Source organism: Ursus maritimus, unplaced genomic scaffold (genome assembly GCF_017311325.1).
Source record: "Ursus maritimus isolate PB19 unplaced genomic scaffold, ASM1731132v1 scaffold_3, whole genome shotgun sequence".
NCBI lineage: Eukaryota > Metazoa > Chordata > Mammalia > Carnivora > Ursidae > Ursus > Ursus maritimus.
The window spans coordinates 77,038,569-77,110,657 of record NW_024425563.1 but is presented as its reverse complement, the minus strand read 5'-3'; the positions used below and the strand labels follow the sequence as shown (position 1 = coordinate 77,110,657).

The 72,089-nt window shown below is 36.9% G+C and overlaps 1 pseudogene; it reads right to left on the bottom strand.

Annotated features, from left to right (window-relative positions):
* Positions 1-20,401: 20,401 nt before the first annotated feature.
* On the bottom strand, positions 20,402-47,584 carry LOC103658780 (annotated as a pseudogene).
* Positions 47,585-72,089: the final 24,505 nt, after the last annotated feature.

Below are 72,089 nucleotides of genomic sequence, written 5' to 3'. Positions count from 1 at the left end.
TGAGTGAGAGAGAACACAAGCAGGAGGAGGAGCAGAGGGAAAGGGATAGGCAGACTCCTCACTAAAAAGGAAGTCCAAGGCAGGGCTTGATCCCAAGACCCTGGGATCATGACCTAAGCTGAAGGTAGACACTTAACTGACTAAGCCACCCAGGCACCCCAAAAACCATTTTTCTTAACACAATATTTAAAAGTTTTTAGAAGTCTCGACATAGAATATACATTATCCTTAATAAAAAAAAAGTTAACATATAGAAATCGAACCATATTTTACTTTACCACATGCTTAACTCATCCCTCCTAGACGACAGGTAGCAGTGTATTCTCTCTTCTTGCTTGCTCCTTTATGACTTTTTAAGAATTATTTTTAAAGTTCTGATATATACAAGCTCATAGGGGAATTTCAGCTTCTCAACCCTATCATGTTTAATTTTGTTTAAAAAAATTTGATGCCAGTCTATAACCCATAGTAAATAACCAAAAAATGGTAACAAAAATAATATTCTTTAATCATGATTAGCATGAATTTCTAGAATTAAATAGATGTGATGGTGTTGCTAGGTTGACAACACTTACAAAGCTAAGAGCTCTTGCTTACCTTGGAGCATAATCTGTGCAGTATAACACTGCTCACACCCATATATGTTCATCTATTCACTCTTAGGAAATGTAGTCATTTTGGCCCTAGATTTATCTGCGTAAGATTTAAAAATAAGTTGCCGAGCTTAACTATAACTTAACTGATTGTAGAAACAAGGACATATGATATTAAAATAAGGTTTTATTTTTTTTTTAAATGTACTTATAGACAAAATGAGGAGACAGAGGAGTATGTCCCAAATGAAAGAACAGGACAAAACCACAGCAAAAGAGCTAAATAATTTGGAATTAAGTAACATGCTTGATGGTGAATTCAAAGTAATCATCAGAGAGATACTCACTGGTCTTAACAGTGGAGGATATTAGCAAGACTCAGCAAAGAGATAGAAAATATAAAAAAGAAAGAATTAGAGATGAAGAACTCAGTAAATGAAATTAAAAATACACTAGAGGAAATCAATAACAGATTAGAGGCAACAGAAGAACAGATCAGTGAGCTGGGAGACAGACTAATGGAAAGTAACTACAATGAACAGCAAAAAGAATAATAAAAAATGAGAATAGGTTAAGGAAACTCAACAGTTGAAAACTTCCCTAATCTGAGGGGGAAACAGACATTGAGAACAAGGAAACACAGGAAGCCCGCAACAAATACAATGCAAGGAGGTCCACACCAAGACACACAATAACTAAAATGACCAAAAGTAATGATAAAGAGAGAATTTTTAAAGCAGCAGCAGAAGAAAAAACAGTTACAAGGGAAACCCCATAAGCCTATCAACTGATTTTGCAGCGGAAACTTTGGAGGCCAGAAGACAGTGGAATAATATATTCAAAGTACTAACAGGAAAATAACTTGTGATCAAAAATTCTATAGTAAGAGTATAATTCAGAATAGAAGGACAGATAAAGACTTGCCCAGACAAACAAAGTTAAAGGAGTTCGCCACCACTAAATAGTCCTACGAGAAATCTTAAAGGGAAAGAAAAGACCATAATGAGAAGTAAGAAATTATGAAAGGAAAAATTTCACAAATACAAACATAATAAAAATAGATTAATCACTTATAAAACCAGTACAGAGGTTAGAGCACAAAAGCAGTAAAATCAATTATATCTATAAAAATCAGTCAAGGGATTCACAGAACAAAAGAATGTAAAGTATGATATCATATACATAAGACATGGGAAGGGGAGTAAGAATTTAGTGCTTTAGAATGTATTCAAACTAGATTGACCAATATGACTATAGGCATAAGATGTTATACATGAACCTAATGGTAACCAAAAACCAAATATAATGGTAATAGATACACAAAAATAAAGAGAAAGGAATCCGAGCATATCATAAAGAAAGCCATCAAACCACAAAGGTAGAGAGTAAGAGAAGAAGAAGAAAAACAAAACAAAACAACACCTCTTAAATACAAAGAACAAACTGGTGGTTTCCAGAAGCAAGGTGGATGGGAGGATGGGTGATATAGATAGAGGGCATTAAGAGTAGACTTATCTTGATTAGCACTAAAAATGTATAGAATAGTTGAATCATTATATTGTATGTCTCAAACAAATGCAACACTTTATGTTAATTATACTTCAATAAAAACATTAAATAACAAAAGAAAAAAGAAAATGCTTATCTAAACAGGAATTTACTAAAAATATCCTTATATTTTTAATAAAATATTAGAGTCCCATAAAAAGTGAATTAAGATAACTTAGACACAGAGTATATGATATCTTCTAACTAAAAGTAGATCAAAGCGAATGGGAATAAGGCTGGGAATGTTGGCTAGAGCACATCTGGAATTTCACATTCAGTTCTGGATGCCACTTTCAAAGTTGTGTACACAAGCTAGAATGTATGAGAAGACAGTGACAGGGAAAATGAGGTAGACTGTAAATCAAAATGATTTATGGATTTATTTCTTTATATAACTTCCCCCTGTTTCATCCCACAGTTGTTTTCAGGTAGCTTATACAGATACATGTAAGAGGTTGAAATCCAATAGAATAAAATGTCGAAAGGAACAGGAGAATTAAGACAGGTACTGATTACACAGTATTGCAAGTTTCAATGACTGTGTAGGTTATGGATACACAGTCTTTAGAATTCTAGGGTTTCCTGGCATCCATTTAGAAAATGTGGTTATTAATCTGACTCACATTACCCCAAAAGAAAAAAAAAAAAAGATACATGCAAGTTACTTAGGCTCTTCATGGCAGCAGGCCTGAGAGAAATGACTCCCATGGCTCTTTATGTTGGGAACAAGAATATTGAAAATAATATCCTCAACAACATCTCTCCAAAAAATAAGGCAACAAGTGCCATATTCTACTTACAGTGTACCACACGGTATAAGCCCAGGGCAAAATACTGTGAAAAGAATTCCCCCAAGGAGACAAGATCATATTACATAAACACAAAATTTTCTGCACTTTAACTTGACACAGAGATAAAACCTAACTATCAAAGTACAGATTACTTGAGACCAAGCCACTGGGCATGTTCAGGACATTTTGGCAGTGGGGAGAGCGGGGGCAGCTGCTGTGTCAGCGGTACAGCACAGTGCTTAACTGCACAGGCCTGCATTTAATTCCATGTACGCCACTTGCTGACTGTGTAACTTGACCAAATAATGGAACCTCTCTGTTCTTGTTGCTTCTTTTAAAAATCGAGATGATGATCATGACATTTCTACTCCATACAACTGCTGTAAGGAAACAATGAATAAATACAAGTCCTCTGAAAAGGGGGTTGGCACCTGTCAAATGCTAAATAAATGTTAGCTACCACTTTATCTTCACACACAGGGAAGGCCAGTTCACAAGAAGGATATAGGCTTGCTCCGTGTGACTCTAAGCAGTGGAATTAGGATAAATATAGTTGATCACCATTATTCAAGGATTTGGTATTTGAAAATTTACCTACTTACTAAAATTTATTTATATATAACCCACAATTAATACTAGGGGTGTACCTTTGCAGTCATTTGCAGATTGTAAATTTGGGTAGCCCAATGCGCATGTTCCCAGATGAGGTTGAATGAGGCCATGCTCTTTCTTCTTTTTCAGACCTTTTTCTTTAAACAAGTGTCCTTTTCATGGTCTAGTTATTGCCACTTTACCCCCCTGCATTTCTGTGCTTTTCCTTGGTGGTTTTGCTGTTTAAAATGGTCCCCAGACATAATCTGGAAGTGCTACCTGGTGCTCTTAATGCAAGAAAGCTTTAATGTGTCTTGAGAAAGAAGATCTTTGGGAAGAAGAAAAAAAGGGACAAAAGGAAGTGACAAGAGTCTGGAGTCTGAGCTGCTTAGTGTCTTCTTAGGTGCAATGTTGACACACACATCTAAAGGCCATTTACCCTTGATTATACAGAGAGGAAGAAAAAAGATTCATGTTCCAGACATGAATCTAATAGCTGTGACACAAATTAAGACAATTACAGAAAGCAAGTATCTTTCTTTATAATAAAAGCATTCGGGAATTAGAGTGCCTGGGTAGCTCAGTCGGTTAAGCGTCTTCATTTGGCTCAGGTCATGATCCTGGGGTCCTGGGATCAAGTCTCGCATCGGGTCCCTGCTCGGTGGGGAGTCTGTTTCTCCTCTGTCTCTACCCTTCCACCTGCTTTAGCTCTCTCTCTCTCTCAAGTAAATAAATAAATAAATCTTAAAAAAATTCGGGAATTAGTATATATTTCAGGATTCTGCATGTTTTCTTTTTTTTCCATTTTTCTTTGGAAAAAACTATTACTGATTTTTTTTTTTTGTTAGTTTTTTGTTTTGTGGTTGTTAGTGCTTATGGATTCTTCAAATACTTGCGCTTCTATGTCAGGGCAAGATGGCTCTGCCTGATTTACATTCAATACCTATGATATGACAAGCTCTAAATTAACAAGGTTTTAATCCATGAGTTTTTATTTTACTTCAGTAAAGCTGTTGTATTTGCTGTAGGCTTAACACTTCTCTGTATCCCTAGCACTGGCTCTGTCGAGAAGGAAGAACCGCCTGAATAGGCAGCTCCACGCCCAGTTACACAGGTCTACAGCTTACACAAGTGCCCACATGCCCACAGAAGAGGAGGGAGGGTAGCTCAACCTATTCGAATGACATTTTCTACACTCTGATCAGGTGCCTTTTGTAGAAAACACTTAAGTTTTTTTATAACTCAAAGTTGCTATGCAGTTGCAAAATTGTTTCTCCACCCTGGCCAGCAGGGTGTTCTCCTGAAATGAAATTATATAAAATCAGTAATTTCAGGTCCAGGGCAAGAGGGACACATTTTACCTCTGTATGTGAGGAGTACATTTCCTACCATTCAAAGGAAGTACAGACTTACTATTTTCAGCTATTTTTCAAAATTCATTCATTCATTTGGCAAGCTTTGTAAAAATAAATACTGCAAGTACTATGGTAGAATGAACATCAGCTCAGCTTTGAATCAAGTTCAAGTACTTTTTAATGATGATAAAAGAGTGCTCCAGTGTCTTGGCAAAGTGTCTTAGAATGTTGATAGAGTGATACACATATAGTGTATTTATAAAAGCCTACTGCAGTTGACTTAGCTCAAATTGTCTTAGTTTTAATTCCTGGCACACTGAGAGCACCTCTTATGAGCTTAGCTATTTTCTAATCTACAATATTCTCCTGGAAAAGCTAGCCTGCGCAGAGTTGACATGAGAATAGCCACTGTCACATAAAATCTACTGTCCTCATAAATATGTAAACTGTAGTTGAATCCTCCAGCTTTTAGCATATCTGGGCCAAAAGAAGGGAAGACACTGCAAGACAGAGTACACATGAGAGTCTGTGATAAAATGAACCAAAATCCCACATGGTACCCAATTCAGCACTGACTCTCATCACTGGAGTAAAATGGCTCAAAGTCTGAATTAAGGCCTTGAATGTTTTGTGTACTTCTAAACAAGAGTTTCTCCTGATCACTGTTATATATTTTTCCAGAAATACTACTGTTGAGAAGACAATGCACTGATTCTGACTTTTATTCCTATATTGATACACAATAGGTTTTAGGGTAGAATTTTGTTCAGCTCGGATTTAAACTTTTGAGAGAGAAATCCCTTGTTTATTCAACTAATTGTTAAGTCTCTATGATCTTTACGAGGTAAAACTGCAAGGTGACTAGTGTGTTCTATAAATCTGCCATTCCCCAAAACTTCATAAACACTTGATATGCTTTACTGATAATTGATTGCTGCAATAAACGGATATTGTGAAAAGGCACCCATACTAAATAGAATTCCTAAACAAAGAGAAAATATATAGTAGTCACAGAAGCTGGAAATCGATAATAAAGGACTTACCTTATATCACCACCACTCAACTTTGGGTCTAGACCATTGCCAATCCCTTAAATCCACCTGTGTGTACATCCTCATTCCATCCCACTGCTTCACCTTCAGATTCCATCACCATTCGGAATTTTAGGCTAATGATTTCTTTCCTTTTCCTTTGTTGAAATGATCTTATCACTTTATGTATGTAGAGACAACCTATATACTGTTAGACTTTTCTTTCGAGAGAGAAAAATGTTATCTTACTGCTGTAATTCATGATATCTTTTCAAGTGTTTTTTGATATTATTCTATGTTGTTCCATATAATTATAGTTCATTTATTTCCATTTAATAATTCCAAAAATGTCTGTATAATGCTCCATTGTTTATATGCCACAGTTTGTTTATATATTGTCTTTTCCAAGGACTTGAGTTGTTTTAGCTATTATAGAGAACATCTAAATAACTGTATATGAGCACATCTGTAAAAGAGTAAACTACTGGAAAATGCACGTATTCATTTTTACAAGGCCATGTCAAATGATCTTTCAAAGTGGTTGTACAATAAACATACTTACCAGCTGTATAAAACAGTTCTATTGATTCACATGCACGCCAGCACTTGGCATCATCAGATATAATTTTTGCCAATCTACTGAGTATAAATGGAAATGGTGACTAATTTGCAATCTGAATTTATACATTTATAATCATTATCAAAAGTGAGCAATTTTCCTGTTTAAGGTCTTTGTTGTTTCCTCCTCAGTGAAATGCTTGTTCGTGCTTTTTTTAATAGATTTTACTTTTTAGAGCATTTTGAGGTTCACAGCAAAACGGAGCAGAAAGTACCAAGATTTCCCATATACTCCTTGCTCCTGCACAACCTCCCCCACTATCAACATCCCGCCTGTTCATGAATTCTGTACGTTTGTCTAGTGACTGGTATGAATTATTTCTGGACAGTCATCTATTTCCTAGTTTCTGGCTTATCGTTTTACTGTTTTATAGTGCCCTCTGAGAAATGGAAGTTCTTAATTTAACCATGTAGTTCATCAGTCTTTTCTTTCATGGTTATTATTTTTCTGTTTTGTTTCCAAAACCCTTTTCTAGTCCAAGCCCTGAAAATATCTTCCTATAGGTTCTTACAAATATTTTTTTCTATTTTTGCCTTTCCCATGAGGTTTTAATCCATCTAAATGGATTACTTATACAATAATGTAACAGTGTAATTCTTAATTATTATTATAAACTTAAGGTAAAGCTCTATTGTAATGCTGTTTGATAGCAATAATACAGTCCAGGTTTGATCATATCCTAACTCCTCCCACTCAAAATAGAAGGGCTTTAATAAACTTTAATTCTGATCATTCCTTCCTCAACATGCTATCTTATTGTCCATTATTTGAGTTATGTTCTAATTTTAAATTATAACAAATTGGGCATTATTGTTTTATATAGACAATATTTCACTGATTTACAAACATTCAATTTGTTTTTCATTCTTGCATCCCAAAGCATCCTTTTATAATTATTTTCCTTTTTCCTGAAGATCACATAGGACATTATAGGCCATTTCAAAGTATTTGCTTTAACTCTGAGTGAAATAGGGGAGCTTTTGGCAGTTTCCAGGGGAGAAATGACCTGATCGGACATATGCTTTAACAGGATCATGCTGGGGGATCTGTCACAATAGAGGTACAAATAGAGGTAAGTGGGCAATCAGGTAGGAAGGAGGCTATTGCATTATCCAGAAAAGAAATGACAGGGGATTAAATAAGAATGCTAAGAGCAAATGTAAGAAGGAGTGAACATATCTGAAGGTGGAAGCTACAGGATTGAAATACCATTATGCTATTCTTTTCAAACAGCTTTACATAATAAGATATAAAAAATAATGCTCAAAATTAGAGAAAAAAATGAAATATTCAAGAAACATGTAATAGGCTTTCTTTTGGCAGAAACTAAGTAGTGAAAGAAATCTTTCCTCTTTTGTCTTAGCCGCCCAGAAACTGCAATAATTGCTCACCCCAGAGGCCCAACCTAGTACGCTGCATTTCTATAAATAATTCTGTTTCAGTTGAACATATTGTCCAATTTTGTGTTATATTTAATTACAACATCTGCCTTGAATCTTTTGGCCATGTTGCATTTGTTGCATAATTTTCAGTGCTCTGGTGTCCTGAATATTTTATATTTTAAGGTATGACTCCTGTTTTCAACAAGACTTAGGGTTCCATAGTAACTTTAGTTACTGGGAGAAACTATCAGCTGCCTTGAATAGGGACATAGATAACAACCGTGTTTCTGGAATAAATATGGATGGATAACCAGTTCTGGAAAATAGGGAGTTTCGATAGGCAGGTGATTGGGTGAGTAAATGAAAAGAACAAAACAAAGCCTAAGACTAGATCAGCATGAAGAATAACAACATTATGACCCAAGTTAAGGTATTTAAACAAAGATATCTCAGTTTTTTCATCTTAAGAGAGATGAAAAAAATATTCCATTTTTGCTTCATACGGGAACATGCTAGGAGTCATGTGGCTGTTTGCAAAGGTAGTCTGAATTAAAAGGAGAAGAAATTGAAGTAGAACATCAACTTTTTCACTCTCAGTCTAGGATTCTTGACAGTTTTTTTCAATAATACTAAGGTAGAACATTGTGAACTCTACGAGCTTGGCTTTAAAATGTGGGGGCATGCCGGTGTGGCTCTGTCGGTTAAACGTCTAAAAAGTAGAAAATTCCCAGGATGTCTGGCTTGCTCAGTTGGTAGCACACAACTCTTGATCTTGGGGTTGTGAGTTCAAGACCCACATTGGGCATAGAACTTACTTAAAATAAAATTTAAAAAGTGGTAAATTCCCTATACATAATACTCAGTACATGTCTATTTAATCTAACTGAATTGCATGCTATAATATAACAAAATGTTGGATATATGTTATAGACCAACAGATGATTGACAGGAAAGAAGGGAAGAAAGGGGAAACAAAAGAAGAAAGGAATTAAGAGAGTTTCATTTTCGAAGTTCTGTGTCGTAACATTATTCAAAAAAGGTTTTGATTTTTCTTATATTTCAAAAGAAGCCTTTTTGTGGAAGAACAGATGGACAATTCACACGACAAGAATTATTTGCAGTCCCCAACTGGAATACATTTATAGAATGAACGGTGAGTGTATAGCAGAGGCAGCGGAATCTTAACACCAGAAAGGTAAGGGCGTAGCTCATCAGACACTGTAGACCATACTTTTTTCTCCCCCCAACAAGAAAGCTGTCTTAAACAATTCCTGATTGTTTTGGTGCTCCTTCCCTCCCATGCTCCTACAGATTGTGAGACATCATTCTCTGGATGCTCGTCTACCATTACCCATAATGGCTTTTTAAAGGCCTTTTTCTATCTCCAGGAAATGGAAATGGCCTGACAGTGTATGTTCCATGACTACTAATGAGTTCCTTCCCCCTTAGAACTGAAAGAAAATTATTTAGAAAAGGAAACTCACTTACCCTAGGCAATGTTGTCATAAAACAATACTCATTTGAACTGCTTACCCATACTAAGATGCATGTACCACTCAAGTGCATTAAGGCTAATGATGGAAAAGACCTAAAAATAATTATAATCATTAGCAGTATTACCCGATCTTTGTGACATAAACACCATAATTAGATATGGCTCTGTACAAATGCACTTATGAATTTTTAGTCAAGTATTTTCACTGATATGTAACTAAAAGACATTTCTTTCTGGTTATTCCATGGACTGATGCATGCTTAAAAATTACTTAGAAATTTGGAGCCAAAGGAGAGTGAATATCATACTTTCATAATGTTTCTATTCGGAGTAGATGAGTGATATTTAAAAACAACAACAACAACAAAAAAAAAACAAAAAAAAACCTGTTGAAATTGAGAGAGCCTGTTGGTTAAACGAAACAAAGCTTTATTCTATTGTGGTTTCTCTGCCAGACACTACTGCTTTGTATATGGAAGTGGAAAAACATCCCATGATGACACACTCCTTAGAGATATCTGAGGGTATTTCAGAATGAGTGAAAACTTTGGTTAAATGTCCATGAATATGAACAATGTTTTAAATTAAATACATTTTGGAAAGTTCTATGTTGAGTCTTTAAAAAAAACAGATAAAATTGAAAGTGAAGGCAATAAATCACAATGTAATAATACACTGAATATTAATTAGTTATTTATTAGCTGTGGTATTCTTAAAATGTCAGGGAGGGTTTGCAATAAAATCAAATAGCATGGAGAAAATGAATATATGATGACTTCCAGATAAAGGGGAAATGATTGAAATATGACCAATTATTAATTATTCTTTATTCTTACTAAGAACAGGACCAGAAGGAATGTTATGTTCCAGCAGAGGGAGGTATAATTAAAATCGAGTGGGAAAATGTGGGACAACTAAGTTTGACTGTTTACGCCACTGGGACATGTTGACATGAGTGGAAAGTTGAACTAGTTGCACAAATGGACTGAGATGACAGTAGAGATGTGTAGTCCAGAGCTCCTGTCAGTGAAGAATAGATGTGACACGAAGCTCATCCTGAACCATGAACAAAGCTTAATAAAATGGAGAATAGCTGACGATGAGAATGGGGGCTCACTTGTTTGGAATGTTATTTAAATACATTCCTTCTGGAATTTTATACCTTTGCATCTAAGTCTGTTTGTGAGGCTTATCGTGAGGTGACCATTGTGGAGCCCAGGAAACAGAAACAAGGTGAAACCAGGCAAAGCAAAGAGTAATCGTGAGTGTGTCAGGTGTAAGAGCAATGAAATTACTAAAAATCTTACCAAATATCCTTGAGAGGGAAGCGAAGTCACATAAGGAAATGTATAATCTGGGTTTGAGTAACAGCCCTAATTGTAAAAAAAGTTAGTACCATATGATATGAAATAAGGAAATTATATAATATATGCACATTATATATATTTGTGTGTTTGTGTAATTTATGTGTATACATATATATGCATATATTTGTGGATCCCCATTGCTGAGCACTAGGCATATAGGATAGAAGCAACAAATACACTGTCACAGACCTGTATATTATATGCAGCAGGAAGAATTGAGACTCTCCCCCACACCCCAACATATGCACACTCCTCCAAGAGCCATGTTAAAGGAAAAACACCATCTTAACAGGGCTCATGGCTGAGCCACTTTTTGCTTGGTAGGATAGGAAAGCAGAAGGAGAAACTGGGGGAGTGAAAAAAAGGGGAGCTTGGTAGGGCTTGTGAAGAAAGAAGTTTGGGTGGAAGGGAAGAATAAGAACAAGATGGATATCATTTGCTTTCGGGAATAAAACTTATATCAAGCAACACATGCTCCAGGAGAGTTTTGAGGAAGCTTTGGTTATCATATGTAATGATGACTGCCCCCCCCATAAGCCCAGGAATCATTCAAAGAAATTTACATTATTATTTAATGCTTTTGGTGTTGAACTTGTGATTTTTTTCCCTCAGATACAACCATGGCTTGCTGAAGAGATCAGAGGCTGCTCTCACTTTGCCCTTTTTCCTTGACAGAAACTCTTTCATCCTCTGGTACCTTCCTGAGACAATGTACAATTTCAGTGTCCTTACATTACAGGGAATCTACCAAATCTGCTACACATATATACTTCCATTCCTCATGAAGACATAATATGGATTCGCTACTAATTAATATATCTTTTGCCTTAAACTTCGATATTGATCATTATAAACAGCAAATAGAATGAAATATTTTGTATGTTCCACATAGAATTTAATGTTTAATAAAGAATTTACTTGTTTGATTAAATATTTCAAGTTAATTCTGAAAATGAAGTCCTAAATATTTGTGAAGTTCCATAATTTCTTAGATGTCATTTCTATTGCAAATAAAATGGTTCCAATTTCATTAAGATTTTACAAGGTTTTAAAAAAATTATCTCAAACTCCATAAAATAGTAAGTATGATGGTAAATATATCTACAAACTCTGATTTAGCCATAGATGTAATTGCAAAATAAAGAAGTCAATAATCTTTAATGCTCATAAATTTTAAAATCACATATTTTGGGATAATGGTTTACACAGAATTTCCCACTTTCAGGATCATACTACTGATTTCATTGAAAATGAATGTTAGTAGTACAGAAAATTAGAGCTAGAGAAGTGATTCATACTTTGGTAAATTAATTATTTTAACCAGTATTTTTTTTTTAAGATTTATCTATTTATTTGAAAGAGAGAGAGAAGGGGGAAATGGAGGGGAAGGGCAAAGGGAGAGGGAAAGAGAGAATCTCAAGCAGACTCCCTGCTGAACATGGAGCCCAATGCAGGGCTCGATCTCGGGACCCAAGATCATGACCTGAGCCAAAATCAAGAGTCAGATAGTTAACCAGCTGAGCCACCCAGGTGCCCCTTATTTAGCTTTCTGATTGATGAGAACTGTCTAGCCATTGCTAACAGAAATCTTTGCTTATCTCCCTCTTCGTAAATTCTACAATTAATTTATCTGTTACATACAAATACCTCAGCAATTTATCAGTTGGTAATATGACCTAATTGAGAGAAAAATTAAATTGTTTGGATTATGTCAGAGTATAGAATTTGAAGTCTTTATGAATGAATTTTGCTTGGAAGGTAAACATACTGAGTTTATAAGGCAGGAGGATTTCCACAGGGGTTTCATAGAATCAGAGATGAATAGGATTTTCATAAGTCAAGCACTGGTTACTGGATATCTTAGGAGAGACCAATACTGTGAGTCTGTTCTGAATGATCGCTATATTTAGGGCTCCAAATGACAAAGAGGTGGTGACATCTGAAATAGATAAAATCAACAAAGATATAAAAGAAACTAAAACTCAGTGTTATCATTGTTCATTGAGAAGCTTTTTTCTTGAATTCCGCATTCATTCAGTAAATTATATTAGCATTTGTTATGCACAGAAATTATATTTGATGGTATGATTAAAGCCATATGTTCTTAAACCACACAAGGCAGGAATGTTGTTGCTCAAGCAGAGCAATGCACAGCTACAGAAAATGGCTATGTTCCCTTTTTTCCGGCCCCCTGTCACCTTCATGCTCCTCCACATTTCCACTTTTGCTCTGTAAGGAGCAGTTACAAACATAACTGGAAGTTGTTTTGTTTCTAACATTTGATCCATTTTCTGATAAACTTTATGAATCCGAGTGCTTACAGCTTCAAATAAGACAACCGAAGTAAAAGTTGCTGAAAAGACAGATATATTCTCTTCATAGAACACAAAATCTGAAAAAAAAAAAAAAAAAAAGAACACAAAATCTGAATGCAAGCCATTCTGAGCTTGTCCCCTATGGTCCAAGATGGTGCCACAGTCAAAAACATCATACAGAAGTGGAGAATATTCTCCCTCCAGGAGTTCTTTTCTGCTAGAAAGGAATAAACCAAATCCCAGACATCCTCTCAGGTTCCATTTGTCTGTACTAGTTTGTATGCCCATTTGTCCTCATACAAATTGCTAAAAAAAACCCAAACGAGCAGCTGATATTTTCAGCTTTTAGAGTAGGAAACAAGCTCTGCTAGGAAAAAAAAAAAAAAAAAAGAAAGAAAGAAAAAAAAAAAGAAAAGAAAAGAAAGAAAGAAATAGGTGGGGATGATGCTGTAGATTTAACAGACAACTCATACTCCCAGCAGCTGTGTACAACAGCGTCTATTTTCCAAGAGGCAGTATATGTAGGTTAAAATGCATACATAAAATCAATGGATTTCTCAATGTAAAATGTTTTTTCTCTTTTACTTACCAAATGTTATTATTGCGTGTAACAGTTTTTCCTTTGTATAACCATTTTGTTACTTTCAAAAAGGACAAAGAACATCTTGGTGAGCTGTAGTTGATACTAAAGTCACAGAAACAGACTTCACAGAGAATTCTTGCGCAACACAAGAAAAACCACCAATTTAAATGGGTTTGATATTAAGCAAGCTTTATACCCAACATGGGGCTTGAACTCATTACCCCGAGGTCAAGGATCACATGCTTCACCATCTGAGCCAGCCAGGGGCCCCCAATGGGTTTAATATTATATGAATGTTATTTCATGGATATTTTGTATCATTGAGCTATTTTATTTGATGTTACTCTTACAATTTATATAACTGCTCCCCCCCCCTTTTTTTAACTGAGTCAATTTGTTAATATTTTATGTTAAGAAATAGCTTTCTCTAAAGACAAGTATTGAAGAAATAATTGCCCACGGGTAATATAATAAATGTCACATTATCAATAGATTCTTAGTGTGGTTAATTTTTATTGAATGTGTTTTTATGTGCCAGGTACTATAAGCACTTTGTATTTTTTAGCTCTTACAACAATCCTCTGTAACAGGAAATATTATTATCGCTGTTTTATAGGTGAAGAAATAAGAGGGAGAAATTATGCATATCGAAAGTGCACTGCAAACAAATGGAGGAATTGGGACTTGAACTCAAGCAGTCTGGTTCCAGATTCCAAGCTTTTAAGCACTACAAAAGTCTTAGACCAATTCAAGAGTAATTTCCTTGATTCCTGACAACTTTCCAGCAGGCATTTCTTATCCTACGACAGCCCAGCTGTGCTTTTTTCCATTGGGTTTCAAGAGATACCCCTGTGAGCTTACAGTAAATAGTTATGTGCTATCAAAAATGCTCTGAAGGGGCGCCTGGGTGGCACAGCGGTTAAGCGTCTGCCTTCGGCTCAGGGCGTGATCCCGGCGTTCTGGGATCGAGCCCCACATCAGGCTCCTCTGCTATGAGCCTGCTTCTTCCTCTCCCACTCCCCCTGCTTGTGTTCCCTCTCTCGCTGGCTGTCTCTATCTCTGTCAAATAAATAAATAAAACCTTTAAAAAAAAATGCTCTGAAAAAGAATACAAGAAAGACTGTACCAAAGTCGGCTTGCTCTTTGTCATGCCCTTTTTAAACCTCAGTGCAATAAAAAGGTATTCAAACTGAGTTGAAGGTTTCTCTGGGAAGAAAATATTTAACTCAGAACCAGAGGTAACAAACAACTTCCATTTCCACAAACCAGCACTGAGTCAATCAAGAGTGATGTCTTCTGGGAAACAAAATAAATTAACCGAGATTTCTTTTTACAAAACTTCATGTTGTTTAGTTGCTGGGAACTGTGAAAGACCCATAGGGTCTTTGACAACAAAACACTGTCACTGCTGTTTAAAATAGAGGCTTTGTGCCTGGGTCTAAATTGGGTATGTCAGTCCTTCTCAATGAGAGATCAGAATCTGGGTAAAGTTTCAAACCTTAGAGATCAGTTTTTGGCACTGGTAACAAGTTTGTTTGATGTGCTTGAAAAAAGAACTGTAATTGTTTGCCTATGTTTTTCTGGGCGGGGGGGGGGAGGACAAAGTTGATGGATGCCAGTTAAATCTGGGCTCCTAAAAGACAGACTGAGGGAACCCAATACATTCAAGATTGTGACTATGGATTCTTTGTATTTAGAACACCTAGTCCTGGGCATAGTATCCCTTTTAGATAAATGATACAGGAGAAATAGGAACATGGTTGTATTGAGACTGACAATATAAAAGCAAGTATGACTTCCCAATTTAATTGATAAGGTGTTGTACATATAGCTACAGTAAAAAATTCTAACTGATACCTGCAAAAACTGAGAGACCGAATTTTGAATTAAGGCATTAAGTGCCAAGCAGAGAAGTTCTAAAGAATTACTACAGTAGCTATAATAAAATGCCTCCCACAGTAGGCAGTCTGGCATCACACTATGAATATGATTCCTAATGAGAGAAAAAGTAGAGTCAACAAGAACCATCCTGGAAACCTGTATCAATAACCCAGAAGAAAACATTGACTGGGGAGTGTGGCCAAGTGTAAACATAACAAATGTAGCTGGCCACATTTATATTTGAGCCTCATTTCACTGAGTTTGCTGGAACATGGTTCCTGCCATTTTAGAAACTTCTTCATATTTTTTGTCTCCTATCTCAATTTGGAGAACCTAAAATGACTTGAGCCAAAAAAAAAAAAAAAAAAAAAAAAAAAAGTAAAAGAGAAGAAAAATACAACTGATTGTCCATTTCTTTCCAAGATTCAGTGCTCCATTAGATGTCTCTTGAAAACAGAGTTCTCAGCAATTATAATCATCGGGAATGTTTGCTAGTAGCATAATACAACAGCCAGGACTCAATAAATGTGTCCTCAGTTGGTCTGATTATCAGCACCAGATAGAATGTCCTTCCAAACTGTAGCTGGACAAGCTACTATCCTGTCATCATTGAAAAATAAATTTCACATACAATTTAATTTCTTTTCCAGATGTGACAGTAAAGAGCTCTCGAATCCCCCATCCATATCCCTCTCTCTCTCTCTCTGAGATTCTGACTTGGCATGTCTATAGTCCTTCTTCAGCCACATATGCAGTCTTGAAAAGCACAATGCACTTTGTAAATTATGCTGTATATATTTTAGTATGTATTAGTTTTCTTTTTTAGGGTGAATAAATGAACTCATCTCACAGTGTCTGACTTACTATAAAATCCCAGAAAGCAGAGACTGGATCTAATTTAGTAGCATTTTATAGTACACTGTCACGTACAGTCAGAAAATTACTGGCTAATTTTTGGTGACCCTGAGGATCTGTATCATGGTAAAGTTTTGTTTTTTTTTTTAATTCTAATCTAGTGATTAAGTATTTTTCTGCTTCATATATATATAACTTTTAAAACTCATTATAGACATGTTATGGCATTACTGACCACACAATGTAGAGTCTAATGAAAACCAAGAATTTATTTTGTGTCTATTTTTCCTTAATTTCTAAATGCATGTAAAATTTAAAGGAAATGTAACCCACATGGTTTCGTTCATTTGTATTTAACTCATGAAATGTTCCCTTTAATGGCTCTTTGAAGTTCAAGGAGATTTTTAATAGCCCATTGAAGCCTTTTTATCTCTGAAACAGGACTGCATTTTGCCAAGAATAAACAAAGACAAACACCTAAAGGTTAGGGTTCAGCTAGAAATTTCAAACCCTCATATTGTCCTCCATGCATTCTAAACTTAAAAATTCAAAGCAAAACTTTTCTTTAGTACCAACTGGACAAGAAGCAATTGGAGAGTCCTCTTCCCTAAACAGTATTCCCTCACATCTACGGATGTGATTTTTTTATTTAACAACAGTATTATATAGGCAATGTTGCTTCACAGTATACTACTGGAAAACTAAGAAAGATACTTTATTTTGGATAATGACTTAACGGAAGAGAATATATAATTTTTTAGTACATAGTTTAAAACTATTATGTTTATACTGTAAATGTTTTCTTTCCATGGTACTAGATACCAAGGATAAAGAGAAAACAATCTAACGGGAAAGACAGTTAATAAAAAGAAAGCAGTAAAGATCTAACAGACGTAAAGCACCTTGTGCAGGACACGTTAAGTTCAAATATCCTTGACTAATTGCAAAGTATTAACCAAGATGTGTTGCGAGATACTCATTCAACTTTCCTTTGCTCTTGCTTAATCTATCACTCATATTTACATCCCTATACCTCACCAAGTTCTTTATCACTTTTCTCTTTAAATTCATCCAAAAAAGATTAATGGCAGCACCAGAACTTGCATGAGTGTGGCTATTCATTAGCAGAAATATACCATATGGTTAGATGCATTGGTGGATAGGAAGAGTTATGTCCTCAGCATGTCAGAATGTCACTGGTATGAATAGCCTTTTCAGCTATATGGGTATGAAGTCTGTATAGAAATAAAATGATCTATTTAAGGTGTACTGTCTTATTGATGCCCATGGTCATCACAGGTAATTAAATTATAAAAGTATATTCAAAGTAAGTGCATCTGATACAAAAATTAAATGAGATGTGAACTGAGAAACGGTGTGTTTTTAAAAATAAGACTAATTTTCTAACATGTAAAATAATTACACTTTTACATATAAAATATGTTACCATATAATTTCACATATATGTTTGTTTCTATTATCAGATAAATGTTAAATTACACTACAATGTACATTGGGCTCTGCTATTAACAAAAAACACAGTTGAAAATCATTAAGCTCATATACCATCTCTCTTCCTTTTCCTGATTGTAAAATATAACTTCCACATTTTTATTTATTATTTTCATCTTTATATTCCTCTCAATATGTTCAGGCTTTTACAATTTACTTTGCAAGATATCTTTTTTCCTAAGATAACATACGAGGGCCTTGGCTCTCCCAGAGAAAGCAGGTTTGCACATACTTTGGGAAGTTCAGTCAATTACGGGCTTACCCATGTGACTGAAGTGGTTCTGTCATGCACACAGCAGAACAGCCATCTTTTTTTTTCTTATTTTCTCATCCACATGGTTTACTATACTTGGGTGAAGAGACTTGGAGTAAAGCAAGCATGCTGGTCTCTGTGGACCTCTATTTGGAACTCCTCTGTCCAGAAAAGAAAAAAAGTGGCCTCACTTTCTCAACTACTAACTACCTAGCAACTTCATGGTACAGAAGAAATTTTGAACTCAGTTAGAATGGCAAAAATAGACAAGGCAAGAAACAACAATTGTTGGAGAGGATGTGGAGAAAGGGGATCCCTCCTACATTGTTGGTGGGAATGCAAGTTGGTACAGCCACTCTGGAAAACAGTGTGGAGGTCCCTTAAAAAGTTAAAAATTGAGCTACCCTATGATCCAGCCATTGCACTACTGGGTATTTACCCCAGAGATACAGACGTAGTGAAGAGAAGGGCCATATGCACCCCAATGTTCATAGCAGCAATGTCCACAATAGCTAAATCGTGGAAGGAGCCGAGATGCCCTTCAACAGATGACTGGATTAAGAAGTTGTGGTCCATATATACAATGGAATATTACTCAGCTATCAGAAAGAACGAGTTCTCAACATTTGCTGCAACATGGACGGCACTGGAGGAGATAATGCTAAGTGAAATAAGTCAAGCAGAGAAAGACAACTATCATATGATTTCTCTCATCTATGGAACATAAGAACTAGGATGATCGGTAGGGGAAGAAAGGGATAAAGAAAGGGGGGGTAATCAAAAGGGGGAATGAAACATGAAAGACTATGGACTATGAGAAACAAACTGAGGACCTCAGAGGGGAGGGGGGTGGGGGAATGGGATAGGCCGGTGATGGGTAGTAAGGAGGGCACGTATTGCATGGTGCACTGGGTGTTATACACAACTAATGAATCATCGAGCCTTACATCGGAAACCGGGGATGTACTGTATGGTGACTAACATAATATAATAAAAAATCATTAAAAAAAAAAAAAGAAATTTTGAACTCAGAGTCCCAAAGTGCACTGATTCTCTGTCCTAAATGAAGAATTGTGATTCATTTCAAGATAGATGGGTATAAAAAAAATGAAAATTTTCTCATCTCAGCTTATGTGAGCAGTTAACATCAGAGATTGTATGTTCCAAAGTGAGACAACTTGCAGAATGTCAAATGTAAGTGGCTGAAAACCTGTTAGACCACTCTGAAACCTTTACTCATCTCTAGAGTATCAAAGCTTCAGGAGCTGAGGAGTAAAGGAGTATTTAAAAAGGATTAAAGAAAACTGTTGGTAAGCTATGAGCACCAATACTCTCTTCAACTCACTGAAAGACTAGTGACAACAGCTTCAGTGAAACCACTCAGAGAATCCGATATGTATTCAGCAAAGTTAGAAATACACTGGGGGACTTATGGCAGAGTTCCGACTGAGAAATTTAAAGAGTGAGCTGCAGGGCTGTATGCTACTGGATCAGCTGGAGCGCGGGTGATGGCGGTCATAGATTACTTCACCAAAGTGGGTTCAGTGTAGCATGCGGACAAAACCTGGATAGAATTCTGTTAAGATGGATTGATGAGAAAGTGTAGACAGGGATGAGGAAGTATAGACAAATTTGGGGATGAGATATTCTACACAGGGTACAGAGAAATGGGGCAGGAAGATGGACTGGTGATAAACGGCTTATTTTGTAAAATGGGATCTCTCATGCAGTATTTATGGTTTTATAGGTATAATCCAGTATGAAAACAATGATTCAGGAGAAAGAACACATATGTGATTGCAGGAACAAAGTCTTTCGTATGCTAAAGGAGACGGATACAGTGCACAAAAAGAGTGAACAGCTTTTGATAACTTCAAGGAAAATCCATCCTTCGTTGGAGGAAGGAAAGGAGAATTCCAGGATCAAGTCCAAAATGCTGAGGTCAACTAGAATTCTTCAGATTATCTTGCCCTTATCTCTGGGCTTATGCATTCAATTCTTTGTTTTCTCTGCAAAAATGCTGACTTCTTTCAGTTGCTTCCATACTCCCTCATTGTTTTGTCATGCCAAAGTCTGTACACACAGTATATCCACTACCTGGACCTGTGAGCTCCATGTGGATAATGATTATGCCTGCCTACCCTCCCTCCCTCCCTCCCTCTCTCCCTTCCTTCTGTCCTTTCTTTTTTTTTAACCAGAACATGTATTCTGTGACTAATCACTGAAATCCTTAGGATGAACTGGATGCTGCACCAGCGGCCCTCCTGGGTTGAGGTGTTGTTCTGTCACAGGATCCATGCCGGAATCTGCAGTATACAAAATGTAGGTGCTTCATTCGGCCGCTTCCAGTGGTATTTCATCTTTTAGCCTTGGCACTCCAGCGATGCTTTCTCTTCCACTTGGCATGATGGCCACATTTGCCCCAGGTTGGATTCTGAAGGTGGCAGGCCTTACACCACAGCGGCAGCACAACGTGTGCGTCTTACTGCGACATTTTCCAACTGATGACATCCCCTTCGTCACCCTGTTTCTGTGTCTGAGACAAAATTATGCTCTTCCTTTGACAATGCTGCATCCTTTAATGGTTGACATATATTAGATACCTAATGAATTTGCTGACTGATCAGCCATCTTACATGGTCAATCTAAGGGAAATTCAACCCTTAGTTTATCTTTTTTTTAAATTTTTTATTATGTTATGTTAGTCACCATATAGTACATCATTAGTTTTTGATGTAGTGTCCCATGACTCATTGTCTGTGTATAACACCCAGTGCTCTTAGTTTATCTTTAATCAAGTCTCTAAATCCATAAAGCTCTATGAAATACCCATTTAATATAAGGGAAGCTATCACACTGATGTACATTAACACAAAATTAAAGGTGAGGGAATAACCACTTAGGGGGCAGAGAAAGGCAGGCACAAAACAGGGGATAAATAAGCTCAATGGGGAAAGAGGTATCAATAAAGATCTGAAGCTTCAGCTAAGGTTTGGCACAAATCTGGCTTAATGGAAGGAATAAAGTCACCCTGCTCTCTGAGGAAAAAATACAAATTTCCCCGCACTCTGTTTCCAATTGAGGCAAAATAACGCTGGTCTTTTCTTTTTTGTTAACCTGATCATGCTTCAGACTTATGCTCAATTTAGAGAACTTGATTACTCTTAAATATGGTTTGGCAATAGCATTTTCCATCTTGCTCCCATTAACTGAGTATCTGCTTTATATTATTTTCCAAATTTGTTTTTAGAAGTTGAATGCCAACCAATTTCCAACGTAAATATTAAGCTTTTATTTTCCTTCTGTATTTCTGAATACCTCTTCCAAATTATTTTTGAGGAATTATTTCCTTCTGTATTTCTGCTACCTCTTCCAAATTATTTTTGAGGAATCATTAAGTGCTTGATCCATATTTTGTGCATATGATAAATATTTCTGAGAACTTATAATAGGCATTTTTTTGGTGTAGAGAAGTATACAGGGCATTTTCCTTATACACAGTGACACGAACAGGTAGGTATACAACTATTATTATAAAATACTATGGAGGGTGATTAGAACTATAGGAAGATTGTAATTGATATGCCTTTGGAGCACAGTTAAAGGAATAATAAATTGTCTCCAAAGAACTGAATATGGTCATAGAGAACTTTTGAATGGGGCCTGTCCTAAGTAGCTACTCAGCAGGGCATTCAAGTAGATAGAAAGGCATGATAGCCAGCACAGAGGTATAAAAGTGTGTTTGGATAAGTGACTTCTCTGGTGTGACAGGAACACAGCGTGGAAGATTACGGGTATGAAGCAGGAAAAAGAAGCTCAAAGCAAAGTGCACAGGACATTGAATGACTTTCTAAAACTTAAAATTTTACTCGTGTGTATGTGATAAAGTGTAAATGCAAATTTGGATTTTGAAATAAGATTAATTTGCAGAATTGTTTGAAAATTTGGGAGAGAAAGAGCCCAGTTAGATGGCCACAGTTTAGGAAAGAGAGATAGAAGGCCTGAACTTTGGAGAGAAAAAACTCACATGCATTGCTGAGCTCCTACTAGGCACCTGGCAATGAGGGGGGATGCTGGAGAGAACTGTAGAAGGTATGAGTTAAAACTTGCAACACCCTATGAAGTAGGCTCTTCTACTGAGTGAAATAATAAAAACAGCAATACTGACCTGTTCATTAACTAAGTGCTCTTCATTTTAAATCACTTAATCCTCCCAGGAACCCAAACGGAGGCCCAGAAAAGGTAAATAACTTGGAAAGTTACATGGTTTCTAAGTGGCAGAACCAGGATGCAAACTCAAAAAGCAAAGTTCCAAGACCCTTTCTTTTAAACTTTTGCTGCCTAGTGGAGAGAAAGTTATTTGGGCATAAGGCTATGGTGTTTCATGGCTTGACAGTGAACATGCTGGGGTCAATGAGGATAACATAGGAGAAGGAGTAGAGACATAAATTGCAAAGGAGGTACAGAGTTCCTTTAAACTGATTTTTATTCTTATTTTGTACAAATTTGAAAAATAAAATTATTTAATAATTTCTAGCTTTATAATTTATCATTTTACTATCCAGCATAGTGTAATGGTTAGGAGTATGAACTCCAGAGAGCGAATTCCCAGAATGAGTTCTGTCTTTGCCAATTACCAGCCGTGTAACCTTCAGGAAGTTATTAACTGCTCTGTGCCTGTTTTCCGTCTGTAGAACAGGGATATCAAATATAGCCCATTTCAGTGTACAGAGGAGTAAATAAGTTAATATTAATAAAGCAATTTGAACAGTGCTTTGATTGTACCATATTAGCATGAGTATTTTTTAAATAAAATTACCAACTAAAATCTCAATTATAGCATTCACTTTCATTAAATAAAATTTTCATTTAGAGTCAAAGAAAAAAATTCTCTATTTATGTACAGACATAACTAATGTATAACTTTGGAGTCGGGGAGGGTGATGTTTATATCTTAGCTAAAAAAAAAAAAAGGAGCACTCAAACAGAGGTAATTTCTGTATTTTTTGATTCTGTACTTCTGCACTGACTTTTTCTTTTCCTGGGAGGACCTAGGACTACCTTACTGCTTGCCTAAGAGGTTTAACAAAAGTACACATTGTATAGAAATGCTTAATTTTGTAAACAATAACAGGCATCTGACGAATTTCTGCAAATATCTTTTGCAGAATGAGCCTGAACTGATTATGGTTACTGGACTGAACTTTGATATTTTATGATAGATAAGTAAGCAACTTGTTTCTTCAACTTAAACTGCACAGAGTCATATTCTGCTTGCTAAAAATGGAAAATCTAGTATTTTTCATTTTATGAAATTCTTTCTTTTTTTTTAAGATTTTATTTATTTATTTGACAGAGAGAGAGAGACAGCCAGCGAGAGAGGGAACACAAGCAGGGGGAGTGGGAGAGGAAGAAGCAGGCTTCCCACGGAAAAGCCTGACGTGAGGCTCGATCCCAGAATTCCGGGATAACGCCCTGAGCCAAAGGCAGACACTTAACGACTGAGCCACCCAGGTGCCCCATTTTATGAAATTCTTGAGTTTATCTCAATTTCAGCATGTTTGGGGAAATACCCATATACATAAAATAACCTGACAGAATTTGAGTGGACTTTTTTCCAGAATGTTTCTCCTCAGTGGTTGATTTAACCCAATAAGCCTCATAATCTCTAAGGTTTTTAGAGTTAATACCTAAATAATCAGGTTTCGTGATGAATGCTTGCATTATATTTAAGAAGTATATTTTTAGACTCTATTGTCAAAATTAGTACAAAATGCAGTGGCTCAAGTATGAAGCAATCCTTGTTCTGTGCAGAATGACAGTGTAAGTCAAAAAAGCAAAGTTTGCATGCTTACTTTCAAATTATTTGGGATGGTCCTAGATATTATAGATTTTTTTTTTCTTCCTTAATGCGTTTCCCTTACAAAGGGAAGCTGGCTTTGGACTGGTAAATGAATCAGAAAAGAAAACCTTGGGTGAGTCCAATGAAGTCCTTTTAAAGCAGCTCACCTGCGGCCCTGAAAAAGGTATTTTTAAATCTGCTGGGGGGACGCCTGGGTGGCTCAGTTAGTTAAGCGTCTGCCTCGGGCTCGGGTCATGATCCCAGGGTCCTGGGATAGAGCCCAGCATTGGGCTTCTTGCTCAGTGGGGAGTCTGCTTCTCTCTCACCCTCTGTGCCCTCTCTTTCTCTCTCTCTCTTTCTCCCTCTGTGCTCTCCCTCCCTCCCTCTCTCTCTTTCTCTGTCTCCCTCTGAAATAAATAAAATCTTTTTTTTTAAATGGGCTGGGAACATGGACAAGCAGCTCACTCTCATGCTAGACAGAACTGATTATCTACCCAGTTTATTATTTTCTCCTGTTACTTTGTGGTATCATGACTCCATCCAGCAACTTCCGATTTCCTTTCCTAGCATAAAAAAAATCTGAGTTCACCTATAGGTTAATAAATATTCCTACAGGTTTTCTTTAGTAAACAGTATTTGAGGCAGAGTTCTGATGAAAGTTTTCAATGTCTAAAAGATGAGTTATCACTCTCATTTGCAATCAACTTTTAAATCCAATCTTAGTGTGTGTCATTGCACTACCATTTAATTGAAATATATGTATTTGCAGTAAAGTCATCAATTTTTCTAAACAGAATAAAATGTTGCTTGAAATACTAATTTTTGATACACAATGATTTAAAATAATTCTACTGTGAGAAATGCAGGATCTTCCAAGGGACAGATTTTTAACTTCTCCTGCCTCATCTAGTTTTAAAAGTGTGCCTTGGGTTAAGTTGATACTAATAAATTCTAATTTTTATCCTTTAAACATTGAAAACTCATAATTTTGAAAGAAATATTGAAAGATTTTATTTTCACTGATGGGGAATGTTTGAGGGCTGTAATTAACATAGGCAGACATGAGAGGATAAAATATTGAATACAAAGAATTATAATCTCCAGTCTTTAACCTTCAAAGGTGGATGGATCCCAAAGAAGATCCCTGAGTAGTAAAGTAGATCAGTGGATGGAGCTGCAAACAGCGAAAGCTGAGAGTGAAATTATCTTATGTGAGAAACAAATGGTCAGGGAGATATATGGATGTGGATTAAAAGCCCAAGATGATGTTGGAAATGCTCCAAGAAGGGCAGAGTCTGGAAGCAGAATAAGAGTACAGAAGAGATATAGCAAGTACTCAGATGTTGGGCAAATAGAGTTTTAAAAAGGATTTTAAAGAAGTTTTTTTTTTTTCTATACCTATTCTAACCCTCTCCTCCCCCCTATGACATATTCAGAAAAATCTTCAGTCCCCTGTAATAATGTTATTTTAAAATTTTATTTTACTTGTTGTAAGAGTGTAAATGCTTTCCTTTCATTTATTTATTAAGGTATAATTTATACACAATAAAATTGACTAATTTTAAGTGTTGGGGAAGTGATGGTGCTGAACAAATGCCCTACACTTCTTTGCTTCCAACTGGGATAGGTGTGAAGGGCCACATCAGCTCTGGAGCTCCCTGGATATTGTGACTGAACTGCACTTCCACTTTTCCCCCTGTCCAATCCCGCTTTCTTCACAGCCTTCCAGGAGTGGTCCAGCATGTCCTCTCAATAAACCTCCTGCACAGAAATCTCCACTGCATTTTGTTTTCAGGAAATCTGGCCTGAGGGAGATGGCATTAGCAAAGGTCCTAGGAAGCCAACTCTAAAGTGAGAACTGGAGGCTTGACTCACTAGCCACCCAGATGTGGATGAAGACCCCTCTCTGGCAGTCAACAGAACACTGGTAGCCCTTGGTATTCTCTAGTAGGCAAGTGTGAAAACCCTCACTGGCGGTAAATGGGGACAGGTGCCTGTGAACAGAATGTAAGGCATGTCCCAAGCATTTGGAAGGTACGGGCGAAAGTAGTATTTTTAACAACTATGAAATTAGATGGCTGCTGCTGGGAGCCATCTGATGCATTAGAGAAAGAAAGAAAAGGCTGAAGGTGAATAGTCACCAACTTAAGAAGAAATGTGAACGTCAGAGGGTTTGTTTCTTTGGCTGCCTATAAAGAGATCCCCACCACCTATAGCTAAAGTGCAGAAAAATAGAAGATTGGGCCCAGAACTTAATCATAGGGGTGGAAATCTCTGGAGAGGTTTGACTTCTCAACCCTAGCAAGTTTCCCACACCAAGATTAGGCACTGGTGGGTAAAGAAGGGAGGCCTGAGATTTCAGATAGGGACATCTTATTTTAACTTCGAGATCTCTGAAACTTCAGATCTCCCTGAACCCTCTGAATCTGCAGAAGCAACTCAGTCTCTAGTTTAAATATTAGTATTTCCTCTTGACCCTTGCTTGCAGGCAATGCAGAGGCCTCTGACTTGTAAGGCAGGATATTCTGTCCTACAGAATGCACCCTTCCTTCCCTACCTGGCCACTGGACCCATAGTTTGAGTCAAATGTCAGTATAACGCAATTGAAGCAGTTATCGGACTTGCTAAGAGAGGAAAAGGAATACATTCCAAAGAAGCTTTGGCATCTAAGTAATAAGTACTAGAGAAAGAGGAAAAAAACATTTTCTGTGTAGGGTCAAGAGAGACATAAAAAGTTCTCCCAAATATGAGATTTAATATTTTGGCAGAGACCCTATGAGATAGTGTTATTAAGCTTAACTAGGATGGCCTTGGGAGTTTGGAAAAAATGATCACCTAAGCTACATGCTGGAGAAGGGCTAAGTCTTAGTTTGCTCAGGCTGCTATAAAAAACACCACAGACTGGGTGGCTGAAACAAGAGAAATTTATTTCTCACAGTTCTGGAAGCTGGAAAGTCTAAGATTAAGGTGTCTACAGATTCATCTCTTGGTGAGGACCCTCTTCCTGGTTTATGGACAGCTACAGTCTTACCTTCCCTTCACATGGCCCTACCTCCTAATAACATCACACTGGGAGTTAAAGGCTTCAAAATATGAATTTGGGAAGGACACAAACCTTCAGTTCATAACCGTCTCCAAATGCTCAAACAGAGGTCGGGGTGGGGGGGAAGCTGTAGCTGCTATTATTAGGTAAGACTGGAAAGCCCACAAGCCAATTATTATGTTCTGTGGGAGTGCCTAAAGGACAGTCCATTCATCAAGGCATAAAGATACATGTTAGTGAGAGTTAGCCGGGATCACTGAGAAGGGTTGTCCTCCATCGGCTAGGATCATCATAGAAAATGCTGTTTCAGAACAGAGGTCCCTGAAAGTAATAAGGATCCTGAGATAATAGCGTCCAGCTGGTAGCCCTTAACCATCAGAATTCAGGTGGGAGCAATTACCATAATGAGTAGCAAGGTTTGAGGGGCAGCCTGTGATCCTGACCCACAGAGAACTATTGAAAAAATAGAACACAATGTTCTGAGGCACAAAATAGTCTAGAAGCCAACAGGAATGTTGCTGAATATGTACAATAAAAATTTTGAAGATGGACAATGAGAAGGCTGAATCCCCAATAAAATGTCACATTCTCAGATCCAGTCTCCAGACACGAGCAAACTCTATGACTGAAATCCACTGACTGAGGAAGAAGCATCAATTCCCCAAAAGGAAGGATTGTACAATATGACTATAAGTGTGGATGACAGTGACAGCCCCAGTGCTTTTCTAAAGAACCTCATGACCATCTACCTGGCAACTATGTGTTGGGAGAGAGGAATAGGGATTTTAGTGCTAGGACAAAATGTCTCGATCAATACTAATAATACAGGTCCCAGAATGTCATGATGGTGCCTCTGTTAGACAGGTGTATGTGGACTTGATAATAAATGAAGTCCCGGCTTACAATGTCCTCAGACTCACCAAATATTTTTCCCCTGCCCCCCTCCATCATTGCCCCAAGGCTCTGGACAAATAGAGTGAAGGTGGTCTTTTGAAAGTGCAACCACAAGGTCGGCTTTCTCCATGAGGACAAGGTACACATCCTAAATTAGTGAATACTGTTTTGTTCCCAAATGGTAGGATGCATGGGTACTGGAACCAAAGGACAGCAGTACTGTTACTCCCAGTGAGACAGTTGAGGAATTTGTACTTCTTATTCCCTAAAATTTAGTCTCTGTGGGCCTAGGCTACTGGAGATGATTTTGCCTCCCCTTCTGGGAGGAAAGGGGAACATCTGACAATGTCTATAGACATTTTCAGTTGTCATAACCAGAGGATGCTACTGGTGACCAGTGATTAGAGGCCAGGGATGCTGCCAAACCTCCTCAATATACCAAGAGTTCCCCATAACAGAATTATCTGGCTCAAAATGTCTATGGCAGCAAGGCTGAGGAACTCTGATCTGAACATCCAGTTTCCCAGAGAGGAAAACACTTCCACGAGGGGAGAGGGTTAAGAGTTCCACTGAACCTAAGCTAAGGCTACCACCTGATCACTTCAGGATCTGATGCCCAGAGAAAAGCATCCAAACAAATGGAAAAAACGCTGTCTGGTGTAACTGACTCTGATCATCTGGAAAAGGCTACTGCTGTATCTCAGGACAAAGAGGTCTACCTTTGATCTAGGTGCTATCTCCTGCTACTCCTCTGACCAGTTCCGATGACAAATGAAAAAATGCAGCAGCCGTGGCCTGATAAGGACATAGTGACCAAGGGCTTAGGTCTGGATCGCCTCACCAGGTATGCCACGTGGAGTGGCAGAGGTGCTGTCCACAGGCATGGGGAAATCTAAATGAAGGAGACGATGAGTTTCTAAATCAGTCTGGAGCAACAAGGAATCGAATCTCTTCCACTAACCTTCAACTTTAAAGTTTCCGCAGGAGATGAGACATACCAGAATCCTGAGAAAGCTGTTCCCTGACAGGATGAAATCACAAGAAGTAAATGGATCTGAGCAGACAGCAGTGACCCTTGATGTGCCATTCATAAAGGTCCAAGGTATCTAATCTCCCAGCTGATAGGACTTGGGCTGCTGAAGTCTCAAAGCTGCATCCACCCTAGCCACTGCCCCTCACATTAATGTAGGGGTGGGTGTACAAGGCCTGGTACCTCTGCCGCCTCAGCAGACGGCTTTCAGTGTAAACTGTGGCACAGCTGAGGTCACTGTTTCAACTGCATTGTGACTGAACTTCTCCCTCTGCCTGATCCTGCTTTCCTTACATCTTAGAAGTGCTTCTCCAAAGGGCACTCTTGCATAAACCTCTGCATGAAAATTTCCATCTCAGAGTCCACTTGCATGTACCCGATCTAAGTCAAAATTAATGACAAGATTCTGCAAATTAAGATGAGGAAACAGTGCTCTGAAAATTCGCATGAAGGAGGTACATCTAAAAATAATGTACCAGATGAACTGAAAGAGTTTAAAAATCGTTTTCGTCATGAATAAAAGGAAACAGAGGCTCAGTATCAAATGTCACAATAAGCTGAACAAAGCAAGGATGAACGAAATAAGAAGAGAATGCAAATAAACTTATAACAATAGCAGAATCAGAGAATCAGCACTACCATTAACAGTATTAAAAGCAAAATTCAATTGCTTTATACTTAATTGGTAATAGCAATAGAGTCAAAAGCGTTGGATGAAAATAAAGATAATAGAAGAAATAAAAGTGATGAGAGAAGATTAATGATGCATGGACAAAATATAGACACCGAACTACATAAAAGAGAAACCATAAATTTAAAAAATATTTATGAAAAACTGGGATTAGAGGTTAGTGAAAGAAGTTTCAAAAGAGAAAAGAAAAAGTGGCCCCAGAGATAAAAAGTATGTCACAGGAGGTGCAAATAAATCAACTTAGAAAATCTTAGAGAATAAAGGATGACATGGTTTAAGATGAAGTTGAATAATTACACAGGAGCTAGAATCTACGGGGCTATATGAGCTCAGTTAACTCATTTAAAGTTTGAGAGCAAAGGAGGCTACCAAGGGCTATGAGGAGGGGACAGATATGCACAGATTTTCCTTTAGAAGGGTTTGTCTGGCTGTAGAGTTAGAGTGTGTCTAAGTTTTCCCCACATTTTATTGAGGAAAATTTTAAACATGTACAAAAGTAGAACAGAATAAGGAGACCTCACGTTATCTTTTATCCAGCTCCAAAAGTCAGCAACACAAGGCCAATCTTGTCTCATTTCTATTCCCTCTACTCAACCTCCCATATTAATTTTAGAAAAGTTTCACGTAATGTTAGCAAGGATGAAGTAAAAGATACGTTTATATAGGTTCTTGTTAAAACTATAAATTGGTAATATTTAATTGTTTACTATGTAATGATAACCTTACAGTTACGTTTAAATATTTCATCTGTTAGAATATATTTTAATCAAATACAAAATGTGACAGATTCAAGCATAAAGGTGCTCATACAGTATGAATATTCTAGGACACTTGGAAAATAACTTAAAATTTCAACATTAGGCATGCTGTTAAGCAAACTGGAGGCCCTCCATGTGATAGACTATTAGAAGTTTCCCTTCACATTGAGCAACACTGGGCATGGTGCAATTAGATGCCCTGGAAACACTGCCTCAGACTCAAGCCTGCCCTCAAATGCTCTGAGAACACAGTAATGCTTAGGACGGGGAGGCATGCTTGCCATCTGCGGGCATCATGGAGGCCAGGCACCAGAAGCCTTGCTCTGAGAAACAGTCTACCTTGGATTGAGGCGGACACACAGGGGAAAAACGTGTGTCCTGACGGAGCACCGCCTTGCTAAATAAGCAGCCTTCTACTTTAAAACTTTAATCTTCAGCAGTGCTGAATTTGATGAACTTCCTCCAAGGTTTAAAAGATATTAGAAAAAGTAATTTGAAATTTAACTCTGACTTATCCTGTTGAGTTATTTATGTTGTGTCTCATAGTTTGTGTTTTATAACTTTGCTTTTCGTCAGAATTAATAAATTAAAAAACAATCAGATTTCTATGGAGATTCCAATGTAATCTGATTTAGTAAGTGAAGAACTGAGCCTAAGAATCTAGATTTTAAGCCAGTTGCCTAGCTTCTTTCTATTCAAAGTGTGGTTCTTGGACAAAGCAGCTTGGTTTCTCCGGGCACCTTTTGAAAAGGAGCCCCATCCTAAACTTTCTGAATCAGAATATGCATTTTCATAAGATCCCCAGGTATTGCATATACACACTAAAATTGAGGACTGCTGGTCTGTGGATTCTAATAAATAGCCCAGTTTGCTAACTAGATGATGGAAGTTCAGGGAAGGACGAACAAGACATAGCTTTTGGTTATGATTTAGTTGCATGTGCCTCAAACATATTTGGTCTGTTCACCTTTTTGTCAGGATAACCTATGCATAATTAAATTTGGGGAACTGTTCACCAATAAAAAAGAAATCTTTTGCCCTAGAATGAACCTATGTCATAACCACAGAAGCAGTAACTATTGTACACAGTTCTTCTCTATAGGATATTTATGACCATGTATAATATGGAATGCATCAAGATAGCCACAGAACCACTTGAGTGAACTAAAGTGGAGAAGCTCAATTACAATACTAACAAAAATTACTAGGACATAACTCAAAGCAACATGTCTTAGCTTTGCTATATCTGGCGGTAGTAGCAGCAACAAAATAAAACTGGTCACAGGCTCTTTATCCCACGCAAATGTAAAAAAGATCAAGAAGCCAAGAGCAACAGACTTTGAAATTTCAGCAATAAACCCCTGTATGGTCTATTCATGTTTATACACTGTTAAAAGGACTATTTGTCATGCATCCCCAAATAATATCAATACAATACACCCCATTTTTTATTACCAAAAAAAAAAAACAGACAATAAAACCAATAAGCAACAGAGACAGTGTGGTGGAATCAACTTTTGAAATCATTTTAAGAAAAGCAAAATATTGTAATTGCATCATGAAATCCTGGCATCTTTTAAAAGAATAATTAGCACACTCAGTCTAGATCTGATAGTCACATCACAACATTGGATAGATCACAGCTGGAATTCTACTTGAAGGATGAGAAGAGATGAAGAGAATCAAACTGCTTAAAGGTTGTACCATCAAAGGATTTAAAGATGTATGTCGAGTGATCTGGAAGTAAATCTGAATCTTTTCTTATATCAGTCCATGTGGGTTTTTTTTTTTCTGTTTTGTTTTGTTTTTAAGACTTTATTTATTTATTTGAGAGAGAGGGTGCGTGCACACATGGGAGGGGAGAGGCAGAGGGAGAGGGAGAGAATCTCAGACCACTGAGCGGGGAGCCCAGCACCGGGCTTGTCCCAGGACCCTGAGATCACAACCTGAGCTGAAACCAAGAGTGAGAGGCTTAACCAACTGAGCCACCCAGGCGCCCCTCAGGCCAAGTTTTTATATTCAAGTTTCTTAACTACTGATGTCATATAATTTATTTACACAGAGGTAATTTAATGTTGATTTGGTTCTCTACCCCACACTAAGAAATACATATTTCCCTAAAGCAGAGGACATCAGTGGCCCATTCTCATTGTTTTATGAGACCAAATTACCTTAAGCTCCTTAACAAGATGCTTTTCTCTGGCTGCCTGGGTTTATAGCCATTACTGAGAGAGAGAGAGACTAGAAGAAGAGACAGAGGCACAGCAGTGCTGCTCAGGGGATGGTGTTAGTGCCCTTGTGTGTATCACCTATTTTCACACATCTATTAATCACAAGCAAGAAAGAGGCTTTCTATAAGCAAGTACTAGGCAACCATGTTTGCTTGATAAGAAACAGTAACATCAACATCTAATAGTTGAACGAGAGTTATGCTAACAAATGAGTTTCACCTTATTTTAAGATAAATTCTAACTTTTGAGAGATTATGCTAGTTTTTTCATAGGAAAATAAATTAACGTAGTATACATGATCATGGATTTAATGCAGTTTCTAGTCAGAAACTAATGCTGAATTTATTACTATTATTATTATTATTATTATTATTATTATTATTCCTGTGGAGTTTACATGGCCTCAGGTGGATTCTTCTCTGCAGTGATATCAAACATTTGTTATTATACCAAATTGCCACAGCTTACAGAAGAGTTTGGATGTATTTAGCAAAACAAAGTCCCCCAAATATATTTCCAGTCAGATAATCCCTGCTTCACATTGTAACTGCACCATATAAAGAGAAACACATACACACATAGGGAGATGCGAACATACAAATGTACATGCATACATATGTTCTGGAGTACATACTTGCCCAAGAAAATATCCAGGAGAACAAAAGTCAAACAACAAGCTACTGCAGAGGTTTTTCAATCCTGGATGCACATTCATATCACTCAGGGAGCTTTAAAAATTACTAAAGGCTGGGCCCCACCCATCCTAGAGAGCTGAATGCATTAGTCTGGAGTACAAACTAGGCTTTGGGATTTTTACCAAAGCTTCCCAGCAATTCAAATATACACCTAAAAGTTAGCAGCTATTGAGTTAATATGATCACAAAGTGTTTTGATTTTCCTTCCTTTGAACAAATACACCAGTCGGCCTTCTGTTTCTCAGAAATTATATCCCTCCTTCCAGAACAAGAACTACTGATCCATTCATGAAAGCTTTTTCTCTTTTAGGACTGACTTGAGTATAGTTTGGGAGGGAGGGGATGAAAAACACCACAGAATGCAGGTGCATGAGCCATAGTGACTTTGACTTGGTCATCACTGTACCCACAATATCTCCAGGTGCCTATACATACTAGTCACTCAATGAATATTTAATGAATGAAGGAATGTTGCTGTTAAAATCACTTTGGCTACAATCCTGTCTCCCAAGAATCTCTTTTTTGCTGAAAGTTACAGGATTCTCTGCTCTCTATTCTTGCTGGGTCTCTTGCTATGTATCTCTATCATTGTAACTGGAGAAGAGATTTTTGACATGAATGCCTTGCAGCAAATTTTCTCCTACATCACTGGGAGAAGCTCCAAATGCAGAGTACTGGGCCTTGCTCCATGGCTTATTGCTGAGAATGGGACAACTGGTCCAAAAGAGTCTATCTAAATCCTTTAGTTATTTATTTATATTTATTTGGTAGTGGAAGTTGCATTCTACAGCAATGTCTCTTAAATGTGGAAAGTGCCTGGTTTTCTGAATTTTTTACTTCATATGAGAGACTAAAGAAGGTGGCCTGTGAAAATGTTAGCTGCGCTATGCCATGTGAATGATTCAAACAGAGTTACCAAACTGCTGAGAGCCTAAGCAATGGATACCAGCACCACCCATTTGGCCTTAAGGACACCAAACCCTTCTGAATTTCCACAATACTCAGATCCAGTGTCACCAGCAGTTAAAATAAAGACAGTAACAATAACTAACAAATGAATTGTCTTAGTATTTTGGGATTAATCTGTAAGATTCTAGTCGTAGACATGATATAATTACATAGACAACATTTTGAAAAAGAGCCCGTATACTTAACGTTTTAAATACCTGCTGAGACTAACAGTGTAAATCATGTTTTATCAGTGCATTAATTCTGATAGTCTATCTTAACGATTATATGCATTGCATATGTCAGACCGTATCTCAACTGACTCCAACCATTCAAGGGTTTATCATCATAATCAGAATATAATCTACAATTCTTTATGTGTCTTGCAAAATCCTATGATCAGATACCTGACCACATCTCCAAGTGTATATTCTGCCACATTTCCCCTTGTTCAGATAGTATCAGGTCATCTACTACTCCTTAATCATTCCAAGCAAGATCTGTTGTTAAGGTTTTTGTACTTGCCATTACACTTCATGGAACTTTGTTCCCTTGGATAACCAAATGGTTTACTTCATTTATGTCTCTTCTCAAATGTAACCTCATTATAGAGTCCTTCTCTACCCATGTGTGTAAATTACTACCCACATCCATCAGCCTATACCCCTTACTTAGCTTTCTTTTTCTTTGCTTATTTATAGCAAGTTGACACCTTACGTATTCACTAGCAATCCCTGCTCCAATATATAGGCATGAACACACACACACACACACACACACACACACACACACACAAATGTGAACTCTAATTTTTTTCCACTACAGAATTCTGTTACTTATAAAATTACTAATTTATTGTATGTACTCAATATATATTGGTTAAATGCACACACAAAATGACAATAGATCACTAGAGATGATTTTTTAAGATGTAAAATTTAGGAGCTGTTGGTATCCATGTTTCTTAAGGGCCCAAATTCTTTAATTTTACAGTTTAAGGACCTGACAGATCAATAAATATTATGCAGCTGGCAAAAAGAATGCCAGGTTGGCTTCCAGATAGGTTTTTATCCAGATGATAAATCATTTTTGATGTACATGCAATGCACTGATTCAGAAAATCTACATATAAATACATAAATGACTTTCATCTCTAGTGTTTGTAGTATTTGACTTCTAAATTATGGTTTAAGATCTTAAAATATGGGAATTTTCAATTGTATTCAGTATCTTATTTGCATTATCAGAATATGTCACGAGCTAAAATACAGAGTGAAATACTTACATAGAAAATACTCATGTTATATGCTGAGGAAATTTATGTTGCAAAGCAACCAAGAGTTAATTAATGAGTGGTGATCAGTTCATAATGTATATAAATATTGAATTACTATGTTATATACCTAAAACTAATAAAATATTGTATGGCAACTATTCTTCAATAATAAAAGGTTAATGAGTGAAAGACTTGAAAAATTGGGGGATATAAGGAAATTTCAGATAAATTCCTGACTTTCAGGTAGCTTAAAATCTGTTTGTGGATGTAATACATGCACAGGCTAAAGATATTACAGCGCAAGGTAGAAACTGACAAATGACTGGTAGAGAAAGCAAGTTAAACACTGATCACAAAAGACAGGCTGCGGCTAGAAAAGACTTCATAGAGAAGGTAGGATAGTATTGGTGTTGGCCATGAAATATAAACATTTTCCTAAATTACTCAAAATGAATGCCAAGAAATTAATAGAACTGTTCAAAGCTAAAATAGCTAGAAAAAAAGAATGAATAATATGAATAAAACTTTCTAACCTAGCCAGGATCACATGTAAAACTCCAGGTGATTAATTGACTACCACAAAAGACAATAATTCCTATTTACTCTAGACATAAAAAGTTACTGCTTGCACAGCTCCTTCTCTTTTGAAAGGGAACACATACCTTTAATGTTTTAAATGCCTGCTGAGTTGACTATAACTCACAGGTATCAACAATGTTTACCTTTCTAATGAACCCCGAAAAGTGATGACATATCAGAATAATGTGAACAAACTGCCCTTTTAATGCTTACAATAGTGAATGGGTCTGAGCAATTTGCATTCTGGATCAAACAGAAAAGGAAATTATTTAAAAACTGCCTGGATCACTGACATGAATATAACTTCAGATTCGATCCTTGTTATCCGAAGAATCTGAAAGTTAGTCTCAGATTGTGTTATGTTGCTATCTTTTTATTAAAACCCCTGATGATTACATTAATAGGGCAGTTTTCTTTAGGCACTGATTTATCATACATCCACCCCAATCTATTTGGTGTACTATTTCTATACTACATTGTTGTTTTCACCTGTCTGATTTAGAACCATTTCTTTTCTCCTGCCTGCTCCAGCCCTGCCTCACCTCCAAACACCTCCACACACAGACCTGTACATTAGAGCAACAGACGAGCAAATAAAATGGTTCCGTTTTCTTTACAACAGGAATTAGCGTAAGGTACATCTCAGGTACTGTACTCACTGACCAAGGGAGAAACACACCTTAGATACTGAACAAAGTGCTTTTCATGGAAATAGGAGCAAATATGAAATTGTCAGATGAAGTGCTAGCTGCTCAGTTCCCTTCAAGGTGCCAAAATATTTGTCTACAATGGACTTCAAACGAATGATGTTTACACTCAAGTCACGTATATTTTTTTCTCTCGTCCTCCTCTGTCTTCACATACAATTTTTAACAAATCTGCCTGATATCCCAAACCACAGAAAATTAGAGACAATAAGTAGAACCAGGAAACGGTAAAAATCTAACAAAGAAATAGAGATTAAATCAAACTGAAAATTCTCAATTACAAGAGAAAGGGAGGTTCTGGTTCAAGATTGGTCACCTAGGAAGATCCGTACTCCCCTCCTCCAACAGACATACGGAGTCTATAGCTATATATGAAATAGTCCCCCCCTTTTTTAAAGATTTTATATATTTATTTGAGAGACAGAAAGGGAGAGAACGAGAGAGCACATGAGGAGTGGGGGTAGGAGAGGGAGAAGCAGGGATCCCACGGAGTGATCCCAGGACCCCAAGTTCATGACCTGAGCAGAAGGCAGACCAGACGCTTAGCCGACTGACCCAGCCAGGCCCGCGGAAATACTCTCCTTTGAAAAAGAAAAAGGGGAAGAAAAAACCAAAAAAAACCAAAAAACACCCAAAGGCCAACTGAGCAAAGACTACAAATCGAGCAAAGTGGAAAACAAACAAAAAAACACATCCAGAGAGTAGGAGAGGCTGGGACGATCTCGCCATAAACCCAGCCTCTGGCGCAACGACCCACCGTCAGGAGGGATCTCAAAACCCAGAGCTTCTCCTTGAGTGAAATATTTGAACCCCACATCCGGCGCCCACAATTTTAAGACCTGCATGTGAGACACCAGCGCCCAAAACATCTAGCTTTGAAAACCATCTCTAAGGCACCCACAAAGCTGTGACAAGCTGAGAAATGCCCCTCAAAAAGCTAACGCAGGTGGACTTACCTGTCTCACGGCCCGGCGCAGAAGCAGCTGATCCTAACCAGGAAGGAACGGAGACTCTTTTGCTTATATTAACGTGTTGGCCTGATGGGCAGGCATTTAATTTGATACACGTACGTAGGCGCCTGCTCCAACGCCCCACAGGAACGAAACCCCGCGGGCACCATCTTGACGCTCTCCTGCTCCCCCTAGTCCACGCTCCGCAGCGCCACGCTATCTCCTGGGAGGGAGCGCCTGCGTATTCTGGTGCGGCCCGGGGATACCCCTTGATGGCCTGGCTCTGGAGGCCTGGGGACCTCGTGTTCTGGGGTCCCAGAGCACTGAAACAATTAGAAGACGAGTTCTGGCAGGTTACTACCCTCAGGGCATTGCGAGGGCATTGAAACACTCCCCAGCCTTTCTGTGCAAAAGGCCTGTTTGCTTATTGGGGGTCTTGGCCTGAGCATCTAGGAGGGACCGGAGGCTGGTGGATATCATTTTTGTTCTCTCCCTCTGCCTAGCTCCAGGTTGCCCGTATCTCACACAACAGAATTTTAACCCTTGTTTGATGCCCTGATTTTTGTGGCTGCTGCCAGGGGACACCTCTACCATGGCTTGGCTTTGTTGGTAAAATTTCAAGTTTGGGGGCGTGCTCTAAAGGTTCTATATAGACTCCAATTAAAACATTTAGATGTGGGGCGCCTGAGTGTCTCAGGTGGGTAAGCGTCCTCCTCTTGGTTTCAGCGCAGGTCTCAATCTCAAGGTTGTGTGATTGAGTCCTGCCTGGGACTGTATGCTGGGGGTGGAGCCTGTTTAAGATTCTCTCCATCTCCCTCTCCCTCTACCCCTCCCTGCCCCCTGCTCATGCTCTGTGTCTCTCTAAAAATAAATAAAATTGTCTTAAAAAAAAAACACTTTTAGATGTTACATAATTTAATGTGTTAGGACATCCTGTGCACAAGTTTCTAAACTGTCTTTCCCATGTTCTAAAACATTTCTCAAAGACGATTCAGGAGCTCCCACTAGAGGCAAAGGTGGGGTTAGTGGCAGTGAATCAGGAAATCCCTGGCCCCAGAACCTTGCTTCAGTCGGAAGAGGACCATTCTGGGGTGCCTGGGTGACTCAGTCATTAAGCGTCTGCCTTCGGCTCAGGGCATGATCCCTGCGTTCTGGGATTGAGCCAGCATCAGGCTCCTCCATTTGGACTCTGCTTCTTCCTCTCCCACTCCCCCTGCTTGTGTTCCCTCTCTCTCTCTCTCCATCAAATAAATAAATAAAATCTTTAAAAAAAAAAAGAAAAGAAAAGAAGAGGCCCATTCTGTTACTTCCAATAGTGGTCTTTTCCTGTTGAATTTTGCTCAAAGAAAAGATTTGTGCCAGTTTTGGACCTCTAGAAATCAGATGCTAATATGGAGCTTAGAGTGTAAGATATTGACTGGAGGAAATATCTGTAGAGGATAAAAGTGAGAAGGAACAGCAATAATGGATGGGATGTGATATCAAAATCCTCAGGGAAGCAGATGGCAAGATGGAATCAAAAATATCAGAATTTTATAACAAATGCCTGTGTGAAAGGAAATAAGCAGGTGCCTGGAGAAGGCTGGGAGAGTCATCAGACCATAATGCAAGTCCTATACTAAGGGAAGGCAAGAGGGAAGGTTGAAACGAAGCATCTCAGACAGCTGTGCAATCTAAGAGAGGGGTCAGCAAGGTTCCAGAGAGTTCTGAAGCTAAACTTAACCTTGAGAGGAATGTCATGTCTACCAGGAATGGGCCTAACTTATCATCTCAGTGATTCGCGGGCAGCATCCTGTGGAAAGTATAGTAACCTTGCAAACTTGGCAGTGGCTGTCAAGGCACAGCAGATGGAGCCCTTGGTCAATTAGTCTCCTAGCTGTTGGAGGTCTGTGAGGTACATTCTCCTGGCTGCCACATGGGTGCACTCCAGACCACAATGTTGATCTGATACCAGTGAAGAAAGAGAGGGAAGGGGAAAGGATTAAGTGGTAAGATCCTCGAACTATAGTGCAACTCTGAGAAATTCCCACCAATCTGATGGAGAGATTCTAAGCAAAGATTATCTGATGGAGGAACAAAATTGCCCTCATGAGGCACAAATAACACAGTTCTTGTTCTCCCACTGTTGTCATTGGAAGAAGCCCAGGAAGAGAGCAGCCTAGCAGATTCTAAAGGTGCAGCAGCTGGAGGCTGTCAGCTAATTACATTCCCTGGAGAAGGTTCTCTCTTGAAGAAAGATCTGGATGGTGAACTTTCATGGCTGCCTCAGAATTTCATGGGCAAAAACTATTTGAAATTAATGTGTCTAGTCAATCCCTGATTTTACAAATTATGAAATTTAATAACTAAATGAAATGACTTTGCAAGGTCACATGGTTAGTTGCTTCACAGTCAAGGCTAAAGACAAAATATCTTTATACTCTACACAGGATTATTTCTACCATACTTCCATGCATTTCCAACATTCAGTTCCACAATATAGCAAATTAGGTTTCCATCTTTACTGTCACCAGTTACAGCTTTCAAATAATTACAGGATGAAGAAAAATCCCAATATGACTTGCATCCCAACTTAATCTTTCTTTTCTTCACAAATTTTGAAACTGTTAATTAAATTCTCAGAGAGCACGTTAAAGTCAATAGGTAAAAGTGGTGTTTTCTTGTTTTGTTTTAAAATTAACTTCTTTTGATTTGCAAATGAACAGATAAAGCCAGAGGTGGAATTGATTTTTCTAACTTGGTCTGAATAGTGAGTGACCCTACAGAACAGTCCAACTGTCTATCAAGAGAGAATCAAAGGAAACTACTCACTTCTTTGGATGTGCTTCTTTTCATGTATTTGAAGATGCTTCTGTTGACAAGATTACTTGTTATCTGTTAACAAAAAGAGAGTAATAAAAATCACTCATCTACAGTCCATTAACCAGCACGTACTCTTCAAGCCCTGCTTCTGGAATGTGAAATCACAATTTTGTGAAAATACTTGGCAGTGTTTTCTTTTTCTCTTTTTTAACATGCAAGACAACTAACTACAAAGAATGTTGAAACTTGCATAAAGCAAATTCAAGAAATAAAACTTAAAAGGTGAATTTCAGTGCTGTTATTTTCTGATATCGAGTTTTCCTAAGAAGTTATAAAACTAGGTTCATTGTCCATATTTTCATCTTTTCCTTTTTCAGTCAGTATAAGTGCTATTTGTTTATTAAATTTGCTTTATTTTTGTGTATTCTAGGGTAGCTTATAATAGTTTACAACTTATTGCCAAAACATGAAAAATCCGACCTCTCCTATGAAGTCTTTTATGACTACTGCATGCTCAGTGATGTCTTCTCCTTATTGTTTCCACAAGAAAACAGAATTTAAAAAGTCAACATCGTAAAGTAAAACTGTGATTACCTATATCAAAAGCGCTAATTTTATAAGAGGACTTTTGCATTATAAGAATAATGTATAATATTTTTTTTTCTAATGTCAGAGTTTTGGCTTTATAATCTATATGATTAGACAGTAAGTATTAATAAAATATTGGGAGCTGTGCTACAAAATAGTAGTTTTACAGAAGAAATTTAAGACTTGCTTTGGATTCACTAAAGTCTTAATCACCAGGATGTCAGATCGAAAGCGGGGTTGGAGACTATCCAATCCAATTTCTTCCCTGTGCATCCTTCTAGAAAATAGCCAAAAAATTAGCAACCACTTGAGTCAGGAGCAACTCTCATTGTTAGAGAGCATCTTCCTTGTGTAGGCTGTGCTCATCTCATCCTCTGGTTTAATGTATTCTCTGAGAAGCCTCTCAAAATTGTTTTAATCCCTTCTTCCATGTGGTAGCACTTTGACATCAAAGCCAACTCTGATGCCTCTTGCCCTCATGCCCTAGCCACCCAATTTTAGCTAATGTATACTAATACAACTTTCTTTTAAAATTAAATATTTTGTTACTGTGGCTTTAAATTCTGGGTTTCATTAAAAGCCTTGCCTAAAGGAAGAGCATTTGGGAGAGTAGATAGAAGTTTTTATTTCCATGACTGCTTTAAAAAACAAGATTCTTCATGAGCATCAAAGAACAGGAAGAAGTTTAGCGTCTTCAAATCCTGTAGACTCCAGAGTGAAATCTCTAGGGAAATTACAGGGGAAAGATAGAAAGGGATGAGCTTTAAAAATAACAGAATCTGATAATTAGATTTAATTGGGTCACCTCCTTACTATCATCATAATCTCATCTCTCATTTAGTGTTATTACACATAGCAGGTGAAATGATGAGAACACTTTTGTAGTGAACAAACCGAAAGTCAGTCAAAAAGTGAGAAATTAAAAAAAAATAAAAGAAAAAAGTCATTACAGCCATTTTGAAAATTAGCTTATATTTTTGCATATATGCATTCCTACTTTCCATTATGTAAAAACTAGAATTACATAGATCCCAGATAATTGTGAATGGGATTTTACAATTCTAAGCAGAAAATAAAACTAAAACTATGATATACCCTTTCTAATCTGAATGTTTTAATTATTTTAAATAACAGAGTCATATCAAAGTTCTACAGAAATTAAATTTATACCAGCATATATGAAATCTAAAAGCCACGATTCACTTTCAGCCATGTTCTAGTAATATTCCTTTAAAAACTGACCATTCAAAATTAACTTCTAGGAAGCTGAAAATATGTGGTTCCTGTTACATAGAAACTTATGGTGAAGTTAGAAACATCATCTGCAGATGTCTTTATGCACAAAGGGACAATATGGTAATTTGTCAAAGTGTATACTATACATCCTGCTCTAGATTTTTATTTTTTATTGCATATTACCTCTTGATTATGTTATTTGTAACCAGTTTTTGTGATTTTGTTACTATTTAGCACTTTGACTTAATCAATTCTTAAAACTCATTAAGGTGCACAACAAAAGGGAAAGATTTGCTATGTTATTCTAGAGGTATTATGCTTGTATATAATATTCCCAAATCTCACCAGAAGAGCAAAAAAAAAGAATAAATGCTTATATGAAGCAAAATTATTACCTATATTATTATTCGAGCTTTCTACTCCATATATGCAAAATTATTCCACTGAAAATAGTAGAATTTGTGCAAAATAAAGTAAAAAGCTTATTAAGCTGGAAGCTGAAATTTTCTAATACATTCTGTCCTAGAGTGGTGTATAACATCTCCTATTTTTTTTTTTAAAGATTTTATTTATTTATGTGACAGAGAGACAGCCAGCGAGAGAGGGAACACAAGCAGGGGGAGTGGGAGAGGAAGAAGCAGGCTCATAGCGAAGGAGCCCTATGTGGGGCTCGAACCCGGAACGCCGGGATCACGCCCTGAGCCGAAGGCAGACGCCTAACGACTGTGCTACCCAGGCGCCCCAACATCTCCTATTTTTATTTTGCTAGATTTCTTCTTATTCATTGGTTCTGGAAGTAACACCTGGATTTATTTTAGGAATCTGACTTCCTCATTCATGTGGCTTTAATAGAAGTTCCAATTACTGAACTCTGTTCTGAATTTTAAAAGTGAGGATTCAACTCAGGCTTGGCCAATGAAGTACCTTATCCTTCAAACACATTATTGGCAGAGATCTGACAAAATCTCGAACTTTTATACAAAGACACTGGGAAAGAGAAAGTATTTCCTTTCTCCAGGATGGCTGCCTGAGCTGATATAAGCTTGGGCCTGTCAGAGGCCATGTACTGACAGGGTATGAAGTAAGTCCAAATGCAAAAGCAGGAGCAAGGAGGCCAACTGACAGGGAGAAGTCTAGGAGAAACATACATGAATGAGAACCTGAGGACAACCCTAAGAATGGGATTGCTTCACAAAAGCACCAATAAATCCCTTTTTTCTTGATTTGATGTCTTTATTTTGCAACTACAAAATCCCCACAAATACAAGGTGCAATGAAGTAATAGCCTGCAAAGAAGAACGATGCATAATAACTTGTTCTACAGGTAAATGTAGATCGTAAGTTTACAGTCATAAAACAGTGAAGAGTGACATTTTGTTAAGGAATTGACAAGGCAAACCAATGAGACAGAAAATACTGCATGGAAATGTAAGGAATTGACAAGGCAAACCAATGAGACAGAAAATACTGCGTGGAAATGATGTGTGTGTGTGTGTTTGTGTGTGTGTGTGTGTGTGTGTGTGTGTCAGAGACAGGAAGAGATTGGGAGAGAGAGAGGAGAGTGGGAATTGCTACATATCAATAGAGAATCAGTTGAATACTCACCAAACAGTGCTACAGTATTTGTCCACTTGGGGACAAAAAATCAAGTTGTATACCCACACGATATACTATGTATCTGTGTGTGTTGTTACATAATAAATGTGTGTTTACATGATAAAATTTCAGCTAAAATGTTACAATAAAAATTGAAAATGGACAAAATCTGTAGGTGAATATTTAATGGCTCTACGGATGGCAAAAGACATAATATTCTGAAAAGCAATGGAAATTTAAAACAAAGAATTTCCACACGTGAACATTGGAATGTCCTATAAATCAGAAAACTCAAATCAAAAATAATAAATGTTACTAAGCAAGAGATTAGACAATTTACTAAAGAAACAACAATGACCCATAATTGTACATGAACATTCAGTATCACCAATACTCAAAGAATGCCAATAAAATAACCAAAAAAATAAAAAAATAAAAATAGAAATAGCATGATGAGAGGATGGCAAAGAGGGTATCTTAATACATTTCTCCTTTTCTGGAAGAAAATCTGCCTCTTTCAGTAAAATTTCTTAGCTTTCACAGTCTTTTAATGACCTTTCTAGGAAACCTCTCAAAGCAAACTTTTCAGTTATTTTCTGCATATTTAAAATAATAAGACACAATAGCAATCTTAATTCTAAGATAGTAATTCAATTATAGTACATTCACATGAAGGAAGATTTGGAAGCTAATTAATTTTTTAGAACATGGATAAATGAGATGTATGCAATAAAGAAAACATAGGGCAGGTAATAAAACCATATATTATTACTCTTATTTTATAAAAGAAAGAAAAACAAGAAGAAAAGAAAAGGGGGGGGGGGGGAAGGAGTCAGAGAAGGAAGGAAGGGCAGGAAGATTTTCCAGAAGAAAAAATGGGAAATTACAAATTTCGGATAAGGGAGCTCATTATAAGAGATTCACCATAAAGGTAGAACACCTTGGAAAAATTCCTTCAGGAAACTTATCATAATTTTTTTACAACCAGTTGTGTTGTTTTTTAATACCAGGGCTAGAAATACAACTTCTAATTTTTTTCAGTATCTGCACCATACTCAAGTATTCTTAGACATTACTGGGAAAGTAGGTTTTAAAAAGTTTGCAATCATTATTTTAATTTCAACTTCAGTTTTATTTACATAAGAATGTCATTAAATTTAGGACTTTAAAATAATAACAGCGGTTGTGAATTGCCTACTTACGTTATAGTTATTTATAAACGAGAAAAAGGATAAAAGAAAGTTCTCAAACCCAAACCACCAAAAAGGCAAATTTTCAAGGCTTTGAAGAAATAGTGAAGAGGAAAAAATGTCTAAATAATTTAGTCATATTCTTCCATACTTTAACATGAATTCATTCAATATTTATTAAATTTTCAGAGAGTATGGTTTGGCAAAAAATAAGCAAGGGGCTTTCTTGCCTTCCAGTTTTCTTGGACGTGAGCAGAAGCTGCAGCAGATTTTCTTGCTGCTGATTTCACAGGATACTTTTTCTTCCTATATATATATTTTTTTCCTCCCAACCTTTATATTGTGAAACAGCTTGAAATAAACCAATATGAGCATCCAGATGAAATTTAAAATCACAAAACAAGTTATCTGCTAAAAGTATTTAGAATCGTTTTTGCTGGGCACAAAATAATGCCTGGCAGTTTAAGGTCAAACTCACCAAGTCATACTGTACTTGGCAGCCTCTAAGATGGCCCTTAAAAATCCACTCCTCCCGTGGAGAAAGGGGAAGCCTCCTACACTGCTGATGGGAATGCAAACCGGTACAGCCACTCCGGAAACCAGTATGGAGGTTCCTCAAAAAGTTGAAACTAGAGCTACGTTAGGACCCAGCAATTGCGCTACTAGGTATTTACCCCAAAGATACAAATGTAGTTATCCAAAGGGGCACCTGCACCTATGTTTATAGCAGCAATGTCCACAATAGCCAAACTATGGAAAGAGCCCTGATGTCCATTCACAGATGAATGGATAAAGAAGATGTGGGATACATATATATATATATAATGGAATATTATGCAGCCATCAAAAGAATGAATTCTTGCCATTTGCAATGACGTGGATGGAACCAGAAGGTATTATGCTAAGTGAAATAAGTCAATCAGAGAAAGACAATTATCATATGATCTCACTGATATGTGGAATTTGAGAAACAAGGCAGAGTATCATAGGGGAAGAGAGGAAAAAATGAAACAAGACCAAACCAGAGAGGGAGACAAACCATAAGAGACTCTTAGTCTCAGGAAACAAACTGAGGGTTGCTGGAGTGGAGGGGGGTGGGAGGGATGCAGTGGCTGGGTGATGGACACTGGGGAGGGTATGTGTTGTGGGGAGCACTGTGTATTGTGAAAGACTGATGAATCACAGACCTGTACTCCCGAAACAAATAATACCATGTGTTATATGTTAATTACATGTTAGTTTTTTTAAAAAGCCAATAAGTAAATAAATTAATTTTTTAAAAATCCACTCCTCCTGGTAATGACAGCTTTGTATAAAACTCTTCTCCTGAGTAACTTGCTTCCGACCAATAAACTACAGCAATGTTGATAGGATATGACTTTGTGCTTAGGTTACTTACAAAAGGTTGTGACTTCCACCTTGATAGCTGACTATTGCTTTTGGGGCTTGCATTCTTTGAGGATGCAACTTGTTATGTTGGGGAACTGAGGACAGAATCTAGCCAATATTCAGAGAGAAACTGAGGCCCTCAGTCCAGCATCCTGAGAGGAACTGAATATTCTTGGCATCCACAGAAAACCTGAGAGTTGTGCCTTTAGGTGAGATGGCAAACCCTGAGTCCACACCTTAATTTCAGTCAGTCTTGTGAGAAACAAGGAGACAAAGGACCCAGCTAAACCGTGCCCAGATTACAGACCCACAGGAACTGTGAAAGAATGGGAGTTGTTGCAGTCTGCTAATTTGTGGGGTGATTTGTGAAGCAGCAATAAATAATTAATACACAAAATTTACCTTCATCATGAGGAGTTCAAATACACAATTGGTATAGTTAATACACTTATGGTGTTACCCAAGATCACAGGTTTCTAGAAATACTGAATTCAATCGCTTCTATATAGTTCATACAAAATGGATTCTCTATTTTCTGAAAGTAGCTTTGCTAGTTTCATCTGTTACGGGTGAAATTGAAGAGGTAGAGAAAGGAAATTAACGTTAAGTTTGAAGTTAGATTAGAAAAATTTCCTCCAGAGTAAACATAGTGCACTGTACATATCTAATGGAATTATGGGATTTGTTTAACCATAATTGAGATGATAGCCAAAATATCCTATAACCAGACAGACCACCCTCATCCATAGAGTATATTCATTCATTCATTCATTCGTTTTTTCCACTAATATTTATTTAAGTATATTCTTTTTATCAGAAATTCTTACAGATGTGTGAACCACACAGGTAAGCAATACACATGATTCTACTTACCTCCAACTACAACTACAACCTTTGAGGTTGAAGGCCATTGCCAGAGTTGGAAACTGTTTACCTAAGTCCACATCCATAGAAATTCCACTGACCATTTGGACTGTGGGATTTGGAGCTCAATGGCCTTGATTTTTTACTTCCTAATAAAACTGAAGTTAGATATTCGTACATAATCCTTTTCTTCACATTGTTTACTTATAATATTTATCATGAAAGATTCATAAGTTATGATAAATCATTCTTCAGTTGGGGGAATGTGTATGTACATTTTTTAATCATGGTAAGTTAAACACATAAAAATTTTGTGTTTTTTTCATGTAAAATAAATTCAAATTTGCTATTCATTGTATAGAATCAAAGAAAGACTATACAGTTTCTGTATTTAAATAAAGTCTAGATTGTGAATTTTGAATGAGTTCTAGAATCAATTTTGGAGGCAAATTGCAGTTTTGTCTTTTTCTAAATATACTCTGCATAGTAACTATTTCAAGTTTGCTGACTATTGTCATTGCCTACAGATATTTGTCCTTTCTCTATTTAGTATATGGGAAAAGTATGTATATGCAAAAAGATAGATTTTGCTTTAGCCATCACTTTTTGGCAGATCATGGGGCTACTGGCAGTAATAGAAGTTAATCTAACCCCTATTTTTCCTACTTCATGCTACACACATGTGAGGGACCTCATCCAATCCCCAGAAGGGAATTATAATTTTAAAAAAAGCGTGTTTTTTATTATTGATTCTAACATCGTAATTCTCGGTTTCATTATGCAATTATTAGGGTCATTTCAGTACCTTACCAACTAGAAACACAATCATGCAGATGTCAAATTCTTCCACTTTTTAAAGGGAATGTTGCACTACATGCAAAACATTCCAAAGGTGAAAAATTGTTTCTTTGTTACAGATGAGACAATATTTTATTATAGTTCCATGCAAACTGAGGAATTTTATTATCAAATTCTTCATTTTGCCTTAAATATCTCATTAATAAATATGCCAATGATAGTACTGTATTACTCCTAAGTCTCAGTTTCAAAGTTTTCCTCGATTACTATTGTTTCAGTAAGGAATCATTTTAACATGGGCTATGTTCCCAACTGTTATTTCGGACAGTGCTTGGACTGTCCAGTTCGGACACTGTGATTGCCTGACAGAGCATGCGGTGATTTTAGAGAGCCTTTACCTTGACATGACTAACCCAACAGAAACTATTTCAGGGAAGGAAGAAGAGACGACAAACCAGTCCTAGACAACTGAACTCCATGGTTTACTAGGGAGTGCATTGCTTTTACAATTTGAATATGGTTTTGAAAAATGAGACCATGGATGATCATTTCTAACACAGTTACAACCAAATGTATTGGACATGATTTCCGTTGTACAAATACACACTCTCCCTTTCTTAAAATTTCTTGTTAGCAGTTAGTTTATTGTTGCTTCCTTTTTATTATCTTCAGAAGCCAGACCACAACTGCTGCTATTACTACTACTGCTGCTGCTGCTATTAACAGTTAGTATTTATTGGGTGTCTCTGTATTCTAAACCTTATATGTACTAAGTCACTGATTTCTTAGAACAATTCCATCAAGGTAGTACAATTGTCATCATCCCCATTTTTCAGTTAAGGAAACAAGGAGAAATGATTTCATGTGGTACACATCCACTCAGTTTTGGAGTTAGGATTTACTGAAGCTAGTCATGGTCTTTTTTTTTTCTTTAAAGATTTTATTTATTTATTTGACAGAGAGAGAGACAGCCAGCGAGAAAGCAAACACAGGCAGAGGGAGTGGGAGAGGAAGAAGCAGGCTCCCAGTGGAGGAGCCCGATGTGAGGCTTGATTCCAGAAGGCCAGGATCACACCCTGAGCCGAAGGCAAATGCTTAACGACTGAGCCACCCAGGTGCCCCAGTCATGCTCTTAATACATAACCAATACTTCATCCAAGGAGGTACTAGAAGCACGTGAGTATTCTGGTGAATTTCAGGGGTAGTGATCGCTTGACTTTTTTTTACAATGTACATGCATCATATAGTTATTCCTCTGGTAAAATGTTTGTAACTTCTTGATTATTGCTCCTCAACAGTGCTAACTTTTACGAGCATGAGGAGTAGTTAATACAATAATTAATTCTAATGCTAAGCATTTTATGGGGCTTAGGCAACCAAATATCTATGTATGAATATACTTCAATTTGGCAAATATATATATATTCTATTAAATAAATGTGTGTTAAGGTGAAAGGAAATTTTACATAGATGGTCACTTCCCACATAAATAATGTTACCTATATATGACAGATTAATAATAAGTGCCGTTTTCTTCATCGTGAATATTAGTTCTGGTGGCTCGTGTTTTCTGTAGCTAGAGACGACCATGCCACCTGCTGTATGGAGAGGTGCTGTCATGAACAGTGAGACAATGAACTCATGAAGCCGGAAACACGGTCTCCCAGTTAATTTTACTCATTATATTTCCGTGATGAGATTGAAAGTCATGAAAAGATACTAAGAATGTTTTCAGATAAAGAATGGATGGTTATACCTGCCCTTAACAATAAGAGCAAAGTTAATTACCTGTAGCCGTGATCTTAGGCATTAATTCCTCTTCTCCCTTTCCCTCCTCCCTGCCTCACACAGAACATGTGCCTCTATGGTACCAAGATTTTATTTATTTATTTATTTATTTATTTATTTATTTATTTATGAGAGAGAGCGAGAGAAGAATGCAAGAACCAATGAGGAGATTAACGGAGGGGAAGGAGAGGGGGCGCCCAATGCAGGGCTGGATCTCAGGACCCTGAGATCATGACCTGAGCCAAAATGAAGAGGCTGAGGCTTAACTGACTGAGCCACCCAGACTCTATGGTATCATGAAATATACTCCTAAACTTTTCAATTTCTAATTCACCTCTTCTATATAAATTACATATATAGCATGATTCAAAATTTTTTTATCATAGGGTATGATCTCCGAACCATGTCCACTGATGGGGCACTGTCAGTATTTGTTCAGGATGTCTTTCAGAAACATACCAAATAGAATGCTAGAAACAGCAGGAGTAAATCAAACAAAAAGAACATCTGGTCTTTTTAAGAGGAAAATCATAAAGGGGACGAGACACCAAAGGAAGCAGACACATCACTGGAAACCTCTTGTGAGCAGGTTGAGAAAACACAAATACAAATACTTAGGGACAATGTCATTGTATGTGCAACAAATAAAACATTAAGGAATACTGAAAGCATATTAAACAAAATTACATTAACAGCCTCAGTCTGGGTTCAAATCCATGTTTCTCTACTTGCTATCCTCTTCAAAACTCAGTTTTACTTGTCATTAAAATGGAGGTGACTGTGGTACTCATCTCTCAGGATCACTGTGGCAGTTAAACTAGAGAGTCCACATAAAACAAAAAGGGCAGTTCTTAACACAGAGTAAAGACTCAAATGTTCGACAATGAAAAAGTATCTATCAGGAAGGAATACAAATCTGGTTATGTATGTTTTCCAAAATTTGCTTTCTTTTTCAAATTTTCTATTGCCTAATCCAAGTCATTTGTATTTCCACATGGTTTTTAGAGAAGGTTTCTCTAGTACCACAAAAGAAAGCAGACTGAAATTTAAATTTATTGTCTTAAAACTATAGATCAATTTGGGGGAACAATATTGAGTTTTCCAATCCCTGAGCAAGAAAATCCCATTATTTATTTAGGTCTTTTAAAAATTCTTTCAGCAAAAATCTAACACATTTCTCTCAGAAAAGATCTAACACATTTGATTTTAAAAATATTATAAATAGTACTTAATAATTTTTCCAGTTGTTTGTTGCTAGTATATGGAAATACAGTGATCATACATCAAATGATCTTTCTAAATTCACTTATTAATACTAATATTTTTGTACATTCCTTTGAATTTTCCAGACATACTTATACCACTTGTGATAAATTTAATTTTACTTTTTTCTCTCCAATCTATTTATAAGCTTAACTGCCTTGTCTTGTACTGTATTGGCTAGAATCTTCAGTACAAAACTGGAAAGTGATGAGACTAGATATCCTTATCATAAAGAGAAAGCATTATATATTTCACCTTTTAGTATGTCAGCTGTATGTTTTAGTATGATAGATAATCCTTTATGACATTAAGGGAGATTACTCCAATTCCTTGTTTTTTGAGAATGTTTATCATAAAGCATTGTTGAATTTTATTAAATGCTTTTACTGGAGATGGTTATATGGTTCTTTTCCCTCATTATTGTTGATAGCCTGGGGAACAATAATTAATTTCAAATTCCCAAAATAACTCCAACTTGGACATGGTGTTTTATATGTATGTGTGTGTGTGTGTGTGTGGGTGTACCTACCTTATTGTGTATACATACATACAACACAGATATGATTATGACTATTTTGCTCATTATTTTTATGTCTATGTACATGAGACATGTTATAACTTTCCATTCTTGCAATGCTCATATGACATATTGGTATGATGATTATGCTGGCTTCAAAAAATGAACTGGGAAGTATTTCTTCCTTTTCTATTCTCTAGAGATAATTTGTATAAATTTTTAATCATTTATTCCTTTAATATGTGTAGAAATATGTCAGTAAAGATAATCTTTGAGACTGGAATTTTCTTTTTTGGGAAGGTTTTAAATTATGATGTTAATTTCTTTCCAATTAATTTCTTATTTTTAAAAGATTTTATTTGTTCATTTGAGAGAGAGAGAGAAAGAGAGTGAGCAAGCACAAGTGGAGGTGAGGGGCAGAGGGAGAGGGAGAAGCAGACTCCCTGCTGAAGGGGAGTCCGACATGGGGCTTGATCCCAGGACCCTGGGATCCTGACCTAAGCAGAAGGCAGCCACTTAACTGACTGAGCCACCCAGGTGCCCCTCAATTTTCTAGGTTGTGATTTTTACATTTAATTCTCAAGTCTAATGAAGGTTAAGAACAATAGTATAGAATGAGTGCTGACAAGTGAAACTCAGGTAAATATAAGAACTCAGAAAACGTTGGAAGGGTATCACTGCATACAAAAGTTCCAAGTTACTGATGTTAGAAAATATGGAAGGGTGATATAGGAGATACTTGTCTCATTTATAATAAACATGAATTATATTTATAATTTTTAAACTGTATTTTTCTTAAGAAACAAGATTTTATGAGAAGTTTGAGGAAATTGTTGATTTATTTTGCTATATTATTTTTATACCTAAATACAATTATCTAAATTCACTGGTGCTCAAAACTGTCAGTTATCTATATCCTTTCTTCCATCTCCTCTATCCACACACATAAACAACCTACACATTTCAAAAGGATGAACAAATTTCTTTGTATTTGGTTTTAATTATGTCCCCTGATTGGTTCATTCATGTCTGAAAATCAAGGATTTCTCTTTTGAAAGAATTTTAACAATTTGTTTGATATAAAGAATATCTCTACCATAAGTGTGCTTGATTTTTCTTTGAAAGCACTCATGCCTTTCTAATTTGAACTGGCCTGAGAGGCAGAAAAAAGCATATTCATTCTTTGTCTGAGTCCAGAATCTTTACCAGGGTCATCCACGAAATAGTTCCGTATGCCACTGCACAAAATGATACATTTATATTAAATTACCTTGTTTCCTTGTAGTTGGTGATATATATTAACTATCACTTTCCTAATGCAAAGTGAGAAAGTAAAGAATAAAAAATAGAGTATCTATATTAGTATCACTTTTCTAAATATATCATTAACCCTTAAGAAAGTTATTTTTTTCACCTTGTGTATTACTTAGCATAGAAAATAGATTTTAAAATGCTTACTCTTGGGGCGCCTGGATGGCTCAGTTGTTAAGCATCTGCCTTCAGCTCAGGGTCTGATCCCAGGGTTCTGGGATCGAGCCCCTCATCGGGGCTCCCTGCTCTGCTGGGAGCCTGCTTCTTCCTCTCCCACTCCTCCTGCTTGTGTTGCTTCTCCCTCGCTGGCTGTCTCTCTCTCTGTCAAATAAATAAATAAAATCTTTAAAATAAAATGCTTACTCTTGAGTTATTCATTTATTCAATAATTTTTATTAAGCACCTACTATATATTATCACTGAGTTTAGTGTTCATGCGGTGAGGATTGATAAATGTCTAAGTAGTTACTCTCTTGTGCTAAAATAACACATTGAAGGACTCTTCAAGTAGAGTCCTAAATTATGTACTTCATAAGTCAACCCATGAGAAGCCGCAGGAGAGTAATGTGTTAAATATCATTTTTGTCTGACAGAGTTTTTATGACATAGTTGAAACTCAAGTATTTCATTAAGTACCTGATTAAATCATTAGGCAGATTTGTTTTTAATTTAATGTTCATCAGTAGTATATTTCACAAATAAGTTTTAATAAAGATAGATTCATCATCAGTTAAGCAGATTTGCTTAAAACTCTTAACCTAATTTCAACTATAACTTAATTTTTGGAAAATATTAATAAGTTATTATCAAGTTTTAAAACATCAAAGTTAATGTACTTCAAAATCAGTATTCTTTCCTGTAAACTGGAAGCTACTTTTATACTAGGGATATATCTTATTTTCTTTGAAACCTTAGCACTAAACAGAGGTTGGACAGTAAATGTTAACTGAATGAGTCAAAAAATGTCATATAATTTCTTTGTGGAAAAGAATGACAAAAAATGTCATTTTTGTGATGTCACCAATTTAAAACCTGATGGTGGGGGGGAAAAAGCACCTTAATGGGAAAATTTTAAATAAATAACTTGGATACATTTGTATTGAATTTCAGTGTAACTTTCTCAATTGTCAATACTGGAATTCCTCAATTACTTCACCTTCTACTTTCTAGCTGTTCTTTTGACCAGAAGCTGAGGCTTTTAGCTACTGAATTAGGGGGCTGGCTTAGGAAATATCTCATCATGCTTAGCTCCAAGAAGCTGATTCTCTGCTGTTTGTCTATTCATCAAAAAGGGAAAAAAAAATTACATGAAGCCAGACTTTTCCACTTCTCACACCTCCTTCCTTAAATCTAAACCAAGTTAACATCTTCAAATAAGAAAATGGAAATTGGCATACTACTCTTATTTGTCCCAGTCAAGGTCATTTTACTTTCAAGGACACGTGAATCACTTACACAGGATCAGATAAAGGGTTGTTGTGAAATAAATCCAGAGTCAGAGACTTTGAGAAATGAACATAAGGAGAGTCTGGTCTCACAGAACCTAGGAAGCAGGCGCTAACTGAACTTAATCTCTGGCTCTCAGAGTTTATACGGCTCTTGTTTTTGCCTCTCTGCTTGTTTGCTGTACTTTCCCATTTCGGTCGGTAGAATGGTCTCCTCTGCTTATGTATCACCCTTAAGTGACTCAATTCCTTCAGCTTTAACCGCAAAATATATCATTTGCCTGGCATCCAGTACTGGTTGACTACATTCTTCTTGAAGTTCTGAAGGGAAGTAATCTGATTGGCTCAGTCCCCCCTTATGAAGCCCTCTTCCACCTGTGGGTCCTGTGACGACCCTAATGCGGCAGCAACGTTTAGGGCTCCGGATTCCTTCACACCAGAGCAGCCCAGTGCAGAAAGCCTGCATGGGGTAAATGCTCTGTAATGGGCCCTGAATGAAGCAGGCAGGAACACTCCCTGGTAAAATAACGCATCAATATAAAGAAAGCGGTTGCCCTTTTCACTGTGCAACGGAATATGAGTCTATTTTCTTTCTTTCTCTGTTTTTCTTTTATTGCTCTCTGTTTAGAAGCTTTGCGAGTTCAGCTAATTTAGCACAACGTTTAAATGGTTTTAAAATTACTTTCTTCGTTTCTATTGTCTGCCTAGACCACTTCTTTTTCCTTACTCATCTCTTTTCTCCACTTTCAAATACCAATAACCTACATAATGGTAACTTAAAAGTAAATAAGAAATAATTATAAAACATAATTTTACATGTATTCCTCCTAAAGACTTAGTTTATGTTGTCTCTGTGCTCTCATCCCCCATGTGATAATGACAATAAGGACGGAGGCGCAGAACATACCGGCCGCGCTCGGGAGTTAGCCCATTCAGTTTCGCATTCTAGCTCCCCCCTATCTAAGCATTAAGATCTTGGACCATGTGCTTCACTCATATAAATTGCTTAATACATGTAGTTCACTACATATATTAGCCATGAAATAGGTGCTTGATAAATATCAACTACACTACTATAGTACAATTGCTAAATACCAGTAGAGCTATTATTACAATTACTATTTACTACTTATGAATTATCTTTAAAGCTTATTAGTTCCTTAGAGTTTGAAAATTAATTAAACATATTCAATCACACTTCTGTGGCTTTTTTTTTTTTTAAGATTTTATTTATTTATTTGACAGAGATAGAGACAGCCAGCGAGAGAGGGAACACAAGCAGGGGGAGTGGGAGAGGAAGAAGCAGGCTCATTGTAGAAGAGCCTGATGTGGGGCTCGATCCCATAACGCTGGGATCACGCCCTGAGCCGAAGGCAGACGCTTAACCGCTGTGCCACCCAGGCGCCCCACTTCTGTGGCTTTTTGACAAAGAATATATAACAATTTAACATGACCCTCATCAATAACCTTCTGTCAACTTTACCTTTCCTGAATAATGGTCCGTTGGAAAAATTCTATCTGCTCAATAGAGATTCACCCAAAAATTTTGCTCTGTTTATCCTATGAAACTTGTTACTTTCAGGGCTACATTACTGCATTTACTGTTTACATCTTTCCTCCTAATGCTCCATTCTCATCCTGATTGACAGTTCAGAATACATGGGGGGGGGGGGGGGATTAAACTATCTAGCTTTGGCTTTTTTATGACTTTTATTTTTATTTAAATTATATTGTTTTCAATTATCTTACATAAGAATAAGAAATAATTGAATATATAATATTCCATTTGAATGAAAATTGCATGATTTTATCAGTTAAATACTTTACTGTAGTCAAGCAAATAAAGCTTTTTTGATGAGCCGACTTTCAAAATGAATTTTGCTACCTGTATTAGAGGTTCTACATTTCTGAATGTACCTAACATATTCTTAGGGGAAAGAAAGTACAAATGAAGGGAGGATACTGGACAGTGTTTCAAAATAAAGCACACATCATTTTCTTTATACAACCTTAGTTGTCCATTTTATAAGAACGGTATACATGAATACACTCTGACTCAAACATGCATCAATTAAAATGCAGAACAATCTTTTCCATTGGGATAATTCACATCGTGGCAACCCTTCATGTCCCTCAAATCTTGGTTTTATGTAAACGTATATATCACAAGTGCAAATCAAGAGGGAGGTCTTTTTTAGATTAATGTTAAATTTGAAGAGACATGACAACTAAATTGCTGGAAAAAAACATTCTTTGGTGCCTCCAATCTTATTTCTGAGAATGGCATTCTCCATGCCTGTTCCCTAAACTCTTTCCAGGAAGGGCTCTTTAAGCACGGCAGCAGGTTTAGAGTCATCATGACACTGAAATTCTTCAGCTAGTCATCCTTGGGAGGAGGCTTATGAAACAGATGTACGGGAAACCTTATATTTACAAGTGACGATAGTAATTCAAGTGGAGATAATAGAGATTAGACTTTTCTTTCACTTTTATAAAAGCCTAATGTTATTTAAGTGAAACAGTTATATTTCACTGTAAATAGATAAAATAAAATTACATTAATTATAAATGTTTGAAACTGAATCGATGTTTTCTTAACCCCACCTAAATTATCTTGTCATATGAGTTTTGTTTTTTTTTTTTAACTGTTTTTGGTGGGGTTTTTTTTGTTTATTGGGTTTTTTTTTTTTTGGTCTGTTTTTTTCTTCTCCAGTCAATGATATTTGTATTCTGACAAAACAGTAGCAAGTTTACAGACGTTTTGAGGTCACTCAATTAAGTGTTTTTGACCACAAAACCCCCTCAAAACCCAACTGTGTTGTTGTTGTTGTTTCTAATTTTAAAGTAGAAATAATGTTTTTTGTAGCAAGTGAGTGATTTTAGAACTAATTATCTTGATGTCTCTGGCTTTACTGTACATTTTATACTTCTGGAAGGAGTGTGATCTTTACAATTTGAAGAGAAGTAATAGTTACATAAATCTATATGTTGTAAAAGTACAATTAAATAAAATGTAATGCAACTGCATTTACATGGCACTCACACTATTTACAAAGAGAAGAACATTATATTTGCATTTGCACTGCCATGCCTAATAGATGGCACATCTCAGACACTAATCTTTTAGTAGGTAAGTGCTAGAGCCTATGTTACTGGATAGGAGTTGATACTTAATCTGTGACTCAGAGGCCAAGAAACATAGCTAAGAGAAGGGGTAGAAGGAGTATTTCCAGAAAGGGGGAATCAAGTTATTAATTAATTGGTTTATTCATTCAGTGTGCCTTTGCAAAACACCATGCTGAATCCTGTTGGGAGACTGAGGGAGTAAAAAAGGCAAGTAAAATGATGTACCTTCCTTTAAGTCATTTGAAAAACAGCAGAGAGAACACTCATTTGCCTGATTAGAATAATGGAGTGTACAGAGGAGTTGTGAGGAACGTGTTGAGTAATGAGCTGAGCCGAAAACTGGCAGCCTCAACGTCCCATGTCGTTGTTACAATATGAGGTTCTCTGAAACCTCATCTCAAAAGCAAGGCTAGAAAGAATGCCAGATGGTGAGGTGACTTTTAAATCCCATCCCTGGGTCAAAGTTGATGACCAGATGTAATGGATCTGGAAGAAGGAGGTTGAGCCAGATGGAAAAGGATTTTTAAACACACACACATAAACACACTTTCACTCTACATATTACAGGAAGACCAGAATCCTGTTCTATCTTTAGTAAGTCACTATTATTGTGTCTATTTTCCAAATAAAGTCTTTTAAAGTTAAAGGTATTAATAGTGAGAGAGTTACCAGTTGTGGCATTATGTTAACAAAAATTATGAAACTCCATTTGTTGTTAAAATGTTATATTAGCTTGGTTATTAATCAAATGGCAGTAATAGTAAGTATTGATGTGTCAATATCAGTGACCTTGACCCAAAATCCTTATTATAGTATAAAAATATTAATAAGATTTTTTCTTCCAAATCCCCATCACTTTTTGAGACACTAGCTCTCAATCTCCAATGTAGACTTCCATTTCTTAGGTCTTACCTCACGTTTTATTTTTCTCACATTTCTTGTACAGTCTTCCAAATCAAAACCCTCTCTGATGTCCATTCCCCTGTAGTACATGGTCTGGATATCTGAATAACCCTCTGGAAATAAAACAATGAGATACTGAATCATTGAAAATACACATACTTTTAATTCATTACTGGACTAATAAAACAAAATAAAGAAATGTTTAGTGACAAACAAAAACAATCAATAAGAACAACAATGATAAAAATAGGGAGGCAAAATGAAAATAGAACCCAAGCTGAATATATGCTCAAACTGGAGTTTACACCAATAGATCTTCAATAAAAGAATTTCTATCAGATATACTTAAGGAAAAGAGACCTAAGATTCAAAAGGGAATAATGAGCAAAGAAACAAATAAATATGTAAGTAAATTGAAATATGTGTCATCTATGTAAGGTAATAATAGTGTAGTCTAACTGTATATTTGACAAAAAATATAAATAAAATTTTATATAATAATAGCAAATAAATCAGGAAAGGGGAGATCAGAACTTAAGTGTTCTAGGTGTCTTGTATCATTTGGTAGGGGATTGAGATATTAAATAACTTTATAAAGTTATTAAGTTAATTATATATGATAAAGTTTCAAAGTGTTACTATCCAAAAGGAAAAGATTAAAAGGAAAAAGCAATCAGTATGCCAAAAAAAAGTAAGATACAAGAAAAATGGAAATGGAAAAAGTGACACATTAAAAATATAAAGTAAAAATGGTAAAATGAGTCCAAATATGTCGGTTATCACAATAGATGTAATAGGCCAAGCTTGACAGATAGAAGACAGGTTATCCAATAGGATAATGAAGTAAAATCCACTGAAGTGTATACTACCTGTATAAGAACGATATGGGAGGTGCAGAAGCATCTTCAATGGCAAAACTATGCAGTAATTAGTCAACATTCCAAGGACAACTGTCCACAAGTCAATGCCATGAAAATGGCAGTGAAGTTGGAGTGGAAGAGATCAGTGTAAGAGTAAAATTGATTCATGTATGCCTTAAGAAACATACAACCCAATTCAATAACTGTATCTTTTTTCGATCACAATTTAGATAAGCCAACTGTAAAAAGACCTGTTTTAGGCAATAAGGGGAAATCTGAACAGGAAAATAGTGGTGAAGCCAGTTTGAACAGGACAAACTAAGTTTTGAGGCCTGTTACTGAAGTTTCAGGGGTTGGTTCAGGAATGAAGATTATACGTGTAGGATGCCAGTGCTGCAAAACCACAGTCTGTATCTTGAGGAGCAGGCAAAGCAATCATAACCCAAGAGGTCAACTATTTCACATAAATGGTGCATCCATCTGAAACATCTTGTACGTTTCTTTGGCTATGTTGATTTGTCATATCTCAATGAGATCATAAGCAATGAGATTTTAAGCATTCTAAACTATATTATGAACCTCCCTACAGTGGGAGCTCTAAAGCTACACCTGTTATTAGACTCTAAATATCAGTAATTCTTTTAAATTATCAAGGTTTAATTTTGTATGAGTTCTGGATCAATATCATATAGTCAATTCTGTTAAAATGAAAAAGTATAATATAGTTTACTAGTACATAAAAACTGAGTATGCCAATATATTTCCTCTAGTATAGAGATATTTTAATGTCGTAAAATACATACAGAAAGGCTTGATTTTTTGTAAGTGAAGATTCCACCATTAACACATTGAGTCCTGAAGGGCTCCCTCCTTACCCACAGATTAGGTCACCAGCATTCACTACAACTTTCCTCTCCAACCCTTGTTCAGGATATATTTCTAGGCTGCATTCCAGGATCCACCTCACTCCTCCTAAGTGTCACTAAACTTTGAATTTGGTCCCCGCCTTTTTCTTGGTTTTAACATTTCACCTTTTGAGAACTCATTTACGTCTCTGCATGACACCGCAACTTCATCTTACTCTTCGCCTTTCCTTCAACGCTCTCGGATGAAACTCAACCCCAATTATAGCCGCCATAAAGCTCAGGTCTAAGGTGAGGGCCCAGATGTCCACCTGTCCAATAGAAGAGATTATGCGTTCATTTAGAAAGAATGGAATTCTAAGCCTATTCTTTATTATGATGGGTCCTTCTGGCCAGGTTATTATAACGCTCATATATCATGTCCAGATGGTCAAATATGTGCAATTTGTGATTCAACAACATTGATGTTGACCTCCAAGGGAAAATGTGGATGAATATGAAGTGTGGAAAGTATGCTAGGCTGTTTGTTGTATCTGTGACATAAACCACGTCTACTGATCTTCCTGGGTCTTTTTTAACTTGCCTATAAAGTTTATTCGAACTAGGCTTTTTGGTAAGATTTCTGTTTATTAAATTATATCTTGCTTCTGTATCTTTTTTCATGATGCATCCTATGGGTGCCAGCTTGCTCTGAGCGGTCTGGGCTGTAAAAGTGACACCTATATTTATGTTCCAACATCACCTCATGTTATGACTCTCTTACATTTTTAACTACATTATCATTGTTTTTTTGTCTCACTGAACTAGAAGACTCCTATTCATCTTTATTTTCTCAGTGTCTATCATGGAATCAATGTGTGTTCATTAAATTTGTATTACAAATATAAATGATAAATGTCTGAATACATTATAAATAATATTTTTTATAGTTTGAATCTATATCATTATGTAATATAGTTTCCTTTTTAAAAAAAAGGGATTTATTTACTTTGGAGAGAGAGAGAAAGAGAGTGAGGGGCAGAGAGAGAGAATCCTAAAGCAGACCCCCCACTGAGCACAGAGCCTGACCCAGAGCTGGACCCCAGGACCCTGAGATCACGACCTGAGCCAAAACCAAGAGTCAGCTGCTTAACTGACTGAGCTACTCAGGAACCCCGTATATTCTTCTTTTTTCATTGTGCCCTGTTGACCAGTTTTGAGTCCCTGACTAGAGTTCAGTAAGTCCCTTTCCTTGGGCAGCTAATTAAGTACATAGCCAACCACTTTGCTTATTGAGCTCTCACACTCCAAGCCACTATGAGTCAGCCTTAATCTCCCCCAGCACAAGTAACACACAAGTGAGAATGCCCCTGTGCCTTCGAGCCCACCAAAATATTCAGTTCAGCCAATCCGCAGGGAACTTGAGAAACTGTGCTAATTCCACCCTGCTTGCCTCTTACACCTCCAGCTTGCTGGTGCATTGTCCCTGCTCCGCTACTCTGGGCCCTGCCTGGAGACCTTCTCTGGTGGGCTCTGTAAGAAACAAAGGACTCTATCTTTCATATACCTGAATGTTAGGGTGTTAGGCCCTACCCATCAAAAGAGTATTTATTTATTTATTTAAAAATTTTTTAAAAAATTTTAATTATGTTATGCTAGTCACCATACAGAAAAGTATTTAAATCTAATATAACACATGGCAACCCCTACCTAAAGCTCTGTGCATCAAAGAAAAATAATTTAACATTTGTATTCAGGACTCCAAATAACAAGTGTTCCTGAGAATTTGGGAACCAAAAAAATCTTTATAATCAAAAACCTTGAAATAACTGCCGTACTGTACAAAGAAAATGTTGCTAGCCATCATTTTTAACTAGCTTTTGAACTCTTGAAAAGAAGCAGTTATGCCTTATTCCTCACTTTAATGACTCCCATACAACTAGGTGCATAATAGGAGCTTAAGGACAATTACCAACTGACTGCGTTCAGGACTCACAGTAGTCCCCGCTTATCCGTGGGTTCAGTTACCTGTGGTCAGCCACCATCTGGAAGCAGGTGCTCCTGCTTCTGACCAATGTCAGAAGGTCGATAGCTGCCTAACACAGCATCATGACGCCTACATCAGTCACCTCACTTCGACCCGTCATGTCAGGGTTTAGGGTTTTATCGTCTCACATCATCACAAGGAAAGGAAGGGTAAGTACCGTACAATAAGATACTCTGAGAGAGAGACACACACACATCCACATAATATTTATCACAGCATACCGTTATAATTTTCCTGTTTTATTATTATTGGCATTAATCTCTTATTGTGTTTAACTTATAAATTAAACTTGATCATAGGACTATCATAGTATTTATAGGGGAAAATGTTGTATGTATAGGGTTTGGTACCATCCACGGTTTCAGGTATCCATAAGGGGGCTTGGACCATAAGCCCCGTGGATAAGGGAGACTACTGTATTATAGATCTTTTTCAGATTGGCCTTTCTAAGGAAATAATTCTCAGCGTTTCATTTTTTCTGTGTGAACAATTTGGTATTCATTTCAAGTGGTCCTAATAGACCAAATAAGACAAATAAAATAGATTGATTAATGTAGAATAGAATATACTACATTTGAATACAGACATAAATAGTATGTTATTTTAAACTAAGCTAGCCGTGACTAGTGTTCTTTTTTGCAGTTTCCAGCATCTGCTGAATTTACTCTGTAGGTTGTATTGTCCTCACATTTTGGCAGAAACATAAGAGAAAACATATTTTCCTTACTGCCCCTCACACCCTTTGATTGGAAGGTTCCACTACTTTATTTGGACATTTTCCATTATACTTCTTATAGCATCCATATGCTAGCTTTTTATGCCTATTAATGTTTTCTTTACTCTGGGCACCCTTCCAAACACACTACTTTGAAATATGGAACTCCTTATTCAGTTATATAGCCAATATCTAAAAACCTCAACTAAGAAAAGATTTCCACCAGAATTTTCGAAGGTGCTGTTAAGATCAATCAAGGCAGCCACTCAATGAGTGTGGAAAAGACTCTTATAACAGCTCAGGAAACCACCTCATAAAGCCTCCACCAAGGAGAACATATCAGAAGACAGAGACTACAAACCACCGTAAGGGAAAACTAGCCAAACTCAGCAGCAACAGATGGAGAAGAAAAGCACTTATTGACGAACTTCCTTGTGATGCTGTATTTATGCTTCTACTTATTGGGTGCAGATTATATTTTCTTTCTAACAGTAAACAGTATTGATTTAATACATGTGACAGCTTATGGGCCACACTGTAGCCCTCTGAAATGTAGGGATGGAATAGAAATTTAAACTTCTTTTTCCAAGCTCCAGAAGACACCCCCTAGACTATCCAGACCCTTTTGCTCCAGCAAGCCTCATGGCTAAGAGGAACTTGTGTATTGTCTTTTGAAAAAAAAAAAAAAATAGACATGAAGCAAAAATACATTTTGGATGGGAATAGTGATGCCACTTCTTTTCCAGATGTCTGCCTAATTTCCTTGCCAGACATTTTAAAGGTTTGTGTAAAAATTTCCTTTAAAAATGCTTACCAATACTCTGAAAGAAAAAAGCAAGGCGCATAATGACTTCATCATCTCAGAGCGAATCATCACGTACAAGATACGGCGTCATTACAGAGAAAACACGAGTCCGGAGGAACCAAGGATTGTGGCTCTCTTGCCATTGGCAAAGCCTTGCTGGCTCACATGAGCAGAAACTTTTGATTCAATGGTGAATTTGCTCCTTTGTGATGATGACATTCCATCTCCAGCGTTCAGGAGGTAAACATTTAAAGTAACTGGCTATGCCACTTGAAAATCAAATCCCAGAGATACTGGCGAGAAGCCAAGGAGTTACTCCCAGATGCATAAGAGAGTGGTTGCGGCATATAATTAGGTTAATGCTGGACTAGACCCTGCTTTTGATGAGTTGGCAACTCCCATGACTGCTTTGCTTTAAGTGGGCTGGTGCCTGAGACGAAAATATACCTGTGGGACTTAGCAGGAGACAAGCACCAGAAAGCAATCTGAGGGCTGGGATTTCACAAACCTTTCAAATAATGGAATCATAGAACAGAGGGGTCGTCTGTTCGGTTCCTGACACGACATGCGTTTTAAGTCTGAAAGATAAAATCCGGTCTACTTTTTCATTTAGAATTCCAAAAAGGAGGCTCCGCCATCTTCTTAGTTGAAGGCTTTAAGGTATAATATATCAAAAAGTTCTTCCATATGACTTTTCAAAATCTCTTTGTTGGGGTTAAGTCGCAGTAAATTTCTTTCTCATATATCCTTTCTTATACACATGTGCGATTGCTTCATATTAACTCTTACAATATCTGTACTTTTTTTTCATTAGAGCCATTTTTTACACTCTGAAAGCATTCATTTTTTTGGTGGTTCAAAATTGATCATAATTCCATAAATTCCCAATTTTGATAACATGGGAAGTATTACACTCTGGTTCTTGGATTTCCTATTAGAGTTCTTGTCACTTGCAATCAATATTGCATATTCTAATTAATTTGACACTTTGGTTAATTGAAAGTATCACAAGGGGCACTAAATATACATGTTACTCAATGTTGAACGATTAAGTGACTTAAAATCAAATATGGCCAAAGTGTGAATTTAAAAAGATCAACATACAGAATGAGTTTCTGGTATATAAGAGGAAATGCTGATTTTTATGTAAAAGAATACATTATTATTCAATTTTATTAGTAAACAGAAACATATTTCCTTAAAAACTTAATTTTTCATTCAAAAAACATACTTTTTTCAAAAAATTTAATTGCTATAATATGCTTGAGTCATATACTAATACTAAAATATTAAATATAGTTACTTTCAAATAGCACATTTAATAATATCATTAAGATTTTTTTGTGCACTGTGATGTATAACTCAGTAGCATGTTTTCCAGAAGGAATTTTAAACCAAGAAGTCATACTTGAGAAAATCTCAAGACTTTATTGACTTGAAATGCTTAAAATGGTTGGCAGACTACAGTTATCATTTTGACCTGCTTTTTATTTAAAACGTTAGACTCCACAGACAGAAAATTATGAAGAATTGTCCTCTGGAATCATTCTTACAGTTATATTATTCTGAACTTTTTATGAGAAAAACAAAATATGCTATGGATGAATACTCTTCTTTTGTACTTTCTTTGCTCGGACATTACGTTCTTTCTTATGTCAGGATCAAAGTTGATTTATCAAAGATTTCATGTATATGACCTTGGAGTTTTCATCCTATTGAATATGTATATTTATGTTGACATTATGTTTTTAATTTATCATTATGAGAAGAATAACCAAATAGGTTTAGGTGTTTTGTTTTATTTTGTTTTGTTTTAAGAAGGGGGGGCAGAGGGAGAGAGAGAATCTTAAGCAGGCTCCATGCCCAGCACAGAGCTGACACAGGGCTTGATCTCATGACCCTAAGCTGAAATCAAGTGTGGACCGCTTTAAAGACTGTGTCATCCAGGCACACAGTTTAAGGTTTTTTTCTTGAAATCATCATGACCTAAATTACATGAAGTAACTAAAAATTAAATACTTTTGTTAAAAAATTAAACACTCCTTGTTTAATGTTAAAAATGTTAAAATACAAACAATTCTGTAAAGATTAAAAATATTAACAATTAATTTTTGTAATTACAAAGTTATTACACAATTTTTACAATTTTGTCTTTTATGTTATTTATATTGTCATAAAAATTGATTACCTTAAAAAGGCTATAATAATGTTCCTAAAATGACCTAGTTAATGCATTAAGTCTTTTATTATTTCTACGATTTCTTATCTATTCAAAACTTCTTATTATCTTGGTTAATGTATGTTAATATCCTTCACAATCATAATCAATTATTGTAGCATTTCACTTGTTGCAAAAATAATGCAGACTCATGTATGTGTGTTCAGAAAAATATTGATATCTTCAAATGAGGTATTCTCAGACAAATTCTAGCCACATTTTAATAGGTCAATCAGGGACTACACGCTTGGTCTGTACAAGATTTCACTTGTTTACTAGTGTGGTCTAAGGACATCAACTGCAGAGGGTCTGTCTGTCTCTTTTCCTTCCTTCCTTCTTTCCCTTATTCCCTTCCCTTCCTTTCTTCTTCCCTCCCTCCCTCCCTCCCTCCCTTCCTTCTTTCCTTCCCTAGGTCCCTGTCCCAGGAGACAGGAAGGGAGAGTTAAAACCTCTCAAATAATTATCAGATTTGAGCCAGTTTCCAGACCCAGAGCACCTTGAATGAAGGGCAGAACAGGTCTCCCTGAGGAAGGATCTGGCTACATTGACAAAAATTTATAGTTTATCTTTCACTCATCCTTTCAAAAAGGGAGCTTCAGAATTTTCAACAGTGACTGGCATTGATGAAGAGGAAATAATCAGATTTTGGGCGTTATGCATGGATTCAACAATATGGGTTTCTATTCACCGAGCCCAACCTGGCTATAGCCACTGCTAACTGCTCAGTCTGCCAGCAACAGAGAGCAACACTGAGCCCCCATGGCACCTCACCATCATCAGACTGCTACTTGGTGATATGCTGGTAACACTGGACTGCTAATCATCATGGAAAGGGCAAGATTTTGTTCTTACTAGAAAAAAAACCACTTCTGTGGATACAGATTTGCCTTCCTTACATGAAATGTTTCTTCTCAAACTACCATCCATGGGCTTACAGAATGCCTCACCCACTGTCATGTATTCTCACAGCATTGCTTCTGATCAGTGAACCCACTTCACAACAACAAACGCTCATGGAATCCATCAATCTTACCATGTTCTTCATCATCCTGAAGCGGCTGATTTGACAGAAAGGTGGAACAGCCTTTTACAGTGCCAGTTAGGTAGCGCTTTCTTTCCGGACTGGGTCGGTGTGCTCCGGGAGGTTGTACACTCTAAATCAGCCCCGGGTACAGGGTACTGCTTTTCCCACAGCCAGGGTTCCCAGGTCCACGACTCAGGGATTACAAGTGGGAGTGACACCACCATGATTACACCTGGTGAGTTCCACTAGCAAAATTTTTTCTTTCTGTGTCTAAAATCTTATGCTCTGCTGATCTAGACATCTTAGAACCAAAGGAAGGAATGCTTTGACGAGGACAGGAAACAATGATTCTATTGAACTGGAAGTTAAGACTGCTCCCAGCCTTTTTGGACTTGTCAGGCCTCTGTATCTACAAGCAAAGAAGGGAGTTAGTGTATGTACTGAGGTTATCGCTCCTGATGACTGAGGGGAATGGAACTGCTGGTCCACAATGGAGATAAGGAAGAGCATTTGTGATCTACAGACCCCTTACATGTTTCTTTGCATTACCACGCCCTGTCATGCAAGTCAATGGACAGCTGCAACTACTCAGTTCATGAAGGACTACAATGGCCCAGACCCTTCAGGAATGCAGGTTCGGATCACCTCACCAGGCAAAGAAGCACGATCGGCTTAGGTGTTTGCTTGGAGCAAAGAGAATACAGAATGGGTGGTGAAAGACTGTCGTTACAAATACCAGCTACAGATACGGGGTTAGTTGCAGAAGTGAGGATTGTAATTGTTATGAAGGTTCCTTATTTTGCTGTGAATATGTTTGCATTTATATTATATATATTTGGAAACCCGTGGCTCACACAGAATTATAGATAAGAAAGATGATAACAAAAAATTATGAGAATTAGGACACATACAAAATAAGAAATTTAAAGAAAAAAACAGAAAGAAGATGAAATCAATCATTCCAAATCCCTCAATGCACACAGTCAGCGGCGCCCTCACAGTGAATGAAGCAGCACCTTCATCCTGACGGATCCAGTGAGTGTGACAATTATCGTCTTTATACAGACTCTTACGCTGACCGACAATCTTCATCAAAACTATGTAATGAAAGAGAGCTTTTTATTATGATGATCAAAGTGATGATTTTTGAGAATCAAACAGAACATAGAATTCACAGAAATATCATGTTTCAGACAAAATGTTTTGAAATAACATTTTAAAAGTATCACTTTTATGAGCTCTTCGTTAGTCTCACTGAGAACAAAAGGTTACCTGTTTGTTTTGTGCAAACGATTCTTAACAAAAAGACGATGTTTGCATGCACGTGTGTGTGTGTGTGTGTGTGTGCGCGCGCACGTGTGCACCTGTACCTAACCTTCCATGGCGAAGCCTCAGCTGACCTCAAGGCCGTGTTTGCTCATTAGCGTGTAACTCAAATAAAAACGCACTGGACCAACGACTTGAAGAACGAGCAAGAAAGAACATTCGACTTTATTTTATTTTTTATTGAAATTTTATCTTTTTGGAGCAGTTTTTGATTCACTGCAAAACTGAGGGAAATATACAGAGCTTTCCCATACACCCCCCCCCCANNNNACACGGGCAAAGCTTCCCCCCACTATCGACATTCCCCCCCGGACTGGTACATTTGTTACAGTTGGTGAGTCTACACATACGATAATCACCCCAAATCCATAGTTTATATTAGGGTTTATCTGATGTTGTACATGCTGTGGGTTTGGACAAATAAATAATGTATCCATCATTTTGGTATCACACAGAGTATTTTCACTGACCTAAAAATCCTCGGTGCCCTGCTTATTCATACCTGTTCTCCCCCCACCCCCAGTCCTGACAACCACTGTTCCTTTTATGTCTCCATGGTTTTGCCTTTTTCAGAATGTCATATAGTTGGAATCACGCAGTATGTAGCCTTTCTAAATCGGCCTCTTTCAACTTAGTAATATGAATTTATCATTCCTCCGTGTCTTTCATGACTTGGTAGTTCATTTCTTCTTAGCATGAATAATATTCCATTGTCTGGAGAGACCACCGTTTATCCATCACGTACTGAAGGACATCTTGGCTGCTTCCAAGTTTCAGCAAATATGAATAAAGCTGCTATAAACATTCCGGAGTAGGGCTTTGTGTGAAAAGAAGTTCTTATTTCCTTTGGGTAAATAGCAAGGAACATGACTGCTGGGCTTTTGGATATGTAAGACCTAACTCCAGGTAAATATTGTGGGGGCTCCCGTGTAACTGGCACCCCCTGGAGTGTGTAGCTGTCAGACTCGTCCACACTTGGACCTCACGCAATTCATCAATTACAGTTCAGATTTTCCTACCTTCGCACTGGTTTCTACTGTGCGGGTTTCCATTTGTGAGTCTGCCCTGGTAAGATGCAGCTCCCTGTCTTTGCCTGTTCTTCTCTCTAATCTCAGAAGCAGTAGTTTGCCCTGTGTCCTCCCCCCTCTTCTGGATGCAAAGAGTCGTTGATGTTTTAGTCCATTCCGATTTGTACTTGTTGTGAGGATGGAGTGGCAACTTCCAAGCTCCTGACATCCAGAACCAGAAAACTTCAACTTTGTTTTGAAATATGGAAAAGAGAGTTTCAGTTACATATTTTTAGGCGAAATCTGTTTGCCTTCAGCGGTCAAGATGAAAAGGGATGTTCTATAAAAAATGGAAACCTCCTATGAAATATTGAATTAATTGCTAAATATAATCCATTTTGCATGAGCACTTGGAAAACAGAAATGAAAAAAAGAAACAACCTAATCTTAAAAAATCACTCTAACATCTGCTTTTGCTGCATCCCATTGTTTGGAATATTGTGTTTTCTTTTTCTTTTGTTTTGAGACATATTTTGATTTGCCGTTTGATTTCTTATTTGGCCCACTGCTTGTGCAGTAGTGTGTTAATATTTACATATTAAACATTTAATATTTACATTGTAGGTTTTCCAGCTTTGTTTTATTGTTGATTTTTAGTTCTGTGCCATTGTGGTTGGAAAATATACTTGGTATGATTTCAGTCTTCTTAAATTTGTAATATTTGTCATGTCTCTTTTTACGTGATTTTAACCGGGGAATTCTTCTATGTATACTTGAAGAAAATGTGTATTCTATTTTTCTTGGTGGAATGTTTTATATTTATGTGTGTCTTTTAGAACCATGTACGCTGAAGGATGCTTCAAGTAAAAAATGTTCTTGTTGAAAAAAAACAATAACTTTAACTGAAGGGACTCATTTAAAATAAAGCATATCAGGGGCGCCTGGGTGGCACAGCGGTTAAGCGTCTGCCTTCGGCTCAGGGCGTGATCCCAGCGTTATGGGATCGAGCCCCACATCAGGCTCTTCTGCTATGAGCCTGCTTCTTCCTCTCCCACTCCCCCTGCTTGTGTTCCCTCTCTCGCTGGCTGTCTCTATCTCTGTTGAATAAATAAATAAAATCTTAAAAAAAAAAAAAGATTTAAAAAAAATAAAAAATAAAATAAAAAAAATAAAGCATATCAGAGGGAAGGGGAGTGGGGGGATGCATGAAGTAGAGGGGATTAAGAGTATACTTACCATGATGAGCACTGAGTAATATACAGAATTATTGAATCACTATATTGTACACCTGAAACTAATATAACACTGTATATTAACTGTACTGGAATTAAAATTTAAAACTTAATAAAAAAAGGGGAAAATTAACTAGAACCAGGTTCTCAGATGAAAAAATCAATAAATAATTCTTAAGACTAAATTATGAAAAAGTATATAGAAGCTAGTGATCTAAATAAATAAACCAGAAACCTATTATTGCTCATAGCTGTAAATTTCACACTATGTGATAAATGACAAACATTGTCAATTACTGTGTCCTACTAATATGAGGGAAAACCCTTTAAGAGATTTTTTTGATTGTCTGATCACCAGAAAATCAGCAATTACAATCTATCTTTGAATAACATTCATAGGCTGTTATATGACAATGTTACTTTTAAGGGCTGCAAGGGTTTCATAAAAACACCACTAAACACACAGACTATGTGCCATGAGCAGCTTCTAACCTTGATGTCATTAAAAAAAAAAAAAAAAAGCTACTGCTATGGTACCAGGAAATGCTTTGGTATTTTGCTACAATTACAAGTTTTCCCTTTGGTTTATCTTAAATATAGTTGACAACTTGGGTTTTTCTCTAAAGAGAAAGTCTGCTCCTTATTATAATGTTGCAAATATATTTTTGAAGACTTGAAAGTAAAGCCAGAACATAAGCATAATGTGGAAATGTATTTAAAAGTCGATAAAGGTTAAGTGTGCTATTTTAATTACAATTTGGAATGCTTACTAAAACAAGAGAAAAAAATGACAGATTCTTGACTTGGGCATATTTGAAGGGTACCTTCTTTTGTTACTTTAAAATTTATTTATCAAAAAAATGAGAGAAAATTCAGGTAAAAATGAAGTATAAAACACAATGACAGAATACATAATAATACCAGTAGAAATCATGGTTGTATCTAGAAGTGAGTGGTAACAAATATTTTTAGCCAAGTGGGAATTGTAACAAATATTTTTAGGTCAATATTGGGACACCTGGGTAGCTCAGTCAGTTGGGCATCTGCCTTCAGTTCAGGTCATAATCCCAGGATCAAGTCCCACATCGGGCTCCCTGCTTGGCAGGGAGTCTGCTTCTCCCTCTGCCTGCCACTCCCCCTGCCTGTGCACTCTCTCTCTCTCTGTGTCTCTCTGACAAATAAATAAAATAAAGTCTTAAAAAAAAACACACACACACACAAAAAAAACCCAAAACAAACAAAAAAAAAACCAAGTAGTTGTGTGAGGAAATATATCAAGATCTTATTTCCTTGATTTTTACCATCTTATTCCCAGGTTTCTGACCTGTAGCTTAGAGAAACTGACGGTCTTAGGCTTTCAAACTTGTTTAAAACCATTGTTT